Source organism: Paramisgurnus dabryanus, chromosome 19 (genome assembly GCF_030506205.2).
Source record: "Paramisgurnus dabryanus chromosome 19, PD_genome_1.1, whole genome shotgun sequence".
NCBI lineage: Eukaryota > Metazoa > Chordata > Actinopteri > Cypriniformes > Cobitidae > Paramisgurnus > Paramisgurnus dabryanus.
The window spans coordinates 24,368,592-24,440,680 of NC_133355.1; the positions used below are offsets into that span (position 1 = coordinate 24,368,592).

The window sequence follows — 72,089 nt, forward strand, 5'->3', positions numbered from 1 at the left end:
TCACATACACACGCTTTCTCTCTCTCTCTCTCTCTCTCCCCTCTCACCTGTCTGTCGTTACAATCTGCGCTCGCGCTGATTGCTGTGACACCTGTTCCCACTCTGCCCTTAGCATTTATCTAGTGGCTGTTTTGGCAGTATCTTTGTCGGATTATTGAAATTACACATGTTCTCTGTATGCTCTGCAGCTTTACTCTGTCATGTCGTGTCGTGTATTGGATTAAGCTCACCTTGTCTTGTCTGTCCTGTCCAGTATCTCCACAATCTCGTTTGATGTTCAGCCGTGTGTGAGGGCTGAGGAGTTTTTCCCCGTACCTGATTTGTCCACTGCTGCGCCTCGGGCCAGCTCCAGGGAATATCTCCTTCGTTTTCCCGGATTGGGAGTCAAGCATCCTTTTGTTACATTCCAGTGCTGTGTGATATCTCCAGACTGCCTTTGTTACCTTTTTTTTCATTAAAGACTCATTCCCTGTGATCCCTGCCTTGGATTTATCATTTCACTGTAACAGAATAATCCGACCACAATTATGGATGCGGCAGAGGAGAAGTCTGTGTTTTCAGCAGTCGAGGTGCAGGGGGCCATGCTTGGCAGGCATGAGGAACAGCTAGCCGCCGCACATCAGGCTGTGGGGAGCTTATCTGCTCAGGTGGCCGATCTGTCTGCTCGCCTACGCCATCTTCATCAGGAGGCGGCCGTGCCTTCCAATCAGCACCAGCCCGCAGAGCCCAGGGTTAACAACCCATCCAGTTATGCCGGTGAGCCCGCTGAGTGCAGAGCCTTTCTTATCCAGTGCGAGGTTGTCTTTTCTCTTCAGCCACAGACGTATGCGGAGGATCGAGCTCGTGTTGCCTTTGTGCTCTCCCTCTTGAAGGGTCGGGCACGCGAGTGGGGAACTTCTGTGTGGGAGGCTAACGCCAGATGTTGTAGCAAGTACAGTCTCTTCAAGGAGAAGATGACCAAGGTTTTTGATCGGTCTGTATTTGGCAGTGAGGCTTCTCGTCTGCTCGCAACTCTACGTCAGGGGAGGAGATCTGTGGCCGACTTTGCTATTGAGTTTCGTACTCTTGCCTCTACCAGTGGGTGGAACGATCCTGCCCTGGTCGCTCGTTTCTTGGAGGGTCTGTGTTTGGAGCTCAGAGAGGAGATTTATGCTCGAGGCGCTCCTGCGGAGCTCGACCCATTGATTGACTTGGCTATCCGTCTGGATCGGTGTTTCGAGCAGAGAAGACGAGCTCGCACTCCCAGCGCTGTCGTTGACTCTTTTTCTTCAGCTATCCCTTCCCGTCACTCGGCTGAAGCCGAGCCCATGCAGTTGGGCAGCGTTCCCATCTCTTCGGAGGAGCGTCAACGTCGAATCATTAACCGCCTTTGTCTCTATTGTGGCACCGCTGGTCATTTCGCCTCCAACTGCCCTTTAAAAGCCAGGGCTCGCCAGTAGACGGAGGAGTACTGGTGAGCGCGTCTGTCATCTCCTCCTCTCCCCGGTCCCGGACTATGATTCCTGCTAATCTCCGCTGGTTGGGGCACTCTGCCGCTGGTCTTGCTCTCATTGACTCGGGAGCCGAGGGCAATTTCGTCGATGAGGGGTGGGCCCGTCGGAACAAGATTCCATTGGTCGATTTGCCTCAACCCACCTCCGTCTTTGCTCTGGATGGCAGAGAGCTCACCACTGTTCACCGTTCTACATGTCCGGTTAGTCTGACTGTTTCCGGTAATCATCTAGAGACTATTTCTTTTTTTATTTTTCAATCTCCCTTTACCCCCATTGTGTTAGGACACCCTTGGCTTGTTCTTCATAATCCTCAGATTGACTGGGTTAAGGGAGGGGTTCATTCATGGAAATTGTCTTGTCATGCTAATTGTTTAGTGTCTGCTGTGTCTCCCGTGACCTCTGTTTCGGTTTTCCAGGAGGAACCAGGTGATTTGTCTGGGGTTCCGAAGGAGTACCATGATCTGCGATCTGTCTTCAGCCGTTCCCGGGCAGTTTCTCTACCGCCTCACCGTCCTTACGATTGTGCCATTGATCTCCATCCTAACACCACGCCCCCCCGCGGTAGACTTTATTCTCTTTCTGCGCCCGAACGAGAGGCTCTGGAGAGATACATCACAGAGTCTCTTGACGCAGGGATTATTGTTCCGTCTTCGTCTCCCGCTGGCGCTGGTTTCTTTTTTGTCAAGAAGAAGGATGGGTCTTTGCGTCCGTGTATCGATTATCGAGGGCTGAACGAGATAACGGTGAAGAATCGCTATCCTTTACCTCTTATGTCATCAGCCTTCGAGATCTTACAGGGCGCAAAGATTTTCACTAAGTTGGATTTGCGTAACGCCTACTATCTAGTGCGCATTAGAGAGGGGGACGAGTGGAAGACCGCTTTTAATACCCCTATCGGTCACTTCGAATACCGGGTCCTACCGTTCGGTCTCGTAAACGCTCCGTCCGTCTTTCAGGCTTTAGTTAACGACGTCCTGAGAGACATGCTGAACGTCTTTGTTTTCGTGTATATTGATGACATTCTTATTTTCTCACCGTCTCCCCAGGTACACGTACAACACGTTCGCCGGGTTTTACAACGCTTGTTAGAGAATCGCCTTTTTGTTAAGGCTGAGAAATGTGTCTTTCACGCTCAATCAGTCACGTTTCTCGGTTCGGTGGTCTCTGCAGAGGGGATTCGTATGGATCCTGATAAGGTCCAGGCGGTTCTAAATTGGCCGGTTCCCGAGTCTCGAGTCGCGCTTCAGAGATTTCTGGGTTTTGCTAATTTTTACCGGCGCTTTATTCAGGGTTTTAGTCAGGTTGCCGCCCCCCTCACTGCCCTCACCTCATCCAAGACCCGATTTTCTTGGACCGAGGCTGCTCAATTTGCGTTCGACCATCTAAAGAGACTTTTTTCCTCCGCACCTATTCTGATCACGCCTGATCCTACGCGTCAATTTATTGTGGAGGTCGATGCCTCTAGTATTGGAGTCGGAGCGATCTTATCCCAGCGCTCCTCCCAGGATGATCGCATTCATCCTTGCGCTTTTTATTCACACCGTCTTTCTCCTGCGCAATGCAACTATGACGTTGGTAACCGAGAGCTTTTGGCGATCCGTCTCGCGCTCGGTGAATGGCGACATTGGCTCGAGGGGGCCAGTGTTCCATTCATTGTCTGGACGGATCATCGCAACTTGGAGTATATTCGTTCGGCTAAGCGTTTGAGCGCTCGTCAGGCTCGCTGGGCTTTGTTTTTTGACCGGTTTGATTTTTCAATTTCTTTTAGACCCGGTTCGAAGAATCAGAAGCCCGACGCGCTTTCCCGGCAGTTCGACCCCCCAGAGGGAGTCCCGACCCATGAGGGGATCTTACCTCAACACTGTGTGGTCGGGGCAGCTGTCTGGGGGGTGGAGCGGACGGTTAAGCGAGCGCTTTCTCAGATTAGGAGACCCCTTCCCTCTCCTGAGGGAACTTTATATGTACCCGAGTCCGTCCGTCCGTCTGTCCTTCGTTGGGGTCATACGTCTAAATTGGTCGCTCACCCAGGGGTCAGGGGTACATTAGCCGCGATCCGTCAGAGATTTTGGTGGCCCACTCGTGAGCGTGACGTTCGGCGGTTTGTCGCTGCTTGCTCTATTTGTGCTCAGACTAAGTCCAGTAATAACCCTCCGGCGGGCCTTCTCAGACCTCTTCCCATTCCCACACGTCCTTGGTCTCATATTGCCATGGACTTTGTTACCGGTCTCCCTATCTCAGCTGGGAACACGGTCATTCTTACCGTCGTGGACCGTTTTTCTAAGGCTGCCCATTTTATTCCGCTTCCTAAATTACCATCTGCTAAGGAGACAGCTCAGATTATGGTGGATCACGTTTTTAAGATCCACGGTCTCCCCTTGGACATTGTGTCTGATAGAGGTCCGCAGTTTGCCTCTCAGTTTTGGAGGGAGTTCTGTCGCCAGATTGGGGCTTCCCCCAGTCTGTCGTCAGGATTCCATCCTCAGACCAATGGTCAGGCCGAACGGACAAATCAGATTTTGGGTCGCATGTTGCGTAGTCTTACCGCCTCTAGTCCTGCGTCATGGTGTGATCAGCTGTCATGGGCTGAATATGCACATAATTCTCTCCCTTCGTCCGCTACCGGTTTCTCTCCGTTTGAGGGTTGTCTCGGTTACCAACCGCCTATTTTTTCTGCTCAGGAGTCTCTAGTCTCGGTCCCGTCTGTCGAAGCGTTTATTAAGCGATGTAAGCATACCTGGAGGAGGGTGAGATCCAAGTTGTGTCAGACTAGAGAACGCACACGTCGAGCTGCCAACCGCCGCAGAATTCGGTCCCCTAGATATGTCTGCGGTCAGAGGGTTTGGTTGTCCACCCGTAATCTCCCTATTCAGGAGACGTCTCGCAAACTATTGCCCCGTTTTGTTGGTCCATTCTCCATTGTCAAAGTCATTAGTCCTGTCGCTGTTAAACTCAAACTATTCGGTCGGCTACGCCGCGTTCATCCAGTCTTTCACGTTTCGTGTATTAAACCGGTCATTCATGTGCCCACTCGTCCCCCCCTTCCCCCTCCTCCCCTTGATGAGGGGGACTCTATTTACAGAGTTCGGAGACTTCTCGAGGTTCGTCCTCGGGGCCGTGGCCACCAGTTTTTGGTTGACTGGGAGGGCTACGGTCCAGAGGAGAGGCGGTGGATTCCTGCCCGGGACGTCCTGGATCGATGGCTTATTGATGACTTCTATCGGTCCCGTCAGCCCCCTTCCGCGAGCGCCTAGAGGCGCTCGTTGGAGGTGGGGTACTGTCATGAATCTGGTTTTCTCTGTCTGCCTTTTTGTCACACACACACATACACATGCACATACACTCATTTAGTCACATACACACGCTTTCTCTCTCTCTCTCTCTCTCTCCCCTCTCACCTGTCTGTCGTTACAATCTGCGCTCGCGCTGATTGCTGTGACACCTGTTCCCACTCTGCCCTTAGCATTTATCTAGTGGCTGTTTTGGCAGTATCTTTGTCGGATTATTGAAATTACACATGTTCTCTGTATGCTCTGCAGCTTTACTCTGTCATGTCGTGTCGTGTATTGGATTAAGCTCACCTTGTCTTGTCTGTCCTGTCCAGTATCTCCACAATCTCGTTTGATGTTCAGCCGTGTGTGAGGGCTGAGGAGTTTTTCCCCGTACCTGATTTGTCCACTGCTGCGCCTCGGGCCAGCTCCAGGGAATATCTCCTTCGTTTTCCCGGATTGGGAGTCAAGCATCCTTTTGTTACATTCCAGTGCTGTGTGATATCTCCAGACTGCCTTTGTTACCTTTTTTTTCATTAAAGACTCATTCCCTGTGATCCCTGCCTTGGATTTATCATTTCACTGTAACACAAGCAGGTGAGCAATTGAGAGAATGATTGTTTGCTGGAACTAGCTTGGTCTGTTAAAGGGCACCTTTTATGGCCTTTTAACAAGATGTATTATAAGTCTCAGGTGTGCCCAGAATGTGTGTGTGAAGTTTCAGCTCAAAATATCATTTATTTATTATACCAATATCTGCTATTATAGCATGTCCAAAATGTCCCTATTTGGGTGGGAGCAAAAATACGCTGCTTTAATGGATGTTCCTTTAAATGCAACAGACAGTGAGCCCTTTAGTTAAAAAAGATCTGATTAATGCAGTCTGAGACAATAGTATCTAGTGGACAGAGTACAACTCGCAGAGGGTGAACACTTTGACAATGCAGGACAGTACAGTAAGTGGGCGGGGGTTTATCAATGTGACCTCACATTGATACATTTTACCGTTTTTTTACGGATTCTTTTTTTACTCCTCTGAATGTCTCCATTTTCACAAATTCACATTTTGTATGGACAAAATAGTGGTATTGTTTCCAAAACTTGCACTTTGATACTTTTTTTGAAAGTGTGAGTTTTCAGGACCCCAAACTGTCATTAACATTGTAAGTGTGTCACAAGGTGACGATCTTTTGGGCGGAACCAAAAGTCGGGAAACTTTGGTTCCGCCCGGATGTTTCCGCCCAGACCGAAGAACGGAAACACCGGACATCCGGCAGCCTCGCGAAGGCTGTAATCAGCCGATTGAGCACAGCTGTGCCTAGTTAAAGAGATCGCCGGGCAATTGGACAACGGGAGGACATGAAGGAGTATTTAAAGCACAGTTAAATGACAGTTCGGGGGTTCGGGCACGAGAGGGGGATTGACACGGGGAAAGCTCCTCTGCTTAATGCAGGAGAAGGACTACGTACCTTTTGAAGAGCCCGCAGGCTCTGTTGATCCGGGCTGCGCTTGGAGCGCGCGGAAAGAAGACAGGAGCTGCCTGGGGTGAAAGAAAGGCGATACGTGGGTGGAGAAAAGGAGCACCCCGAAGAGAGCATTGTGCTGACAGTGCGTAGTGTGTGTTGAGAAACGGAGCTGTGCTCATTGTTGGACGTGGTGGCGGCCTGTGTTTCTCTCTCTCTCTCTCTCTCGTTGTAGTCTCTATTGTGGACCTGCTGGAGTAAACAGGAAAATCCTATGGGTAAAAAGGAACTTTGTTCTAACTAATACTGAAGGAGTAAAGCAGGAAGAAAATTGACCTTCTGGTACAACGTAAACAAAGGCTATTCGCCGTGAGTATACCCTTTTGGTGTGGAGTAATTTGCAAAAATTAACTTGTGTAACCATTGGAAACCTCCAGGAGAAGGAGGGCGGCCCTACCCCTACAATAGCGTGGTGGGCGAGCCGTTAGAAGTACAAATTCAAACAGCCACCGCTACGAGACTTGATTGTGGTCGTATTTCCCATCGCCCTATCTTAGCCCAAGCGCAGTGGAGGACACCGGGCGCTTCCCTTGTTGTGGTGCACTTATAGTGTGGTGAGTGAGACTGTGTAATAAATCTTTTCACGTTGGAGTGGTGCTGTGTATTTGCTGTGGGTTGCTGTGTGTCTTGTAGACGAAGCCCCGCATCATCCATTTTCTTCCACTGGGCAGAGGACGGAGAGGCCAACGACCTCAGAAATTACTGTTACCATATGTAGTGGGCTGTTCGGAGTACGAAGGGACGCAGACCAAGAGCTGTCCGTGACCGTGAGTAAACCATTGGAAACATTCGTGGTGTAAACTTACCTGTGTCTGTTTCGTCGCAGAGTCAGAGGCGAAAGGGTCCGCCGCCCCGTGGTCTCTACGAAAAGGGCGCCCCCGTCTTGGATTCGATCGGCCTATGGGCATTGGAGATAGGGCAGCGCTCGACCCGGTGAGGTGGTGTGTGACCTTCGCCCCTCTGCTGACTTACGGAGGAGAACCATACCTACCCAGAAAGCTGTAAACAGCAGAGCCGCGGCCACCTGTGGAGAGAGAGCAGAACGAGAGTGAAAAATTGAAGAACAAGCTGTGAACGTGATACCTACCCGGAAAGCTGTAAACAGCAGAGCCGGTGAGAAATACTCGAAGTCTCAGTAACAGTGTCTTTGTGTCCTAGCGGCCACCTGTGGAGAGAGAGCAGAACGAGAGTGAATAATTGAAGAACAGACTGTGAACGTGATACCTACCCAGAAAGCTGTAAACAGCAGAGCCGCGGCCACCTGTGGAGAGAGAGGAGAACGAGAATGAACATGTGGACTGTGTGAAGATACAGTTGGTGGTGGAGGAGAGCCTAGAGTGGCCATTATTTTAAGTTCCCTTTTCCCCTTCCCTATTTAATATTTTTAAGTAATTTAATAAAGGATATTTTAATTTTATGCTTACCTTGTGTGTCTGGTCATTGGGGTGGCTTTGGGAATCTCCTCGAGGTGGAGAAAGGGGCGTGACCTTATTTACATCTGGGTCCACCCCTACCTGTGACAAGTGTATCATGCAAAACATGCATTTCCGTTTTACGTTGAAAACTATGAAAATGGTGTAAATGGCTTTAAATGCAGCATTTCGTTGTCTCTGTACTCTGCACAATGACAATAAAGTTGAATCTAATCTAAATTTAAATAGCTCAGATTTTCCATTTATTTTCTCTTTGTCTGTCTGTCCATCCTCTCACACTTTGGCAATCACTCTGTTATTTATAATAGTGAGCTAAATATAGATTATCAGGGCTGTTTCTCTCTCCAACTGTCTGTGAGGTTGTCAAGATAGGGCAGTGTGTGTTGTGTGCTCTCTTACGCTGAACAGCTTTAGTCTCTCTCATGTAAAACCGCTGATTAACAGGTTAATTATGAGACTACCCGCTGCTTCACCGGCTGGAATCAACCAGGCTTTAAACTACTCCAGTCAGCTTTCAATTCTGCTTTACTGTAAAAAAGACATCCTGCCAATAGACTGACATTTAATGTTGTTATAATAACAGAATCTTATTTGGTGGGTTTGACAGTAAAAAGACATCTAATTTCCTTCATCCTTAATGGCTCTACAGCAGCAATTTCGCAATGTCCCCAAAGGGGTTTTGCGTGTGTTTTTTTGGTCAGGGTCCTAACAGAGCAATGCTATTGTATAAGTCTAATAAGCTATTCCATATAGATGATTTCAACTGCAACGACAAATAGAAATAGATTTTCTGGAGTCATTTTACAGTAGTTTATGTCTGATAACAAGGGAAATAAATGTAAATTCACATATCATATCATATCTAAAGCATAGTTAATGTTACTGTGTAAAATAATGTAAACAATCTTAGCTACAGATCCTTGGATTTTTGCCTGGCTGCCGAACCCTTTCCGCACAGTTGTGATACATGCTCATCGTCTCTATTCGTGTTAAGCAAACCAAAACATTTTATTTTCATAAAGGTATTTGTTTTAGAGATCAGTTTAGCCATTACCCAGACAGATAAATAAATAATAGGCTATCAAACCGGAAATTCACTTTGGTTCAGGCGCGTAACGAAAACGTGCGTGTGCTCGATAAAAACACACTGCAAAAAATGGATTTTCAAGACAAAATTTTCTTAGTATTTTGTCTTGTTTTCAGTAAAAAAATCTAAAAATTCTTAAATTAAGACGCTTTTTCTTGATGAGCAAAACGACCCAAGAAAATAAGTCTAGTTTTTAGAGCAAAAATATCAAATTCAAGTGATTTTGTGCCTAAAACAAGCAAAGAAACTGCCAATGGGGTAAGCAAAAAATCTTGAAAATTTTTCTAAACACTTAATTCAAGAAAAAGGGGTTAACTCATTGGCAGATTTTTTGCTTGTTTTATGCACAAAATCACTTAAATTTGATATTTTTGGTCTAAAAACTAGACTTATTTTCTTGGGTCATTTTGCTCATCAAGATAATCTAAATTTAAGAATTTTTAGATATTTTTGTCTTGTTTTTAGTACAAATATCTTAAGATTCACAAATCTTTATTTTCTTGATTAGAACACTTACTTTCAGTTGCCTGAGGAAGATTGTAAGATCGAAACGTTGCAACGCAACAGTTTATTAAAATATTTTCATGTATATGTGTATGTGTATTTTCATGTATTCATGTGTATGTTACGAGAATTTTTGTCTTCTTATCCCACGCACCTATCAACTTCAGGTGTGCGACGCTAATTTGTTTGATTAGAACATTTAAAAAAGTCTAGTTTATAGACAAAAATTCTACAAATTAAAAAAAATTTGTGCTTAAAACAAGCAAAAAATAAATAAAAATCTGCCAATATGGTAAGCTAATTTTTCTTGAAATGTACAAGTAAAAAGTTTATTTTTTGTAACCCATTGGCAATTTTTTTCTGTGCTTTGTTAAGGCATAATTTCACTCAAATTTGATGGGGGTTTTTTGTCTTAAAACTAGACTTACACTCTAAAAACAAACGGTGCTATATAGCACCAAAAGTGGTTCTTTGCTCGTAATCATAGAAGAACCATTTTTAGTGCCATATAGCACTGGTGAAGCACCTGTAAAGCACCTGTGTAGAACCATATAGGGGCCATATAGCACCACATATGGTTCTACATAGCATGGTTCTACACGGGTGCTTCACTGGTGCTTCACCGGTGCTATATGGCACTAAAAATGGTTCTTCTATGATTACGAGCAAAGAACAACTTTTGGTGCTACTGTATATAGCACCGTTTGTTTTTAGAGTGTATTTTATAAGGTCATTATGCTCAAAATGCTTCTTAATTTAAGACTTTTTAGATGTACTGAAAACAAGACAAAAATACTAAGTTAGACAGTAATTTTTTGCAGTGTACTGTACAAGTATTTTGTTAATCATTCCTGCATATTAGTCAGAATAAGTAAATGTAGCAACAAAAAAAAGAGCAAACACTTATCACCAAATATTCATAGTTTGGAAATTTAAGCACAAAAATAACAACATGATGATAATGTCCTTTCTGGTTCGATGTGCATGTGAAATGTGAGCCAGGATAGTGTAAGGGGGTGAATTTTATATCCCCCCATCCATCCGTTTGGCCCAAATGGCGAAGTCCAAACCGCATGGGAAGGATTGATAGCGCGTTCGGTCTTTTCCGGAGCTTTGCAGATGACGTTTTGGCGTTACGTAATTTAGGTATATTTATCTCTAATCTGACTCCAAAGACAAAGATTTAGTTTATATTATATTACAAATTTGATTGATTATTACTTTTAAAGCTTACAGAATTTAGATGGATGTTTGTTTATTTATTCTGATAAAGCTCTGGTATTACACTCGTTCATTCGGTTCTCACAGTCGCACATGATCCTAGTACGGGCCTCATAATTAATATACTGGTCAACGGTCGTAAGCGAATCAGTGTTGGTCGCTGCCAGAGGTTGGACTATACGCTTAAGCGGCCGCTTTCTGCGTGCTCAACTTTAAACATACTTTATTTAGTCCCCTTAGAGGTGACACTTAATTATTAAAATTATTATTTCTAATCAAGATTAATGAATAGAATAACATTGAAATAAACAGAGGTTGAGGCTGACCCTATTTAGAGTAATCAGAAATGTTACTCTAAACGGAAACACAGCCTCCACGCTTCTAAGTACACTTAAACTAACGCCAATTGCTAGTCGTATCTCACAAATCCTCAGCTGATGTATTATTCACTATCTAACTGGGTTTGGGCCGATCCTAGCCTGATTTCAGTCCTTACGGTAACTACGGATACAACGATATTACTTGCAGTGTCAACATTTACCGAGCAACACAGAATAAAATCAAATATAACAATTTATTAACCAGGTAGGTAAAACATAATTCAGAAGCCAATTTACATTCCAATTCGAATACGAAAATCAAACGAAAACCCATTGCATACCTGGTAATGAGATGAAGATCTGGTTACAGATTCCTCAAAGTAAAATAACAATACATGATGCTGTGCAAGGACAGCATCATGGGGTGCATTTCTCGATATTGAAAGTCCCGCCTAAATCTTCTACCCATCTCCTTAAATAACCAGAGAACAAAGCATATAGGAATTTGGTACTGATTGGTTGTTGTAGAACTAAGGGCTGTCCTTAATCTCTATACAGTGGGTGATTGATTTATGCTTAGAATGGGAGGTGTCTATCAACATTGAATGAAGTTTCACATATACTTTAACATTGAATTCTGTTGTTATATGAGACCATTGTAACCACTTGCGATGAGACATTTCAATAGAAAACAAATAAGATACAGATTTTAGATTCTTTGTGCATGTAGCATTTCATATACAGTTTGCTTTTAGAGAAAAGAATACAAATGTATGACACCCTAAAGGTGTGTCTTTGAAACCCAAATGTGTCTCAGTGGGAAGTCCACTGTGAATCGTGGAGAGAGGCTTTTCTCGCGCACTCACTTTGCCCCCATGCAGTGTCCTTTGGGGAGGTGCTATCTTATTTAAGAAATTGTCTTACAATAGTTACAATTATGCATCATGCAGCTTGTCACCTAATCCTCATTGTACAGGGATATGTTGTGCTGTCGTGTTGTGCTTGTCTGATTATTCAGGTCAATGTGCTTTATAATGTTCATTTCCACCCTTTTAAAGAATGACTAATAAGCTGTGAAGACCTCCAAAAATGCTCCTTCTGTTTCTGTGCCATTACCCCTTTAAAGAGACAGAGGGAGAGACAGAGATAGAGAGAGAGAGAGAGAGAGAGAGAGAGAGAGAATAAATGCATTCGTGAGCAACCTGAGAAGAGGATCAGAGAGATTTACAGAGACAGATGATGCGTCCAACACCTCACCTTGAGATGATACATCAGCATGTTAATGTACCGTGGTAAAACTGAATGTTACCGTGTCATGCTGGAGTGTGAAGTACAATCAGCTCTGTCTGATAACACCCAGTGCACAGTACTCAGACAGATAACATTTATCTCTCATTTACACAGACTAACTGAGTAATCACTTGAAGTTGTAAACAAACTGAAAGGTTAATTGGGGCATTCTGGGATGTTCTCTTAGCATGGTTCTACATACAATCTGTGTGATAATTAAAGTCAGGGTCATTGTTTAGGGATTTGTATGAAGGTTCATCATCAAACAAAGCCCATGACTCACATCCAAAGTCTTCGGTTTATGCCATGTGCGTTTTTTCTTTGCATGCATCAAAGCAAGCCATTCGATGCCTCAGCAGTATTAAAGCAGGTGAGGATAAACAGAATGGAAATTGTGCTTGTGTTAGACTCTATTACATTCTGCACTCTCTGTGTAATACAAGCACAGAAAATGGATAAAACATAGCACCAGAGCAGCTGTTTGGTATAGCAGAGCGTTGTGATTTAGACATCATAATTAAACCATCTTACACTAGCAAAGAAATAAAACAACAATGCACTACCCAGATTGGTCTGGTTAGTCTAAATAGTCCTGTCGGGAAACACCAAACCAGCACAGCAGCCAAAAAATCTGCCTGATCGCCGCCCATCGGCTTGGTGTGTACTGAGCTTTAAACAGCTATTTGGGCTTCTGCTTTGTGACATTATAACATCTAAACAATGAAATGAGTCTCTTAGCTCACTATATTCTCTGTGTGGTTATGTTGTCATTTAGGTAAATTTAGTGATTCACAATCTTATTTCACATCTGAATTATATAATTCTAGTAACCACCATTGCAGTCGAAAATCCTCTTCAGGGGAACGAAGCCTGTTTTGGTCTGCCAAAAATATTAAGCTTTATGAATGTAATCCTTTATTTGTGTGTGAGCTTGTGTTAGGCTTTGTCCTTTCACCAGCGAGACATTCAGATCCTGATGTGAGAAAAGAGCACATGCTGTACTATTACTAAAACTGCTATATGTACTTCAGAAGTGCCAAGAAACAAACAAAAAATAATAGAGCATAAAGGATGACTATAATGAAATAAAGTGCCATTTTTTTTTCTGACTGATGCTTCTCCATGCAAAACGGATGCCACAATTGTGTTTGCACAATGCTTTTAAATTCCTGTTATTTTGGTTGCTGCCGAGGCATTGCTGTGTAAATGGTGAGATGTTTAGATTGTTTTTACGTTGCTATGTGGTTGTTACAATAGGTGGTTGCTAAGGTGTTGCTGTAGTCAAAAGAGCCCATTCTCAAGTCACCTCTTCATTAGATGACTCATATCTCTCATTTACTCTACACTGTAAAATGTTTGTAATTTTAATGGATTAAAAATGTAAAAATGCTATGTTTTAAAACTAGTTAATTGAAAAAACCTTAAAATATACCAGCCTGATCTCACGGGAATTCATACATATTTTACGTAGGGCCAATTGGTTTGAATTCAGACGAAGTCAATTGTGCAAAAACGTACGATTCTCATGAAAAAAACAACAACGAAACCCCGCACCAAACCCCAACGTCACAGGGGTCAAGGCAAATCATACAAAAATGTAAAAATGTTGTCATTTGAATTAATACGAATTATCCAAGTCGTAAAATATAAACGAATTCTCGTGAGATATATATACAGGTAAAAACTGTAATAGATTTAACAAAACATTACCTTTAATTTGACCGTAAAATTAAGTCAAATGTATGGTTTTTGAAAGTAAAAGGTGTGAATGATATATTTTATAGTGATCTTTATAAGATAAAAATACTAAATAAAAGATGTTCTCACAATTTTCCTCTTTAATTTGTGCAGTTACGTACAGTGTTTTATCTTAGGTTTTTTGTTGTTTAAAGGGGACATTTTCATGAAAATCTGTCTTTTTCCATCCATGTTTAAGTGCTATAAATGGGTCTCCAGTGCTTCTATCAATCTAGAAAATGTGAAAAAGATCAACCCAGTAACTTGTAAACCATTCTGTGCAAGCATGTAAAAAAATAGGTAATTGAAATTTGGCTCCCCTTGTGATGTCATAAGGGGAACTTTCAACTTATTATAATAATACCACCCCTTAATCTAACCACAACACTGCCATTTAATGCAGAGAGAGAGAGAGAGAGAGAGAGAGAGAGAGAGAGAGAGAGAGAGAGAGAGAGAGAGAGAGAGAGAGAGAGAGAATAATATACAATATAGAGAGTCAGTTTCAACAAACCACCATTATGGTGATCAGTGTTTGCATTTTATCAGCTCATTTGCATTTTAAAGGACACACCCAAAAATGCATTTTTGCTAACATCTACAAAGTGTCAATTTTAACATGCTATAATAAATTATCTATATGGTATTTTGAAACTTCACATATGTACTTTGGGAAAATCCAAATATTTATTTTAAAACCTTTAAAAAGTCTTGTGAAATGTTCCCTTTAAGAAATGTATAGTATTTTTTATGTCACATGTGTTACCTTCATAGTGTTTTATATTTGTGTGAATGACACTGTGCACCGTCTCTACGCGTATTGGAAATGATCTATGGAAATGACACTTGTGATAAACTTTGATCTTTTACCAGATGTGTTATGATGGTTAACTGTATGTCATTAAGTACAAAGCAGATTCATAATAAAAGACACATACAGTTTATCAGTCAATGAAATACAAAAGAATGGCAAACTATACAAAACTTTGCCATGAGAAATACTGTGAAAATTCTTAAAACTTGCTGTAAAAAATAAAATAAAATGCCACTGTATTTTTTTTCAGTGCATGTTTAACTGCAAAGTTGTGTACGTGTTTCCTGTTTATTTAACAGAAATTTTCTTGCAACCACAGCTACCGTTTTTTACTGTAAACGTCTTATCTGCCACATAAAACCGCACATATAAATCCAGCTGTCCATATTTAACCCAACAATAGGTTTAAACAACCAAGCATTTATTTTATAGTTTGCATTTACAAATACTATACCACCTGAACAAATGATAGATTTCTCTTGTCTTCCAATATTAGTTTTTTCCCTCATTCAGTCACTCCAGACAGCCATACGTCCTCTGCCAGCAGGGTATTTCCCTCTGACAGCTGCCACTTTGCCATGTACCGTCTGGTCCCACTTCCTATATCCCATAGTTCCACTTTTAGCACGGTGTCGGTCAAATACTTCAGAGTTTGATCTCGTCCATTGGTCACATAATTACAGACTAGAGGAGACGTAAGAAAATCCATTTCCGGTCCCACTTCCTCTTTGCTTGCTTCATTAAAGGAGCTATATAAGCATCTAGTATCTTTGACTGTGTGTATGTCACCAGTTGATTCCAAGTATACAAGGCTGCCAACAGTAGAGCAAGAGCTGCTGGGTAAGTGAGAGTCCCGTGTGTATTCTTGTAGACTCTCTTTCCATTTACCGCTCAAATATAGACACAAACAGCAGCGCAGAGGCAAACACGATCCCAGGTTTGTCCATAAATTTAGGTTCTGACAAGCAGATATTGCAGTCTGAGATTCTGGGTCCTTCCTGAATGTGTGCATAAAAAGTTTATCAGGCCGTATGGTGTCTGGGCATCCTTTCTCCAATATACCTTCATCTGACTCTTTTGAGGCGCTTCCATCAATGCTGTTCAGCTTGGGTTGTTGTGTTTTCGCAGTCAGGTCCATGATCTGCCCGAATTCAAGGACTGATGTTGGCTCTTAAATAGGATGATGTTGGTTGCTGCAGGAATGACTGCATTCTTTATGACAAAACAATGACACATCTTTTCTGGAAGTTAGGTGTCAGGTACCTCATATCTTCAGTTTGGTGTATTAGCATTGTCTTACACAGAATGAGATCATTTTGGTTGATGAGGAGAGTCCGATATTTACTGACAGGTTTAGAAGAGGAAAGTAAATGAGGCCAGGTGTAGATTGGTTAATTGGTGCACATTTTTCTGAAATAAATAAATAAACAGTATAGGCTACAGTATATATAAAGTCTATAGATGTCATCATGTCATCAAGGGTTTAATAAAAGTCTTCTTGTGGTTAATACATGGCATCTTGTTGTTATTCTGTTCTCTGTTTAATGCATCATTTAGTATTTTGTTGAATGAGAAAGAGCATTCTGTCATGATATAGAATACGGTTTGTCATTGAAATTCCATTCAAACAGAAAAATTATTTTTCATCAGCTCAAGAGAGGAGCCAGAGGAAAAATTAGTAAAGTTCCTTTGAGCTTCAGGTTGATGTAGATGGTAGAAATTGTGTTCTAATAAGGACAAATCTTATGACTCTTTCATACAAGTGCATTTCTTCCAGATAAATATGATGCTGTGTCAGCGAGCCTCTTCTGTGTCAAAATAATGCTGAGTGATTAGATTCAGATTACACCTCTGTCTGTGTACATGGGGGCTGTAATATCTCACAAGGCCCCTGAGGCTTTTACAACAGTGTGTTAAAATCACTTACTGTCACACCGCACCACAAAGCATATACATCACAAACTAATGCTGTGTGTGTGTGTTTCTGTTCACCAACACTGCTTTATTTTCCACTTTTGTTCACTTTTCTCAAATGCATCAGCTTTAATTTATTTCAGATTCTGTGACTTTTGAGATATTTTGTTGTTCCTCAGTACGAAGAAGATACATTCAGGGTTGTAATCACATGGATTTATGAATAAAGCTTCTTTAATGCCCCGTTTAAAGGAGATTTTTAATACTGAGTGATTTAGTATGGTTGCATGACTTAAAATGCCATTTATTCACTATTGCTTGGTCTCTTTGAGAGAGGAAATGCAAGTTCAGCTGTGGGCTGTGTGTGGCCCGGTATGACATCCAGAACATTAGATGTGTATGTATACGGATGTAATGGCTTAAAATAGCAAACTTTGTTTTCCTGAGCAACTTAAATATTTATTATCAAAGGCTTTGGGGTCTTACTCTCAGAGTCAACATGCTCCTCCATGGTGAAAAGCAGGCAGACATGCATAATATATGTTAAATATAATCATAAGTCAAAAGCATTCCGGCTGCAATCCTCTGGAATTGAGATAAATCCCAGGTAATGGCCAAATTCTCTCTCAAGAAATATGGAGGGAGGACGGGGCCCGGGAAAAGATCGCAGCGATTAGCAAATAGCAACATGACTCAACTTCCAACAATCCAATCAATTCTCAATGGAAAAATTTAAGTCTAGCCCTACCTTTGTATCATTTCAGAAACCATTTCACTCTGATATACATCGTGATTGGGAAAATTTGAAAATCGCTTCTTCCGTTACATTGTGACTTTATTTTTTTTACCATTGTTATTATTAACAACATCCCTTGGATTCTGTGCAGCAAGAAATGGTTTCTGGATAGCAAAGCATTGCACATCATTAGCATCTGAATTTTAAAGGCACAATGAAAAAATAAAATCAATTACACTGAGATCCTTTATAAAAATTAAAGGGATAGTTCACCCAAAAATCAAAATTCTGTCATAATTTACTCACTATCATGTATACAAACCTTTATAAATTTCTTTTGTTCTGATGAACACAAAATAGATATTTTGAGGAATGTTTGTAACCAAACCATTCGTGAGCCCCATTCACTTCCATAGTAGGAAAAAATATTTACTAGGTAAGTGAATGGGGCTCACGAATGGTTTGATTACCAAAATATCTTCCATCAGAACAATGAAATTCATACAGGCATGTAACAACATGAGAGTGAGTAAATGAATACAGAATGTTCATTTTTGCGTGAACTATCCCTTTTGTTTTATTATATTAAATGGCAAGGTGATCACAGATAGATTACATTACAATTTAACTTGTTGAAACTTATTTCATGACAAACAGCATAGCTAACTATATTGTAAAACTGTGGTTAAACTTCGTAAGGGATTGTGTGACGTAATCTATCAATTACTCATTATTTTGCATCGCGTTTATCAAAACGCATCGCTAGAGGACGCTGCGGTTGCTGTAGGAGCGTGTGTGTTCTGATGCGCTTCGATGATTGGCTGTTGTATAAAGTGGGCGGTTCTTAAACTGTCGTTGTTTAATATAGCACCGACCAGCGCGGAGCTTCAGCTCAGAGATAAAGAGAAGGTTTTGAGAAAGTGATCGAGGGCTGATGTAGGGTTACTCGAAGAGACAACAGTGCGAGCTGTTTTAGTGTTTTTCGTAAAGGACGGGTAGACCAAAGAGAAAACCCCTCTCCAAAATGCTCTGCAATGTAACGCGACCGGACTCGGTGGTAATGGAGATAGAAGTGGACGCAAAGGCAAACGGAGAGGACTGTCTGAATAAGGTAATAATATCATCATTTAAAATCTCAATGTGATGCTGATGTGTTTATTACGAGTGTTTCTAAACGCATATTGTGTCGAAATAGAAATAAATGTAAAATACAAATGTGCAGACTGGACGCTGAATGAATGAGTTTATACGAGGCACAATAGGAAAATCATATTGTCACCAGATTGTCTATCTGTTTAATGTATGAGTGTTTCATGATAGTAAAGTGAAATTGTATTTTGCATGATTTTTGAGAGTTGTTTCCATTCACTGTTACTTTTGCATGACGCTCTTTGATAAGACTCAGATATTAGGCTGTGTATAATATTAGTTTTGAAAGCAAAGATGATAACATTTCGTAGTGAGTAAGGAACAAAAATATGTTGTAGTGTAAACCTGTGCATCATTTCAGCAAAGAAGATGATGTTTTGGTTACTCAAAACAATAGCGTGCGCTTTGCATGTGCGTTCTGACGGCATGCTCGAGGTTACTAAAGTTCAAACTCTCCTCAGCGGTTGACTCATGCATGCATGGAGGTGTACTGCCTCTTCAAACCTATGTTTTTAACGTTAGTGCAAATGTTAAACAGACTCTTACATTTACAAAATAATGCAAATAATTCTAAGATTTAATAAAGAAATAATGTTTGCATGATGTGGAGTAATTTGCACACAATGTTACGAGCCATAATCGCACTACTAATGAATTTATCGTTATTTTTAGCAGACATCGTAGGCTTAATTTCAACTTTGCTGTGTATTTTCTTCTGTTCACACAATAACCACTAAAAGCTTTCTTTAGCGTGCCCTTTTGATGGGGATTTGTCGCGTCACTGTAGCTTTATAAAGGTTATGTAATGACTGTGCGGAGAAAAGCGTGTATCACACCAAGCCGTTTCACACATCCATATGCCTACAGATGTTAAAATGGGCCACGGAATTTTCTCTTATTAAACTGCATAATAAGGGAATTCACAAGAAACTCTGTGCTTGTGTATGAGTGATGATGCCTTATACATTTTTATTATCATGAAAAGGAGAAATGTTTGTTTGGAAGAAAAGCAATTATTGTTTTTAGTCTCTGCTGAAAAAATTTCCCAGTGGAAAAATGAAATTCAAAATAAAAGTTATTTATATTTTACTCACTCCCATGCCAACCCACATGTAGGGTTTTTATTATTATTATTATTATTAAAAAAATCCATCACTTTATGTGTAGGTTTAAAAAAATGTTGAAGCTCTAAAACGTACGTTCATGCTTTATTAAAGTAAACCAACCCCTACTGAAAACTCCAGCTAAGACCAGCATAAGCTGGTTTTAAGGTGGCACTAGCTGGTTTAAGCTGGTCCTCCTAGTCTGGCAAAGCTGGTCATGCTGGTGGGTCAGCTGGTCTTCCAGCCTCACCAGCTAGACCAGCTTAAAAAGTGACCTAAACACAGCTAGACCAGCTTGCTACACCAGCTAAAACCAGCTCACCAGCTTATGCTGGTCTTAGCTGGATTTTTCAGCATGATTGTGGGTTAATAATATATTTTGATGCAAAAGATCAATTCCAGCTGTGACATTTTCAGTCAAAAATGTATATATTATTTAAAGCCCCTGTTGGTAAATTGTAATTTATGTTTTAGATGAGTGAAATATACGTGTTATGGATGTGACAAAAGTGGATTTTTTTTTAGAGACAACATGGATATGAAATGAAAAATGGATGGCTCTTCAAAGAACAAAGTTTTTATTTTAATTTTTTGTGTGTGTCTTTCATAAGGAAGGAACAATATTATGGATGTGATGATTCGGAAAGCTACCTAACTATAAAAAAATTCCCGATTTATTTTTCAAACTTAAACAGAGACCTCACATTGGTATTTAAGCCACTAAATCTGGCATCTGAGATATCAGCATGGTTAAAAAAAATCATGGTATTTGCATGGAATTGCTCAAAAACAATGAATATTTTAATTGCCCTTTCAGCTAAATTGAAACGGAGAAAATAAATTAAAATATGTAACAAAAGGCAATAAAATATTTGGCAACATTCGTTCTTGTGTGTTTCTTTGTAAAATGTAACAAATGTAATTGTGTAAACTGTCCCTTTAACACACTGAATGTCTTTATCTTGTGCAATTCACTTCTTGGGTAAATTTATTTAGTTTTCACAGTGGCAAATATGGCAACATCCTTAAACTAGACAAAGGTTAAAGGGATAGTTCACCCAAAAATGAAAATTGTCATTTATACACTGATGTTGTTACAAACATCTCAAAATATCTTTCTTCGTGTTCATCAGAACAAAGACATTTAAACCAGTTTGTAACAACATGAGAGTTAGTAAATTATGAGAATTTTCATTTTTGGCTGAACTCTCCCTTTAATGAAGCCTATAATGTATGTTTTTTGACACTAAACTTATCAACCTTGCAATGTTAAAGTAAACCCCTCTCTGTCTTTGGCAGGTATGTCGGAAGTTGGGAATAATAGAGGTGGATTACTTCGGGCTGCAGTTTTCTGGCAGCAAAGGAGAGAACCTGTGGCTGAACCTGAGGAACAGAATCTCGCAACAGATGGACAACCTCACGCCCTGCAGACTACGGCTCCGGGTGAAGTTTTTCGTGGAGCCTCACCTTATCCTGCAGGAGCAGACGAGGTACAAACAAACACGCACGTGTAATGTTCACATTGTACGCAGAAGAAAATAGTTTGAGGAAGCAGTGAGCAAAGATGCAAATCGTTTGTGGGCACTGGGCAGACATCGCCACATTTCTCTAAACATCCGTTCAAGTACAGTGGAAAAAAAGAGATGTAATGAGACCGGAAGAGAGAGAGTGTGTGAATGTTTTGTGTTGGATTAATGAAAGATTAAGCGTTTTTTGCACCTAATGTGAATTTCATGCTTTGTTTAAACCATGCCCTGTTTTTTGGACCATAACGGCGTTAAAATATAACAGCAAAAATCTAGGGCATGTTACATATTAAATAATCATTTTGCAATACTGGTTTTATAAGTTGATACGATGCACATTAACTGTAGTCATGTGTCTTGGGTAAAAGACTGAGATAGAAAGTACTGCACAGTAGCGGCTAAGTTTTTTTTTTTTACCCCAGTACAGTAGTTTGTCCTATAGTAACCTCGCTCCCTCTGGGTTACTATAGGTCGTTGTGCTGCAAGCAGCAGCAGGAAATGCGATCCCCAGCTCAAAGAGTCAAACCCATAGAGACTGAGCTCACCACCCCTGATGCTCTTTTATTCAGTATTACAGTACGTGTTTGTATTGTGTTCAGTATTATAGTACATCACATTGCCCTAAAACAAATAAAAAAGGATATAAGACAATTAACAATTGTTAAAGCATAGCCACGAGACTAAAACACCACATGTGTTAACACAAAACCAGCATGATGGACTTACTTGCTAATCTTGTTTGTCCTAAATGATTTTTAAGAAGATTAATTAAAAAAAGAAGCAAAACATTCAAACAACTTTAAAGCTTGAATAGCAGACATTCTTATTTCATTTTCATAAACAACATACCACAGATGCAGACGATATTGTTTAACATGTAGTGAACCAGGAAGTTCCTTTTTAATGACATCAGAAATGAAACTTTGTATGGGTGTGTTGGTTATCCAAAAATTGTATTCACTTAGAGCATTTCAAACGCTTGCGAAGCTCGCACCTAAAACCTTCCAAGTGAGGAATTTGAATGTCTAGTATCAGTGCTTGTTATGGAAATTAAGATCCAAAAAATTTGGTTTTTGGTGTTAAAGGGATAGTTCGGCCAAAAACGATATTAAACCCATGATTTACTCACCCCCAAGCTGTCCGAGTTGCATATGTCCATCGTTTTTCAGACAAACACATTTTCGGATATTTTAGAAAATATTTTATATCTTTCAGTTGATTAAATGTAATGTTACGGGGTCCAGCAATAGTCCACGACCTTCAAGTCCAAAAAAGTGCGTCCATCCTTCACAAATTAAATCCAAACGGCTCCAGGATGATAAACAAAGGTCTTCTGTGGGTAATCCGCGCGGTGTTGTTGTAGAAATATCCATATTTAAAATGTTATTAACGTTATAAACTACCTTCCGGTAGCGCCGCCATCTTAAGCCGAAAGTATACTCGGGACGTCCGCGTATGCGCGCCGTCCGCATGACGTCATTTTCGTCATTTTCGTCATCAGGAGGGTGCGCGGACGGCCGCGCGGACCGTCCGTGTGCAGCCCAAAATTTGAGACCGCGCGGACAGTGCGCGTACAGTCCGCGTACGACAGCGCATGCGCGTGAAAATATTTAGACAGGACACTCCACTATAAACAATTATACAAAGGAAATAGACAGCATTTGCACACACACTTTCGTTTTTCTTCTTTAACTTTTACTTCTTCCAAGAACAGAAAGCTGTGGAGCATGTTTGTTTGATTCCTGTTCTTTGTTGTCTTGTTGTTTGTTCTAAACTGTGTTTGCAATGGTGGATCAGTTACTTTTCTTCACCTATCCTAATGTTTTAATGTACTCTAAATGTCACCAAATCAGTGCTGCCCTGACAGCCTGTTAGACTAATAATTTGAATAAGAAATCATTCGTATTGCGTATAGTGTCGAACGCGGCCATCCGCGTGTAGCCGCGGGGACTATACCCGGAAAGCTGCGCGGACGCGTGCGCGCGCGAGCCGGGCGCGGACGCGGAAAAAAAGTATACCCGGCCCTTTAGAGTGATGCGCATTCAGGATGAGAGCTTACGCAGCGTACAGAGTTTCTCTGCTGCTGCTCTGTGCCCCCGCCCTCCGAATTTGTCATACGTCACTAAGAAAAGTGCGTACACTACGCTAATACTCTCTCCTGAGTCTAAGATGGCGGCGCTACCGGAAGGTAGTTTATAACGTTAATAACATTTTAAATATGGATATTTCTACAACAACACCGCACGGATTACCCACAGAAGACCTTTGTTTATCATCCTGGAGCCGTTTGGATTTAATTTGTGAAGGATGGACGCACTTTTTTTGGACTTGAAGGTCGTGGACTATTGCTGGACCCCGTAACATTACATTTAATCAACTGAAAGATATAAAATATTTTCTAAAATATCCGAAAATGTGTTTGTCTGAAAAACGATGGACATATGCAACTCGGACAGCTTGGGGGTGAGTAAATCATGGGTTTAATATCGTTTTTGGCCGAACTATCCCTTTAAAGGTCAAGCGTGGGTCCCACATTGCACCTTTTTAAAGATTGGTTGATATGGGTGTTAACAGTGCTTTTTCCATTGTTGTTTTTCCACTGTTTGTCTCATTTATCGATGCTATAAATAGGGTGTTCCATGACCTGACCATTTCTCATTCGTTAGCATCAGATGATATCCAGCGACGTGATATTCGATCGTCAGCCTGTTTTGTTATCCGGCGCTCGTTGGGCTCCAAGCTTGGCCCGGATCTTTTCAATAAACCGAAATCTGTTGGGTTGCTAGCTCGAGCCCTGTCAGGACCACATGTTCGTATGTTTGCTTTCATTTCCCGGTTCATAGACATTGTGCTTTTTATTAGTTGGGGTCACTGACAGATGGTGGAGGGATTAAAGGATGTTGGGGGAAACCCGAGCTGCTAATTGAAAGTCGCACGTGTTGCGCTTTTCTTCCACAAGAGATCTTGATGCGGGACATCACACCCCACCGCATGTAATATCATTCAAGCCATAAGGCACCCTGGATAAGGTTTATAAATGGGCATGAGAACAGCTTACACCGTGAAGCCTTGCATGCACCGTGAAGACTGGTTGCACCGTCATAGTTTATCATTTGCACGTGTTGTAGGCCTTGCCAATTTAAATAATCAAGCAAACAAGAAACGAAACCAATCGCATTGCGCTACTTGCATGTTTAATACATTCTGTGTGTGCGCACATCTTAAAAACACAAACAAGGTTTCAGACAGCTCACAAATACTGGGTTTACGTTTCCTCGCACGAGAACGGACATATTTTCCCAAAATTATTTCAAAATGCAGCGATTGTGCTTGTAAACGTAGTCTGTTATGCAAATAGGAACAATTGAAGAAAAACATGTTCGACAGTATATTGGATGCATGTAGGTCTTAAATTGAAAGCACACCACATAAAATCCTTAGTTAACTATTGATAACTAATTGATATTGTATTATTTATATTTATATGAAATATATTTATTTAAAAAAAATATATATTTATATTTATTATATGAAAAATATAATATTTATATTTATATAAAAAATATATTATATTTATATTTTGCAATAGTGTTTCGGTCTTTAACAGGGGGACCGGGGACCCTTGGGGGTCCATGGTGGAATAACTGGGGGTCCTCCAAATATTGTTTAAATAAGTTATTATTTTGAATGAAATTACGCATTCAACAAAAGTGCATTTAAAAGTCTAATAATTGAAATTATATAAAACTTGATTAAAATGATGGTTCTCATATAAAATGATATAAAACTTAATAAAAATTGGGGAATTTTACCATATTAAGTAAATTTAGGGTGGTTTCCGGACAGGGATTAGTTTAAGCCAGGACTATGCCTTGTTCAATTAGGAAATAATATAACTAGTTTAAACAAACATGCCTCACTACATTCATTACTTGTGTGCATTTTGAGGCAAAACAAAGGGCATTGATGTATTTTAAGATATCACAGTGCAAGTTGTTTTGAGTTTGGACAGCTCTTAAATTTATTTTTAGTCTAGGATTTGTTTAATCCCTGTCTGGGACCCCCCCCCCCCCTTAAAGTGTTATGTTAAGTAAGTATTTGTGTATACAAAGTTATCATTTTAATATCTTTGTAACATTACTGTCATAAAAAGTATGTAAATCCATAATTAGATTTAATACATGTACTGGAGGTCCCTGCTCCTCCTCATAAAAGCAAAACTGCTTTTATCCTTCCAAACCTTAACATAGTTACTCGTTCTTGTTGTTAACAGTATAAGAGTGATGATGGACTAAATGTAGAAAATGACACTGGTGACAGAATGCAGATGGCTGCCGGGTATTTCTGAGTATAACGCAGTCTGCCGTCGCATGAAAACGGTCCTTTGTTTCCCCTTTGGCACTGCTGCCAATTGTGGTGTGCGCGCACATGCATGTGTGATGAGTCCCAGCTTCCAGTCACTAGGGTCATGTTCTCTAACCTTCTTTGTGTGATGACCTTTCCCCTACTTCAACACTCTTTGCCACTGCTCGCCGCACCGACTGCGGGTGAGTTCTGGCATGTTCACCACATGCTAGTATAAATGCAGCCTGAAGCAGTATGGAGTTTACTTCATAGAAAATGTTGTGCATGAGAAGCAAGTCTGTTGATTTCATCTGGAACTTGTACTCTGTTATATCTGGAAAACATGAACGTCTGAAGCCTTAGGGTAACATGTGTACCCATATAACTGCTCCAGAGTACCAAAGTGTTAATACAAGTTGAATGAATGTGCGCACATGCCCTGCAGGAACAGACTGTTCTTAAGCAGGATCTAACTGACCTGTGATATCTCTTGTTTAAAAGCACTGTGGAACTATTGTGGTTGAAGGCTGGTATCAATGTTTTTTTTTAAGGGTTAGTTCAGCCAAAAATGAAATTATCCCATGAAGTACTCACCCTCAAGGCATCCAAGAAGTATGATGCATATCTTTTTATTTTATGGACAAACACAATCAGAGTTTGAGTTTTTATTAGAAAATGCTCTTGCTGTTCCAAGCTTTATAATGGTAGTAAATGGTGCTTTTGATTTGAAAACTCCATCCTTTACAGAAGTAATCCACACAGCTCCAGTTGGTTAATAAAGGCCTTCCGAGGGCAGAAGAAATCACCTTTGTGAGAAGAATACTAATATTAACCATGGAGAACCCAAGAACCTTTTTATTAGCAGTAATTAACATTGGCCAAATTTGACCCGTGGGTTCTCCAGGGTTAAAAGCTTTACAAATTAAAGTAACTAGCTTCCGGTAACGACCAACGCACGTTCACGAGAGCATAGCGTATGAGACGTGGTAGGGATGAGACACTGCGTCATAAGCTGGAAACGCACTCTTTCGTGAACGCACGTTAGTTGTTACGGAAAGATGGATGGACTTTTCAAAAGCACCATTTACTACCATTATAAAGCATGTAACAGCCAGGACATTTTCTAATGTAACTTCGATTGTGTTTGTCTGAAAAAAGCTAATCATTTACATCAAGGATGGCGTGAGGGTGAGTAAATTATGGGGTTTTTCTCATTTTTGGCTGTACTATCCCTTTAAAAAGTAGGGCTGCACGTTGATCTTGATATTGTAATTGCGATTATTATTGCAGATTAAAAGGTTTTACATAAAAAAATTTAACTTACTGTGAAGCAGCTGCATGGTAAATTCTAAACATTCAAAACTAAATGATATAATATAAATAACACATAATTATGGGAGAAACAAATGGCTTTAAGAAATCTGAAACAAATTGCTAAAGGACACGTCAACTTGTCAATTTTAAAATGATTCACAACTGTATTAGTTACCTAAACATACTGGCAAAACACACAGGAATGAGTAAAATTGGACAGCTGTAATTGTTTCACCTGTAATTGTAATCCTGATTATTTTTTTCAATTAATTAGTATAATTTGTGCAGCCCTAAAAGTGTCCTTAATGTGTTTTTGCTCTTAAGCTACATTTTTATTTGTACAAGAAATGTACAGTGTTAACAAAAACTAGTACTTCATGCTGTTTTACCCCATTATTGTTGTAATTCCATAGTATTTTTGGTAGGACATTTTGGGTCAAATAGCACTTTCACCCTTGGCCAACAACAAAAAGGAAAAAGTCTTGTGAAATGAGAGCGGGCTTCGCACTGACCCCTGTTGCATTCAGCTCATGTTCAGGGCTGTGACACTGTTCACGCTTTCACACTCTTCACATCCTTTCTATCTCTTTCTACTGTCATTATATAAGATGCTCTAAACTACATACAGACCTCGAAATGCAAGAGAGACGCTTATATAAGACCTAGAGTGTACTGAATGAAAACTAGCTTCTGTAGTCTGTTCTTATGACAGTCCTTTGTGTTCATTAGAATAAGTGCATCTTCCAAAAATAGATCTTCTCTTTTTTTTCTGAGCAGCAGAGTGCTGGTGGATGATTGCCAGTCAGAAGAAATATTTACCAGAATGGCAAACAGAGTCAGCAGAAAGTTTCTGTTTTAATTACAGTTTGGATAAAATCCTTAACCGAGGGACAGTTTATGATACCACCAGCATTTAGGGCCTGATCCTGCTTAACGCATTACAGGCTCTTTTGAGGATCAACCCCACCCCCTGTTCTTGACCACAGAAAATTCATATGCCTACTCCCACCATGCTGTTTTTTGTGGGGACTTTTTTAATCGGCACTGCTGTATTTATAGCATGCAAAATAAGACATGTTCACACTTGCATCAAGCCAAGTCGTATCTGAAACGTAACACTTTTAGGCAGCGCCACATGCTATCAGTCTGATTCCAAGATGAATGTGAAAGGAAAGAAGCTGTCCTACTATGTGCTTTTGCACACTAGAAAAACCGATAGGAATGTACAAGATCCATTGTAACGTGTCATGTTGGAAAATGTTACATTTTTATACGTCGTTGTCCAAATGATCTTATGTCATCTTTCCTTTACACCCTTGCTACCTGTCTTCATCTCCCAAATGCTTTCTGTTGTTTCTCATTTGGGCTGAAATGAATGGGTGTGTGCGCTGTAAACATTGTGGTTTTAAGTGAATTCGCTTGTGTCGTTTTATGAGGAAGTTAAAATGGTCTGTGCTCTTAAAGATTGTGTGTTCATGGTTATGCACTAGTTAGTCTTTGACACAAGTCTGGCTTGAACAGCATGCCTGCTGTATTGTTTTCAGGGCTCAAGTGTTTAACATTCTCATCAGCACTCAATGATCCCGTTGATCCACCAAGGCCAGCGCCATTAACGAAGCACAGCACATTTTAAACTAAAGAGAAGGCTCTTTAAAACCTTGATCCGTGCACAAATTCGACAGATTGGGCTTTTGGAAGAGTCACAACTCGCAAATAATGTTTCGAAGATTAAAAAGTGCATGTATGCTTTGACCCCGGCTTCTTCGATCGGTGGATGTTTCGACAATATTTGAATAAGAATCATTACACAAACATCCACTGGTTTTCTTTACGCCTCCAACTATGCAAAACAGGTCACCATGATCTCAGCTCTTGTTATCTTCACAGTCAGGGCCCTGGGTGTTGTCAGCTAAAACTGGAGCTCGGGTGTTATTCGGGGTCAACTTGAATACGATCTGAAAGCTTCGCCATTCTCACCCCACGTCTAATCCCAACAATGAGGTCACTAGCATCACCGTAAGCTTTTGATCACCTTACCATAGAAGGGTATTTACAAGTAAGATCGTACCCAAGCTGTAAAAAACGGGCAGTTGGTGCACATGCAATAAAACATTGAGCTGTGGGTTTCATTTTGGCTCATTACTGTGCCAGTATATGGTCTCTGCTCTTTCGGCCGACCACATAAAAAAACAGTCGCTTTAAGGCCAAACAAAAAACTTTTGCCAAACTGTTGCACCATTATCTGAACAAACACAGTAGTAATCCTAGTATTGCTAATGTCCACCTGCATTTCAGTCAATTGACTCCTGGGTAAATAAAACTATACTAAAATTAACTACAGTATTTTTTTCCAAAGTTAAAGATAGTAATTACTACACTTTGTTAGTGTAGATTATAGTATTCTGTATAATAAGATGCACTATTAAAAAAAATGCAGCATGAAGTTAAAACAACTTGGTTTAGCAAGTCTATTCAACCTACTATTTTAAAGAGATCGTTCACCCCAAAATAAAAACAATTGTAATTTACTCGCACTCATGTTTTTACAAGCCTGTATCAATTTCTTGGCTTGGATGAAAGTGAAGATATTTTAAGTAATGTATGTAACCAAATCGTTCTTGAGCCCCATTCACTTGCATGGTAAGTGAATGGGGCTCAAGAACGATTTGGTTACATACATTACTTAAAATATTATCATTTGTGTTCATTTTTGGGTGAATTATCCCAATAAGTTTTGACTTAAAGTTGACACAACTTATTTTACATTTGACATTAAACTTAATTTTAGGGCTGTCAAGAGCTATTAATCACATATAAAATAAAAGTTTGTGTTTGCATAATATATTTGCATGTGTATTGTGTGTAATTATTATGTGTGTATATATATAAACACACACATACTTTTAAGAAATTTAAGAAACATGTTATTTATGTATATATTTTTAATTTATATATACATTAAAATATATCAAAATCTAAATATGAGAGCTGGGCATAGATTAATCTTATACAAAATTAAAGTCATTTTTTGCATAACATATGAGTTTGTGCTGTGTGTAAGTATTATGTGTGTATATATAAATACACACACATTCATGTATGTATTTAAGAAACATTTACGTGTGTGTGTGTGTGTGTGTGTGTGTGTGTGTGTATTTATATTTTTATATATTCTAAATTATAAATTTAGAATAATAGAATAGAATAATAGAATATATTTATATATATTTACACACATCACAAACTCATGTATACAAAATAAAAGTTTTTTTATATGAGATTAATCTATGCCCAGCCCTACTAAATATATTTTTTTATATTTTTTTGTATATATTTATATATTTTTTACAGTGTATAGTGGTGTAATGTTGTGATACTCTGTGTTTGTCTTTGGTGCTGATATGGCGTTAAAAGTAAGAAATAGATAAATTCATGAATGAGTGAATGAATAAATTAAAAAAAATTAATGAATAAATATATAAATTAATGAATAAATATATAATTTCATGAATAAATATATAAATTAATGAATAAATAGATAAATTAATGAATAAATATATAATTTCATGAATAAATATATAAATTAATGAATAAATAGATAAATTAATAAACAAACTATAGTTAATTGATTAATTGTAGTAAAACTTTTTAGTATACTTTAAACCTTACCAAATATTATGTAATGTTAAAAATGCTAAAGTATGTAAGAATTTTACTGCAGTTTAATGTAGTGCATAAGTTATTTTTAATGTGGATGTCAAATTATATTCATGAGCCATTTTACTGTAGGTTCCTTTAGTGTTACTTTATTCCTACATCCCTGCTTGTAATATTTCTACGTTTGCATAGAAGTGCATAGAAATGTACATGCAAATATCTCCAAAGATTCAAATCTTCCCATGCAAGGGCTCTGAGGCTTTGTATAAACTCCTAACTTGCTAGATGACTGTAAAAGTTGCAGATTTATATCTGATGCTCTGTTTTACCATGTTTACTGGATGACACATTGAACAAGTTTAACCACCTAAACGAATGAACTATAGTAACCTACGCTGAAATGAATGTATCTCATTCAGTTAGGTCGTCTAGGTGCACAATTTTTTTAGGAGTTCATGGGGAATATTTTACCCATGACGTATCCATTTGCGCAGCATTATTATTTGCAAACTATTGCTAATTAAGTTTTTACCAGAATTTAGTCTAGTTCAGGCGAATGATGATTAATTCATCTTTCCGGTTTAGCAAGAAGTGCTTACCTGTGGTTCACAGAGCTGCTGGTAGGGTTTACTAGAGTTCGTTGACTGCGAGTAACCCCCGCCACACGCCTCAGAGCAATGTTATTTGACTAACTCTGAAAGCGCATTGTTTAAAGGGCGCCTGAAAAGAATGAAACTCCTGTGTGGATTTGCCTTTTTGTCGCTGTCTCCAGGCAGAAGCCTCTCGTTTCGTTTCAGAGAAACGTTTTGTCCTTTGTTCCAGATGTTTGGGGGTCTGACACAATGACAATGACATGGTCTGTAACTGAGAATATTAAACAATTCGTAAGAAAATAAATTTACACCTGGTATTAAGATGCGTTTTGGTCCATTGGTAAGAAAAAACGCATGTTCATTCACATCTACTGTTTTATTCCATCTCTTTTGCTTTTCGACCTCTTCTGTCCTGATTCCTTCGAGTGGATGAGTTGTTAAAACACAAGTGGGGAAAAATTATGGTTTAATTTAACACAGACTAATTTTATGTGAGTGCTGCTTGTGTTGTTAGTAAACATGTTAGTTTTAGGACTGAGAAGATTATGGCGATTAATTGTCTGTTTTATTACTTTGGCGTTTAATTTTAAATTTAAATTTTGTTTGTATATGAAATAATTTTCACACAAATATATCTTTCAAAAACAATAAAGTGTCTGAAAATAAATATGCAATCAAAACTCACACATGGCAAACAATCTGATAGGAGACATCTATTATGGTCTCGTTTATACAGGCGCTGCAGCTCCACCTTGTGTTTTTTAAAGAGATGCGCAATCATTGCGGTGATCTGAAATCCTCGCAATGAGGTCAAACAATAGCAATGAGATGATTATTTAATCATTGTGACAACCCTACTGGATTTGCGCTAGAAGTCAGGACCGATGGAAAAACATTGTGCTCTGTACATCACACATTAGATCAATAGGCGGAGAGTTGGCGGATTGTTGTGGCTCCTCAAATACATTCGACCAAATAAGCATCTACACCACAAAGGCAATCCGGTTGTGTTTTCGAATACCTCTAAATGCGGTCGTAAGTGGATGAGCTCAAAAATTTCCCACCCCTTATTTAGCGTTGTCCACTTGTTATTAGATCGACCAAAACACGTCTTAATACCAGGTGTAAACGGGGCCTTATTTAGGGTAAGGTGGAGAAAGCACTTTAAAAGTTTAATTAATCTTTCTTCATTTACTTTGACCGGTTTCAATTAAACTGATTTTAATCTTTACGACTTTGGTTTGTCAGACAAAAACAACCGACAGCTGTTTCTGAAGTGAAACTATGATAAGCCAAGTTTGGTTTAAGAGATGCCATAAACTTTGTGAACTTTGAGTCACTGAAATGATTGTCCCACTGCCTGTCATGACATTCATTTTGCTGCCAAACGTCTGAGGAAATTCGGCAGAAAGTGCACTGCGTATGAAGCCCAAACCTAAACCACACTAAACAGAATTTTTCCAAGATATCCCACAACGGCATATTTCATTGTCATTCGAAGGTACGGCTATTGCAAACTGAATAATACTAGTTACATAATCACATCCTAAATATTTTAAACTTGCACACAAAGAGAATAAATTACTTAAAGTTCCTGGTTTTATTCTGAGATTATATTCTGACTCTATCCATTCAAGTGGACTCCTATCGCAAGTTTTTTTTTTCCGGGTTGTTAAAGCCCAAGATTGAATATTTACACATTATTTTATTTTGTTTATTAGCCCAGCCATGAATTATCTTAGTTTCACTTTTGAGTGCATGTATACTGAATGTTTTGAACACACAAATCATGCCACACCTCAGCTCAACCCAACCCAACACAACCATTTCATCCAGTAAACTACAAATTAAGTTTCACATGCTCTGTACACACGTGCAAACATGGCACTAACTGTTAGGATAAACATGACTACTTTAGTAATAAGATTGAGCCTTGTTTACATTTCACCTTATTAATATTCATAAGCCAGGCTAATAAGGTTTCATATATTTATTAGATGTTCTCTCCAAGTTTCAGATCGTTTCTTGTTGTAATATTTTTACAGGTTTGCGTAACACAGAAACTCATACAAATATCACACAAATAAATATCAAAGAATGTAATTTTAATATTTCATAAATTAATACTGCGTTTGTTCACACATCACCTCATTAATATTCATAAGCAAAGCTTATAAGGTTTATTTGATGTTTCCTCTAAATTTCAGATCTTTCCTACATTCCTTGTTGTAATATTTACATGTTTGCGTAACACAGACGCGCATACAAATATACGCGCACACGTAGGTGCAAATGTCAAATATTTAAATGTTCCCATGCAAGGATTGTGAAGCTTCCTACAAACTCAAAGCTCTGCATATGTTATTCAAGTAACTTATTTAGTAGATTAAATCAAAATCTCTGCAGTGTTTACTGGATGGCATGCCTTAATAACAACAGAACCGGTTTAACCATTTGAGTGAATGAACTATAGTAACCTCCACTTAACCCAGTGTGTATCATTCAGTAAGATGCTATGAGGATGCACAGCACTAAACTACAAGACGCTGTGTGTTTGCTTGTTATTTTTAGTTTATGCAGTGTTTTCAAGGCATTCATGTGAATTTTTACGATCTCTTTTTGTTTTGTTTTCATACAATCGTCACTTGGATGAGAGCAAATTGTGTTGAGGGGTGGATCTTCATGTTTGCTTTCATCAAATAATTGTGCGTTTATACAATTCACATCGTAAAATAGTTACATCTGGTTACAGTTTTCTCCTTAACGTTGACAAAATCACTTTACTTGGCTTTTGGTTTTCAACGAAGTTAACAACAGCTTTGAAAGGGTGCATTGTGTGTCGGGGCTTGTTGATGGCAACTGGTTACATCAGCACACTTGCATGTTTCTAAGATTAGTCGTCTAACAAGCTTGACTGAACCGGTGCTGCACATTCAGTCCCGGTTAAGTGCATTTGACCGGCAGTAACCCTTCCCTCCTCCCCTCTCTGTCCCCATCAGTTGCTTTTGTTTTGCCTGCCAGGTAATTCATTACATGAACGTGATGTCATTGCAGGATGTGCGAGACTCCCTTTGTCAGACTGCAGGTCTTGTTTATTTGTCTAGCCTATAAATCCACCTCCATCTCTTTCTTTTTCTGGATTAAAAGAGCATGTGAGGAAAGAAAAACAGTCAATGTTTATCGGAGCGCTGCGCCAACTGATACGCCGCTGTTTGTTTTCGGAGCGTCATCGCCTGCGTGCAGGCGCGGAGCGGGGGAATATCTCGGTGTTCCCATGATCCTCTGTTGACCGGGGTGAACAGAAGCACCCTGGGGTAAACATCAGTTTTGTTTGGTCTAAAAACATTATCTCGGGGACATGCAGAAGTTGACATTTGGTGTTTAATGGACATACGGTTTATAGGCACTTGAGGGCTTAAAGTGTAACCAGCTCAGGTTGGTTTATATATATCTGACCCCATCTAAACTCCACACTGCAGGAAGAAGAAAGTTGGTTTAGGGAATATTTCACCCCGTGGAGCGGTTAGACAGGTTTGTACTGAGAAACTTTCGCTTTTCTCCCCCAGAACTCAATTGTGATGCAGACACGCCATATTTATGTTCGACACACACTTGTTTATTTATTCAAGATGTTTTTGTACAAGGATTTATGTCAGTGTTTGTTAGCACCAGTTTCATGTTGTGGAGGGCGAAGACTTATCGTTTGGTAACACGCAGACTCTATTGTGTGTTAAAGGACTGTTTTATAACCAGATATGGAACTGAGACTGGAACAAATGTCAACCTACTTTCACATGTGTTGACATACTCCTGTAGTGATATTTGAAGTGAAAGTGACGTAATCATCATTTCTGCTTTTCCTTTGGCCATTTTACTTTCAATTGATTGTTGGGTAGTTCTTGTTTTTTTTTGTATTTGTTTTGTTTTGGTATGGTATCCTTTCATGACCTAGTTAGTCAATTGCCGCATGTGTAAACGCACAAGAAGCATTTTGTGTGCGTGCATGTAATTCAACTTCCCCTTCACCTGCTTCAGTCTGCGTTGCAGCTTTTTTTGTGTTGCACCACCTGTTGAGCCTTCACTTCCACCTGCTTCCATACATAACTAACTGTCGTGCTTTCTCTGCCTCTCCCTATTGCTTTCCAGACACCTGTTTTTCATGCACGTGAAAGAGGATCTGCATCGCGGACATCTGCGAATGTGCTCCGAACAAGCCGAGGAGCTCAGCGCCCTCCTCGCCCAGGCAGAGTTTGGTGACTATAACCAGAACACGGCAAAGTATTGGTACACCGAACTTTGTGGCATCGAGCCCAACCAAGCCACCATCAACAGGTACATCAGTCTCCATTATCTCTCTGAGTTCATGTGATTTTGTAATGCATGTGATAAGGATATATGTGATACAAAAATCTATATTTGATAAGGAGTTGCATAAATAACTAGGGCATGTAATTCATTTACGGTGGTGCAAAATATAACATCCATATTGTTTGCAACTGTCTAGCATGCTCAAGTTTAGAGACTGCATTGCTGCCTGGGATGATTTATTATTATTATTATTATTATTATTATTATTATTATTATTATTATTATTATTATTATTATTATTATTATTATTTATTATTATTATTTAAAATAAAAAAAATTATTATTATTTAAAATAAAAAAAATTATTATTATTTAAAATTAAAAATTATTACAATGAAAAGCTGTAACCCAATAGAAAACTAACTAGCAGAAAGATATAACATCCTTTGCTGAGGCAATATGAATGTAATACTGCTTGTGTTACTCTATGGGACACATTCATATGTTCATAACTGCCTAATCTCTCTTTAATCCAGGGGTGTGTGCTGTAAACAAAGCACTCGAAACAGGGTTTGGCTAATTACAGTGCTGTTTTTGTAGATCGTTAGCTTGTTTAGGTTAGATCATGTGCTCCTGTATAGCTCAGTGGTAGAGCATTGCGTTGGAGCAAAATGCCATGGGTTCGAACCCAGGGAACACACATGCCAATAAAAATGTATACTTTTACGCATTTGGCAGATGCTTTAATATAAATAATGCAATAATTTTATTTGTTTTCTCAAGGCTTATGTTTTTTTAGGTAGTGCCCACTATGCCTTCAGCTATATCAGTAATATATTTGCAGTATCATTTTCATTAGGCATGGGTTGGTTACCGGGTTTAAGGTTACAGAGGTTTTAAAGAGTGAAGGTCTCAAAACCACAACCATTTTCTGTGGTAGAGTTTTCAAGGTATGACCATGACATTTTGTATGTTTAGACGAAATGTATTAAATCTTTACATATAATTGATTACTATTTATGTATTTATTTTATATAATTATAATATAAAATTATAGAACAAAAATATTTTTTTTGAAAGAATATTATAAAGGCTTTATTTTTACCTGGCATACATGTTGTGTGGTGCTTAAAGTATTGTCAAGTTGAAAAGTAGTTGTTCATCTACACAGACATTTCAAAATAACACATTTTAGTGTTGTAATACCGCAACACTGTGAAACCATGGTATTTTTGCTTACAGTTATTGTACCACCAAAATCCCATACCAGCCCATGCCTAATTTTAATATACTTTATATATATATATATATATACTTTATATATATGTATATATATATATATATGTATGTGTATATGTATATATATGTATATATGTATATGTTGATATTTATTTTAAATTAATTTAAAAAAATTTACTTATTAATAACATATTCATATTCATACATATACACTACCGGTCAAGTTTTAAGACACTGAAATGTAAACCATTTAAAAAATCGTTGAAGGTGTATGGTTAAATTCTTAAAATGACTTTTGTAGCCAAACATATAGCTGTGCCGAACAGATTAATTTCTTTTATTATAATTTTAGTTATTTTAAAATATTATTTTTGATTAGACTGAATATTTAAGGATATGCAGCCAGTAAGAGCCCATATAAAATCAGACCTGCCAACCTGTACGCATTTTGCGTAGCAGGTACTCATTTTGACCTCAAAGTACGGTGATACGATTTGTCACTCTAAACTACGCAAAAACCTGATGACGCCCTTTGCCGCGCGAAGTACTCAAAAGAAGCAACAGAAAAAAGAAAAATATGTCCAATCATAGCACTGGGCTCATCCACCACATAGAAAGTGGGGATGATTGACAAGTCTTATGGCCAATCAGTAACAAGAGTCTGCTATCGATGGAATCACAAAATCCAGCGTGATGATCTCCTTCCTCCACCCGCAGTTTCTGACCATCTTTTTCAACGGAGAGTCAAGACGTCTGACCCGCTAAGGTAAACTGGTCAGGGTGGATGTGCAAATAATGAAATAATGCATTAGCTTAATCCTTTGAAGTCGACTGTCGCGCGGGCTCCGTTTCATAACGTGCACTTGACCGCAAGATGCGCTAACATTACTTCTGATTTGTAAATGAGCATAATTTATAATTGAGCGCTTACGAAAAAGTACCATGATTTTACCATGGGGAGAGCATCCAGTTATAGTCAAATAAAAACGTAAAGTTCACTCTCAGTGAAGGGAATCCACCTGACATCCGAATGAAGCGGATTAAATGCGTTCTGAAATAACGCGCTCTTGATAATTGTCAATAAAATAAAACGTCATATACAAACCACATCAAATAAAGTTTTATAAATGGAGAATATCTCGTGTCTCGAGCGCCCACGTGATAGGTGCTTATGCCGTACTGTACTGCACTGTAAACAAAGCTACAATAAATTACAGACAGACACAGTTAACAGCACTACTGTCACAGTTATGGTTGAATGTAAAGCAGTGTTAACTCTAAAATACTGACTTAAAGGTATAGTTAACTTAAAACATGTAATTCAGTCATAGTTTACATAACAGAACAGACCATCCAAACATTTATGAGTTTCTTTATTGTGTGATACACAAATTATTTTAAAGAGTGTTGATAACCACAGTGTCTGGTGCCCACTCCATTGTATTTTTTGCTAGTCAGGGAAAAACAACAATGTTTTTCTCAATTTGTGTTGTGTGTGTTTCACTCAAGAAAGAAATCATGAAGGTTGGACACAATATGAGGTTGAGTAAATGATAACAGAATGTAATTTGTGGGTTAACCATCTCCCACTATTTAACAGTAATATCACTTTTAACAGTGTTTGTGCAGACATGCTAAACTTTGGAGAATACAGTATTTAACATTAATAATGTTATTAATCACCATGTAAGGCAAATTTAGTTAAACATGATTTTATTTACATTTATAATTATTTTTAAAGCAGATTATGGCAGGATGGGGAAAAAAGTGAGTGCAATGTGCAGCATGTTACCTTGAAAGTTACCAAAAGGTGTGTGTGCGTGCATGTGCATGTGTTAAATTATATGTTAAAAACCCGTGTTCTGTCCTTTCGGCCGATGCTACTGTACTCAAAAAAAAATTCCAAGGTTGGCAGGTCTGTAAAATGTGAACTCTCCATATTCTTTTAAAGTAATCCTAAGGTGAAACTTCAAGAAGCGCCTTGATAAAATGACACAAGTACAGTTTTGCAACTTCTGGGCAAAGGGTGACTGCAATTTAGTTGATAAAATATCAGTTTTGATTTCTTTTCAACGCTTTTAGTCATCAACATAACTCCCAAAGTTACATTTGTGATATGCCATAGTTTGGACATGATGATTATGAAAAAAATATATAATAATTTATTAATTTTTTTATTATTATTATTATTATTATTATTATGTAACGTGGAAAAATATATAAAGTAAGAACGAGTGACTGTTTCAAAACTTTTGACCGGTAATGCATATTTAGTTATTATTGATTAACTTCCATTACAGCTTTTAGTAATTGGTTTTTGGTCATTATTGTATCCGTTTATATCAGGGTTCATTTCCAATCCAAGCATTAAATTCAGACGTATAAGAGAGCATTTAAGCATTATAATAAAAATTATCAGCATTTTCAAAATGTTTCATTTCTGTGGTCCTCTCCTAGAGTCTATAGACTGTTGCTCTAACTGCAATTTGTTAGGTTTAACTCCATATTGTTACTGTTACAATAAGCCCACATGCAGGCCGTGAAATTTAAGAAATCTGTCTTTGTCTGCCTGTTATTGTCCTCTCAGACTCATTTTGTCCCTCTGATATTTTGTTTCGGCAGTATCATATCCAAGCACAAGGCTCTTGAGGGTTTGAGTCAGGGCTCAGTGGAGTACCAGGCCCTGCAGCTGGTGTCATCACTGGAGCATTATGGGGTGGAGTGGCATTGGGCGCGGGACGCTGAAGGCCAGAGGATGGCCATCGGAGTGGGGCCAGAGGGCATAGCGGTATGTCGAGAGGACTTCACACTGGTTAACAGGTTAGAAAATGATGCCAGAGCGAAAACACTTTAGTAGGGAAAGAAAACAGATAAATATTTTATTGTTTTTCCTCTTCCTTAATCCCAAAGTATAATCTGTTTTATGTGTATGTGAATGGTTGAATGCACGGCCTTAAAAGTATAGTTTATTTAACTCGTATGTGTACACGCATGTTCAACGTATATGCATTGCAAAAAAATGCAATGCATCTCCTGGGCTACATACATTTTTCCGTAGGCGCATGCGTGACCTACACATAAAATGTATGCAGTATGTTTCTTCTGATACATTTGCATAGAAAATGCCACTAGCTGTACCAAACTGCATCGCAAAAATAAAGCATTTCAGGTTCTCTCTCACATTCCTCTTGACTTCCATTGTTTAGACAAACAGATCAGGCTGTGTTGCGGAAAACACATATATGCATTTACATTTGGTGCCACAGAAATCACACTGCACCTTTAAGTCAATCGTTGCCTAACGTTTGCTATTTTCCTTCATTTCAGGATAGCGTATCCCATAATACAAATTGCCACGCAATCGGGCAAGAGTGTGTACTTAACGGTTACCAAGGATACCAGTGACAGTGTGGTCCTGCTGTTCAAGCTAATGAGTAATCGAGCGGCCAGCGGGCTATACCGGGCCATCACGGAGACTCACGCCTTTTACAGGTGAGACAAGTGAATGTACCATTATAACATTTTAAGAAAGCCATGCAACTTAGGTGCTATTTGTTCAGATGCTATTTATGCATCTGGTTTTATGACCATTAGGCACAATCTCAGTCCATCCTGAGAGACGCTGACTGGAAAAGCAAATAGATAAGATGTAGTCGGTGTGCTGTAGTGACGTATGTTCCCATTACCTGACCTATAAGAGCAACAGTGTTGCATAAGTCTGGTAATAAAAAGTCTGGTAATAAATTTATTCTGCAGGAAAGTCTGCATGCTTGGCTCTTTTTCCCCCCACACCTGTTTTCAAATAAATATTAGTGCGTTCTGGTTGCATAACCAAGGTGCAAACTTAAATCTGGAAAAAAACGGCACCCATTCTTTTGTATTTCCAGCACCTTTCCAGTGGCCCATTAAAGGGCACATATTATGCGAATTCCACTTTTACAAGGGGTTTGGACATAAATGTGTGTACAATGAATCCCCATCAAACCAAAGCAGTCTTATTAGACAAGCTGTTTTGATTCTCTTATTAATGTGACATCACACTAACAAAGCCCCACCCACAGCCACTGACTTTTACGAAATAAGGGCTGTTTTAATAAAGGCCGTTTTACTTTCCACAGGTGCGACACCGTGACGAACGCTGTCATGATGCAGTACAGCCGAGATTTCAAGGGTCACCTAGCCTCGCTTTTCCTCAACGACAACGCCAACATGGGCAAGAAGTACGTGTTCGACATCCGCCGCACATCCAAGGAAGTGTACGACTACGCCAGGCGCGCGCTGTACAACGCCGGTATCGTGGACATGATGTCGAGGTCGGGGGAGCGCACGCCATCGTCCCGCTCGCCTTCTCGCGACCAGGAGGAGGCGCTGGACTGCGGGGGCTGCCAGCAGAGTCGTGTCCTGCAGGAGAAACTCCAGAAACTGCGGGAGGCGCTGCTGTGCATGCTGTGCTGCGAGGAGGAGATCGATGCCGCATTCTGCCCATGCGGTCACATGGTCTGCTGCCAGAACTGCGCAGAACAGCTGCAGGTAAGAAAACGTGCATGAACTTTTTTAATAAAAGTTCACAAAGTTTACCAAACATATTTCGTCTAATCCACGAATTTGATTTCGTTTGCAGTCTTGTCCGGTGTGTCGCTCGGAAGTGGAACACGTCCAGCATGTGTATCTGCCCACGTGCACCAGTCTGCTCAGTTTGACCATCGCCGGTGGCAACAGCCCCGAACCCATCCACAGAGGAATGGCGCCCCATACCTGCACTACCGATGACTACTCCACCAGTGAGAAGAGCTACCAAAACTAAACTGGTCTTCCACTGGACTTTTATTTTGTTTGACACAATGGCGAATTTAAGTCTACCGCGATGGTTGGGTCACTCCAGATAAATGTTTGTTGTTTTAAAAACCATGTTTGTTTATGATGTGAATGTTTGTCTCTGTATCAGTTGATCTGATAATCGTTCGTTTTTGCTTTTCGAAAACTTTTTTTTATTGTTTTTGCTTGTCTTCTACTTCATAGCATGCCGCGAGTTCAGACAATTCATAACCTGCACAAATCTGACTTGTGAATGAGGAATTATATTGTTTAGGTAGTATTTTCCTAATTTAAATGAATTTTATGTTGTGGTTTTAAAATGCATATCTATTTTCAGTATGTACCTTTTTGCAGTGAAATTTAATTTTTTTTTTAAGGTCTTCATGGTTTCCATGCCAATGAAAAGGTATTTATATGCACTTCGAGTAGGGCGGACTACTGATCCGTCATTCACATGTAGATTCACAGCTTTTCTAACCCAACACTCCTAATCCAGAGCCGACGTTTCATAATACATTACCAGTCTCGGTGGAAGTGAAGCTTTTTTATTTTGCATTTATGCTCAGCCATCGATTTGCTTTTGAAGGGTACTGAATTATCTCTCAGTGCATTGTTAACCGTTTTAGGTGATTTTGAGGTCTTATTTAATTTTATTTTTTGTGGAAGATGTGGGAATGTTATCTATAGGAAAGCTGAAGTTAAATATTTAATTGCCACTGTCACTTTACCAAGGAGTTTCCTAAGTGTATTGTTCCTAGATGTCTTGCCTTAATGTAGCAGCGACACCGCGTGTGTGATATGCATCCTTTCTTTGCACAGATTATTATTGAAAGGTGAAGAGGATTATTTTCTTTACTGCTGACACAACATGGAACAGTCACAGCAAGGGGATATTTTTTTCAATTTGTACAAGTAGGATTTGTTTCTGTTTGTTTGAAGCAAAAACTATGCTCTGTAAATATAGAAATAACTTTTTATATTTCTTGGAACGAGAGGTATTAATAAAGCGTTTTTTAACATACCTTGAGCACTGTGTTTGTTTATAGCTTTGCACGTGACCGTGTTATTGCTGTAAAACAAGTTTGTCCCACTTGCTGCTTGTTAAGGATCAGATGTATCGCATTACTGGTCAAAGATTTACTGTGGTTTATTATAAACCTTATGAACATCCAAAAACACAGGCTGGTACGTGACCTCTGGCACACCGAAACCGTAACAGCCTTGTTTACACCTGAAATGGAGATCTGCATAGTGTCTCTTAGTATATATTAATCATTTAAGAATGTTTCTCCATTACCACGCAGCCTTATCACATTGCATAATAATTTCTTACATTGGTGGTGGTGGTGATGTTTTTTCCAGATGTTTTATCATACATACACTCTTATCATTTGGCAGGCTGATTAAATATTTAATTTCGAAAGAGATTGCGGATTATATTACTTCTGGATCGCACACTTCAGCGCACTGGAAAGTTCAGGTCAAGTCAGGTGCACTGTATTAATTTAAAAGTGCATATTTAATTTAATTGAATGTTGGAAAGCAACTACACACAATGACTAATTAGAAAATTCAAAGTCAAGTTTGTTCATTTTTATACTTTTGTTTTTGCACAAGAACATATCTAAGCTTAATAAACATCCCTTAGAAAAAGATGGTACTGTATCTTAAGACAAATCAATGGCACTTGCTTATTTTAAGATGTGTAATCCAGTGTAGTTATTTTTAATTGAGACTGCTCAAACATGTCTTAATCTAGGACTAGGCTTAAGCCTAGTTTTCCGGACAGGGCTTTTCCTAGTCCCAGACTAAAATGCATGTTTTTTTACTGTAGCTGCCTTAAGTCAGTGCAAAGATGTTTTAAATTATCTTAACATTGTTTTGTCTCAAAACGTACATCAGTAATGTTTTTTTTTGTAAGGTATGTTTTTAAAAACGACTTAAATGTCCTAATATTACCAAGGTCTAGTCCTGGATTAATCTGAAATCTGCCCCTTTATGTTTTATTGTTGACTGCTAAATCGTTTACAGGTGTTTTATATGGATTTCCCATTATTCTCTACTATACTGCGCCCCCTAGCGTTTACACCTGCATTACTTCAAATCTAGACTGCTGCATCTTCTGTAGGATTTTCAATATAATATTTGTAAAAAGTGTTATGTGCAATATTTAAAACTGGCTTTGTTCGTGTAGAGTCACGACCAGGCTTACAAATCCACTTAAATATGTCTACGATTTACTTCATTAAAATGATTATTTCCTCCCTTACTAAAAAAAACCATGGAAGTAAAACCCACCATGGTTATTTTGTGGTAACAATGGTGGTTTTACTACAGTAAGCATGTTTTTTATTTAGTAAGGGAGGAAATAACGTTTTGCTATTAGTAATCAAAACACAAAAAACAGGGTACTACACTTTTTACCACAGTTAAGTGAATGAGCACAAGACGACGAGGCGTTTGACAAAAATTATAACTTATAATATATATATATTAACAAAAAAGGTTATCTACTTTTTTACGAATGAGACCAAAACATAAAAAATAAAATAAAAGATTATTTTCATCAGTGGTTCTCAAACATTTTTTTTTTTGCGTGCGGCCCCTTTGTGTAGTGCTGTTGGTTAGGCTTATTTTTCTGACACATAATTTATGATAAATTAATAAATAATTTAAAATAATACAATTATTATAAAATGTAATAAAAACTGGGGTCACGTGTAACAATCTTGCAGCCCCCAGTTTGAGAACCAATAATTTACATGGCCTCAAAAAACAATTCAAGAAAAATAACGAACAATAATAAACATATAATATAAACACACATAAAAATTCAAAAAAAGCGATTGATCAAACGACAACTCTGTTAAGTATGTATGCACGTAACTTACTGACATCATGTGACAAAAACCCACCGCATGTTTGACACGATCACGTTTATCGACGGATCTTTTAAATATTTTTACACACTGTTTTAGGTATGAGCAGTAGTCGGTGTATAATAAGCATATGCAATAAGAGATCAGTGTTCCATTGTTTTCCCTTTAAATACATGTTAAACGCTTTGGACAGCAGGGGACGCCAATGGCCGTCGAAAGATAGTACTGCTGCAGCCTCCGGAGGTCGCATTTGGAGGCTGCATATAAAGTCTTATTTTAGAATATTAACACTATACAGTAAACTATTATTCTTGGTTTATCGTAAACTGTTGTAATATTTTCATGACTTGCGAATGTAATGCTCAGTTAACTTAAATAAACCAGGCTTGATGATGACGTAGGCAGCCTGGCTGCACATTCCACCTGGAGGCTGCGCAGCCTTCCGATTGAAAAACGGCTACAAAGGTAAGATCACAACACCGTTTGAAACACCCGTCGGTTTACAGGCATATAATTTAAAAAGAACAAAAATTCATTGCAGTGTTTTTGGAAATGATACAGTGTAATGCTTTACTGTAAGCCAAGGCATAATAAAACTGCCATAGTATAATTGGATACGGCTGTATTCTTACAGAGGAAAATGTTTATTGCTTTGAGTTTGCTCTTTCATAGATCGGGAGATTAGATAAGAGTTTATCAGTTGTGTTTCAAATATCTTCTCAGATGTTCCTCCTCAAAAAAGACGAAATAAACATAGAAACGAATAAAACAATTGTTAAATGTATTAAGAGCATGGAGCTGTCAAATTAGTGTAGATTAAAATATATATGTCAAAACAATCTGGATTTAAGGAAATTTAATGAGAAATGTTTATTGTGAGTTATGCAAGTGACGTCACCTTCGTTGAAAATGACTGAGGTTACGCCCACTGAGTGCAAAAGACAGAGCGGCAGCATTTGTGTAAAATGTGAAATCAGCGAAAACAGAGGGAAGACGCGTCGAAATGGGAAAAAGCTGTTGTCCGAGAGACTGTACTAACAGATTTAACAAGAATTTGGAGCTATCGTTTTACAGACTGCAAAAAAACACCGAAAGGAGAAGTAAATATCGTTCATGCCAACGTCCACTGGTGAGTTGACATGTTGCTAGGGTCACTATCAAGCAGAAGTGGACACTATTTAAGTATTTACTTTCTACTTAAAAGTATTTTTTCAAGTATTTGTATTTTTACAATGCATTCCAAAGCATATTATCATTATACTCTATTACATTTCATAAATACAAGTTCATTAATGTACTTTTACTCAAGCCATTTTGTTGAACGTTTGCCACTCAGCAGGGCGTGCTCCGGCGTGGTCATGTGGAAAAGTGACGTCAATGCATACCCTCTATTAAAAACTTTAATAATATTGTGTTTTGAATGCATACTTGTCACATCTGAGTTCAGTTTGTGACGTTAAGATCTCTTGTGAAACCATGAAGACATATGTGAGATTTCTGGGTCTTTATGTAAAAATATCTGATTTATACTTTTGCGTAGGCCCTACACCATAGCTTCTCTACTCTGCAGTTTTCATTTATACATCTGCGTCATTGTTCGCCTTGATGTGCTTTTCACATTCAGATTGCTACTGTAGTAGGCCGTTTCCACAGGCATGTTAAAGCATAGAGGCAAAAAAACGAAGAAGTGGATGGTGTAAGTTTTTGGAGATTAACAGACTTTTGTTGCAACCAGAGTTGTTAAATATTACTCCTCAACTTGATCCATCATTGTTTTTACCGTAAATGTGTGCGAGGAAATGTGCCACAGTCAACTTTATGGCTACATTTATTTTTTACACATTTATTGTTTGTTGGTCACTGTCATCTTTTGGTAGCGTGATGGTCATGTGATAGGGGCCTAATGAATCAGGAAAGGAATGATCCAGAGCCAGTCAGGGAGTGAATGTGGGCACGCCACAAACAACTTAATTTGCATAAGGGGGCGTGTACACCAAGGCATGTACACCGGCGGCCGACGTATGTTCTTAATTGTTTCCAATGGAAGCGCTGCTCTTTTAAAAAATGGCAGAGCTGGATTTTTTGTGATCACCACTTAGGGGGGGTGCACACCAAATTTTAACTGAGTGTCAGATTAACCACATTCAGAGGTGGTGAAAACACATTCACCTAGATTACTTTTGTGGTGTATACCCTTGTGTTCGAACAGCCACAAAATACCGCCTACTCTCCGCCTACTCTGTTCAGCATGAACAAGCAGCGGTACTCTCACATAATATTAGTGCGCGTCAACTTAAACCCGTCATTTCTCCCGCTCATGTTTTAAAACAACTCACCCATAGAAGTCATTAAGACAGATGCGGTCAAAAGTCGACAAAAGACACCGATTAAAACACCAGGTGTGAACGGGAATGCATCTTTCTCATCCACTTGCGATCCGATCGACCAAAACGCATCTTAATACCAGCTATAAATGTGCTCTTTGAGGGATCGGTGAACTCAGCTGAGCTCTCTCTGCTTAGGCTCAGTGTAATATAGATGGGTTGACACTAAAAAACATTTGATTCGATAAAGAGGATCTGCAGAGTCTCCATAAACGTAAAACGTGCCTGCTCGGACCTGAATTGCCTCTAACCAGACATTTATGTTGGGCTTATCCACAGTGTTACAAGGCCAGATCAGCCCAATTACCCTCCTGTGGCTGAGCAGATGGGCTCGTCTTTAGGCAAAGTTCATTATTTTTGTTGAAGTGTATTTGCTTGTTATTTGAGAGGAGAGTTTGACTTCAGACTAGACCTTTGAAAAAGCAAGCAGGGGGGGAAGATTTGGTATTATAGGCTATAATAAGAAACTATTGAAGGCCAGACTCCAAGACCCAGACAGTCAATTTAACATAACAATAAAAGAAATAAAATAGACTTATAAATGCATTCTTTTCAAACACTTAAATAAGCTTCCGCATTTGCCTCCCCTTGTGATGTCATAAAGAGATCTTATTATAATAATATCACCACTTAATCTGCACTATCCAACCACAGCACTGCCATTTAGTGGAAAGAAAATGGAAAAATAATTGACAGCACAATTGAAATGTTTCAATTTCAACAAACCACCAGTGTTTGCATTCCATCAGCTCATTTGCATTTTAAAGGACACACCCAAAAGTGGCACATTTTTGCTCACACCTACAAAGTGGCAATTTTAACATGTTGTAATAAATTATCAATTTGATATTTTGAGCTAAAACTTCACATATGTGCTCTGGGTACACCAAATATTTATTTTACATCTTAAAAAAGTCTTGTGAAATGTCCCCTTTAAATCTATTAGTTTTAGTGTAAACACATTTTCTAATGGAGTCTTTGTTCAATTCCACTCAGACCGTGAAGCTAAATCTCATTCTCTTGCCCTGTTTTTCTGTCACATTGAACTGCAGTTAATTCTAGTAAGACACAACATGAGCAGCCCGTGGCTTTGATAGCAGTAGCGGTTTTGCATTTATTTGTAATACAGCTGACATAAATGCCTACCACCTGTGGAGAAAATAACTTTCACAGGCAATCAGCATGCAAGAGGACTGGGCGCATACAGCGCTCCGACCAGGAGGTTTATACAAACTGACTATAAATGCAGCTCTCTTCAAAGCTGACCAACTGTGCAAAAGAAGTCAAACTGAGTTTACCTTCACTATTTTATAAATCATCATATGAATCTTTTAACAACTTGTGGTTGTTAATTATTTATTTGTGTGCTATTGATGATGCCGATTTACTGATGTTTTTTTTCTTTGGAGATTTTGAAGTATTTGAACTCCTAATTGCTCAAAATTCAATTTGTGATCTTGTGGTTTGTGAGACCCGTTAAGGGGCGGTTTACATTTCGCGTCTGAAACTGTGTGGAAAAGGCAACCTTCTTCTTTACAAAGCAGCAAAGTTGAAGGGTTTTCCTTGCTGCGGCACCCACACTCGTGGAAAAACAGCGTCACGTCCGCACAAACTCACTATTTGAGCACCCTTACCACGCGTCTACATTCTACAGAATAATGCATTTGCGTGCACAAAAGACGCAAAATGTGAACAGCTCCTTAATTCTTAATGCTTAATTCTTTGTAACTGGAATCTGTTGTACACAAACGTTGACAATTAAACTGCTTCATGTTTAAAGAAAAAAATTTGGTTATTATATTTATTGTTTCTTTCTAACAACAAATAGCTGGAAGAAATCTAAAATGCAAGCCAAACCAAACCTCGGGTCTTAGGAGGTTAAGGGCCGTTCACACTAGGTACGATAACTATAACTAAAATTGAGGGGCTCAGACGTAAAAGCCGCTATACGCCACCTCCGGCAGAAATAATGTTCATCCTGTGGTGTACATAGTTATTGTTAAAGTTAGTCTGGGGTCTCATCAGTGGCGGCTGGTGACTGCTCTTCCGAGGGGTGCAAATTCAAAATATGTGTTCGGAGTGTCATGTGTGTTGTTCGTGTTTATAAAATATGTGTTTGTTTCGTCATGTGCATCACCTGTTTTGTCAAAATAAGTGCCTGCTGCACACGCATCAAAACCATTTATGATAAAAGAGACGCTCACGTTCACAAAAAACACGCAAGACACTCCCTTAACAGTAAACTGTGATTACGGATGAGATTATGAGAGTATCTGGCAAATGCGAGGGTCTCTTTTATCATAAACCCTTTTGACGCGTCTGAATCAGGCACTTATTTTGACAAGACGCGCTGAACACATATTTTGAAATTACGAACCACAGACGACGGGCTACATTCATGTGTGACGAACTTCACATCGTGCGCCATCGAAAAAGAAGTCACCGGACGCCAGTGGGTCTCATTTTTAAAATGCTGCGTAGAAACCATCACAAAATTGGTCTTAGTTACAATCATTTCTTAAATCTGCATACATTTAAGATGTGAGATCTATGAATCGCAAATTGTGCGCAGCTGAACAGTTTCAGATCTCCGCCTTCAAACAGTGCTTAATTAATTTCATTGACAGAAGAGGAATCAGAAAAGCAAAAGTGTGTACGTCTGCTCAGACCCTGACGTGACGTTAAGCACTTTTCCACGTTAAAGGGATAGTTCACCCAATAATGAAAATTTCCTTTGTGGCTATATACAAAATATGCAAAAGTGCTAAATATTTTCTTTATTATTCTACTGAAGAAAAATTGTCACCAATATTTCAAATGGTCTGAGGGTGGGTAAATAAACAGCAGATTTTTTATTTTTGGGTAAAGTATCCAATTAAAGACAAAAAAATAATAATTTGTACGCAAACTCTATGATCAAATCTGTGTTTATAAATAAGGCCCCTGGTCCGGATCTAAAGACAAAATCTAAATCTAAACAAAGAACATGAAGACAGATGGATTTTAACCAGAGCAACATACTGAGCAAACAAGTCATTACATTACCTGTGTGTGCTTCTTATTGTTTGTGTTATTTGTGTGTTTGTGTATATGGAGTTGGCTCAGGCCGGGTAATAAACATTAACCTCAATCAGTTAAAAGCTAATAAAAAAGCTCAGAAAGATATATGAAAGGGAAAGAGTGAATATCAAACACTGGCAACTGCATATGATCACAGGCTTACTGTTTGTATGAATGTTTTTTTAATGATTTATTTAAGCCATTATGCTAAAAACTAAGTTTACAATGTGGGTTTAGTAATATAAAAAGTTTTTCTTTAACATTGTGACAACACACTAAAGCAGCTCAATCAGGCCTTTTTTGGTATGCCTTGGACAGGAATTATTTAGATGAGCAAAACTGTGAAGTCACAAAATATGGAAGAAGCATGTTGTTGCAATGATATTGAATATAACAAGAGTAAGCACTGCTATTACTATGAATAGAGGATAATGCAACGTTCAATATTGCCGGTCTGGTGACGGAAGTCCCGCCTTCATATTAAAAGAACCATTCAAAAAGAACATGTGCAAGATGTAAGCTATTATTAGAGTACTAGGTTCTTTAAAACTTTTGCGCATGCTCATGCGTTTTATATGTTTATGGTCATGTATAGCAGTGATGTAGTACTCGAGGTCTCGAGACCGATTTCTGCTTTCTCAGACTTGTCTTGGACTTGTTCCTTCAAAGATTCGGTCTTGACTCGAGACCAACGCATTTTTTGATGTTTATATAAAAACACACACAACACATAACAATAATAATAAAATGCAATGTTGACGGGCATTTTTTGAAAATGACATCCCATGGTGCAATGCAAAGATACTGCCATCAGAGCCATTTATTTATCTCTAGAAAAATAGGCAGAAGATGATGCATGTGGTAGGAATTTTTTTAATGATAGTAAAATCATAGATTGCTCCTCTAAACAATTCCCAATCTAGCTTAGTCTGTAGGCATAACTGTTGATTATTAACTGGGGTGATAATAAATCATGAAAATGAAAATTTACATGTTTTCATGGTCTTGGTCTCGACTCGGTCTCGACTCCTAAAGGACTCGGTCTCGACTCAAGACTTGCTTCCTCAAAGACTCGGTCTTGACTCAGATTTGACTGTATTTGTAAACCAACGGACTCGGTCTCGACCCTTTAAAGACTCGGTCTTGACTTGGCATAGGCGGTATCGTCCTCATCACTACTGTATAGTGTGGACAAAGATTGTTTCTGAAATGCCAGTATAGACAAGGATCGTTTTCATTTTAACCCTTTAACTGCCACACCAAGAAAAAGGCATTTGAAAAAAAATGTTGTTTGAATTTCTTATCTCCTTATGTCGCTAGTTAATACATTCAATGTATTTTTTTTTCAACACATGCCATCATTTTGGAAATAGCAGCCTCAACCAAATGGTTGAGATGTCACTTAAATGAATTCATACACATACTATTTAAATCAGAAAATATGAACTATAATACAAATTATTATTAAATTTTCTTTATTTATTGAAGTTAAAATATTAAAATATTTCAGGTTTTCATTTTAACACAGGAAATGAAATGTTTTCTTGTTTTTTTTAACAATAAAAAATAACTAAAAGTAACAAAAATAAAGATATTACATTCTTTCTGCATTCAAAACCTATAATAAAGAAGGCAAAAGATAGTAATACAATGGTATTTTAGTTGTGGTAGTGCAACAGGATTTGTTTTTTGATAAATGAACATCTCTTTGTAAACCAGCAATGCTATGTAGAGTAAGCAAACATTAGAAACAATCCTTCAAACAATATAAAACATCAATTAAGAAGTAATTATGATTTCCATACATTAATTATATGAATTCATTATATTTATTTCAGGCAGTTAAAGGGTTAAATGCATTTTTAAAACGTTTTAAACCCAAATGCTCTAATCTAAACACCACCTGAGTTTGGTGCCTTGTTAGGACATAAAAAAACTTTTATAGTGTGTTGCGGTGTAGCATAGTGTCTGTTCAGGGCATGGTGTTACGATGCCAGGCAGTTTTATTCAGGAACAAACTGGATTTTTGTTAAATGCTGTGCATTTACTGCAAGTGATTATTTGACTGATTATTAACTGTATAAGTTTACATTATAAAACACCATGTTACACTATAAGGCAGGGTTTGCAAAAGCAAGAACAGGCATAGAGAAACACACACAAACTGACCTATGAGTCAAAATACTTTGCAAGATGTAAATTGTTTTAACAGCTTTGGTGACTGTTTAGCATGATATTTTTGATGCCGTTTCTACCCTCGTACTGGAAGATTTTTGCGAAGCCTCTGTATTCTGACACCCGTGACCATCTCTGTGGCATGCAGAAGATATCCTGTATCCAGCTGTGCCAAGTGTTGAGATCAGGGATGCACTTCGACATCTGCATTTCTGAACGGTGCTTTGTCAGAGCAAAAGGAATTGGCTTCATTTAAGACAGAAATTCAGACACGTTTCCAAAGAAATCTACAGGGTGACTTTCAAAGGTTTTCTGCTTCTTGGCCGACCCTGTTTTTTTATGAAATATGGTGATTGAGGCCATCTGATGGACTGAAATGTCAACCAGCTCAGGCTCAGACCTCAAAGTGAATTTGAAATCCTCCCAAAATGTTCTCATCACACCGATGAGGACTTCTCCACAGGAGATACATCACTTCTGTCCATCTACTCGTAATATGAAAAACAGACGTGTTTGTAATGGACGTCTCTTTATGCTGTTCATCATTCTGACAGCTTCGTCCAAAACAGATATTTTCTTTTCCCAAAATTCTTGGCGACGTGTAACTAGCGGAAACGTCCTCAACCCTTCGCTCAAACGCAGAGCTAGTCCCACTCGCTTTGTCCACAGATGAGTTCAGAATATTAAAAATAACTTTAGCTGTTGCATGAGTAAAGGTTGGCCAGAAGGAAAATTTGTCATATTTGTACAGATATGCGTAATGGGTGCAAGCGTGGGAATAAGAGCAATTGTGCCGGTCCTTATTTTCTTAAAAAAGGTTTATTAATATAATGCATATTAATGCACTGTGATTTAAACTGGGTAGGATTATTTATTAAAAACAGGCTGTTGGGGATCCCCTATCAATGGGATGTCACATTGATTATACCCCACCCATGAGACTATTTTTATATTGCTGAAAACACCTAGGATAGGGGCCCTTTAATGTTTTTTTGCACAAAACATGCATATGCAGTACTATATGAACAGTAGATGTCATAGCATGAATTTCATTCACGTATAATGTGGGGATCTATTAAAATAATAAGATAATCTGAATCCAACTTGTTTTGGCACAAATGAAGGTCGTCTTGGAAATCTGCTTGAGCACATTCCTGCCGTGACATTGATTTAGCGTGTAACTGTGTTATTAGGTGAGCGAAATGAAATTCAGTTGTTAAACTGCTTTCTCTCCCAGCGCAACACTGACCTTAGCTCGGTCAGCAGGTAAAATTACAGTCACATGTCTCTCACCAGCTTTTGCTATTAGCCTTGAGACTTTTATTAGAGGCTGTCACTGCTTTAACACAACTCCACAACTTTTGGAAATTAACACTATAAATATAGTAAAGCTTTGGTCCTGCTTTAGTGTATTAAAAAACGAAAAAAATGTCGGAGGCAGACTTGGCTACCTGGTTATTGCTGCAGTTTGATTTATATCAAAGCCATTATTTAGCAGCTCTGAGCTTAACACAAATATATGCTTTTCTCAGGTCCAATACTTGAAAATCTTAAGGGTGTTTGCAATTACAGAAGCAGAGGATGGGTCTGAAAGCAGAGCGACACGGTGCTGCCATGCATTTTAACACACACGCCTTGTCGGCAGGGGCGAAAATTTAATCTAAATGTTGGGGGGGTAATAAACATAACATTTTTCAAGAACAATTTTTGAAGGGGACACCAATAATACAGGCAAAATTGTACTTGCAAGGAAATGTGTACAGAGAGAAAACGTTTCTCTTTTTCTATGAACGGACACAAATGTAATTTTAATACACATGATTGCATAAAAATGTTTTATTGTTCGTTTAACTGCTTCAGTTCTCATAAAACGAAATATGTTCATGTTTATATGTCCAAAAAGTCAAAACTGATAAGTGATGGGAAACGTTGTTTTGTAGGTATATAGCTGATTAACGCGTCGGCTCTGTACACTTCTCTACCACCGGACTGTGTGTCGGTGGTGAGGTAAAAGCAGTCCAGGCTGGCAGTGGACCAAACCACTGTGAGGCAAGGGAGGGGGGAATCAAAATGTTTAAAACTTTTTTTTTTGTTGCTCCATTTGCATTTGTATTTTTTTTACTTCTTACAAAACTATTTTAAGTATTATAAATCATTAACTTATTTTCAATACACATTTTTAAATGATATTTTAGGGGGGACAACCCTCAGATAAGGGGGGTCCTGACCTCCCCGACCCCCCCCCCCCCGCGATTTCCGCCTATGCTTGTCGGTGTGACAGGTACATTAGTTCATTGTCAGAGACTTATAGATAGTGGTAGTTTTGTTAATATGTACATGATATGTCTTATTATCGTCAAATGATTATTGCATTTTTTAAAGGTTTTTGAAAAACTAATATTAACTATCAAAAGTTTACTTGTTATTAGTGTTGCCTCCTAAATTGATACTGTCCTCTAAAAATAACAACCTAATAGTTTGTTTGTGTAAGCACCATATCACAACGTCAAGGTTTCATTTTTTTGGATTTGTAAATGTTGATCCATAAATGAACTTATGGAGCATCTAACCCCACCCTTACCCTAAACCCAACCATTATCTCAATCATAAAATACAACAACATGCAAGTAAAAGTACAGTCACGGGTATACATTCACTAAAAAACAATATAAATGTATTACAAGCAATTTGCACTGTTGTTAATTAATATTACTCAATACTTAACTCATTCCGCACCAGCCTTTTTTTTTGTTGCCCGCCATCATGTTTTGTGATTTTCACACAAATTTTTCTTTTATAAAAATATAAACATACAGATATATAAAAAGAAAGCACTGACACTCTGCTTTCAAACAAACAATCAAAATGGAAAAAAAAGTTTTGTCCTATCTTCATTTTTTTTATAACCTCTTAAATATGGGTAGGTTTCTTCAAAAATACAAAATTTTAAGCAAAAAGCTGAAATAATTGCATTTTTGTAAAGGACTTTTGTTAGAGATCACATTCAGAACGATTATCAAAACACAGGCTGCCTCTCAATTCCAAGAACGCAAAGAACGGACTTGCGTTCTCGTGGAGATCGGTCTTGCCAGTCAAACTTAGAAGAACGAACTCAGAAGGTTGCGAGAACACAATCTTCCTGTTGGTTACCTGACCTCCACCATTGTTTTGCCGGAATGACTTCTGGGGCGTAAAGCGATTTCAACGTGCAAGTCTGCACTCGATGCATTCTCGATATCAAGAACACAACCGGGTATTTTCATGCGTCCTCTGTATTGCGTGAATTGAAATTGAACTTTAATGGTTAATGATGACATAGAGCGAAAACACAAGGATGCAAGATCCCTAAAGAACGCAAATTGAGAAACAGCTACAGAGTTTAAAATTGATTAAATTAGTTTTTGCTTCAGTTGCTTAAGAGCCATATCTAGTGGATACTAGTGGATTTACTGTACAGATTACCGTAAAACTTGTCAGGAAAGCGTAATTGGCAGGGAAATGTTTTCTCTTAATTGACGAGATAACTTGTCAATGGTGGGGAAAGAATTAATTATATTATTACACTGTAAGAACGACACCTTTAAATAAGTTATATAATGTTAGTGTGACCCTAAAATTAAAGTCTAAGTATGAAGGTGTTTGGAGAAGTAGCAATACTGTTGCGTTACTTTGATGGCATACGTGATTGATTTGCACAGTGCCGCTTGTGGAAGTAGTAGTTGTAGCGTCTAGTGTGCCACTCTGCAACAAGCTGGCCATATCGCGGATGTATCGTCTGCGATATGTATGTGAAATTGCCCCGATTGTCTGTAAACTACGGCTTTGTGTAGTAAATGCCGCTCCATCTGAAAGCAAGTGATAGCATTTTACTACTAATTAAAGCAACACCAAAGAGTTTTTTTACCTTAAAATAACGTTTACAAAAAAGTTTCAGTCGTTCATTGACTCGAAACAGGGTGTACGGCACTTTCACATTCGCTTTGAAGCCCTCTATCGGCCAAAACCGCACTAAAGAAGTTTCCAACCATCGGGTCGCGGTCCTGTAGTTTGAGTGAAAACTACAAAAATTTGCTTTACAGCAGACCTACAATCCAACCAGAGCCAGCTTTGATGCAGTAGGCTAACTTTTTTACGACAGTGGAAATGGACAATTCCACTTCCAACCTGTAGGGGGAGCAAAGAGCAAAAACTCTTTAGTGTTGCTTTAAGGAACCGGCTTTACTGATGAGATTCGCATGACAATCCATGCGATTTATCCTGCAGCCCTAGTTACATACCAAAAAGTGATTTTACAGTAGGTAGACAATTTGTCACCAGATGAGTTAAATAGATGGGTGATGGAAGCCTATGTCTTCAGGCCTATGAGGAAATATGGTATTCAGTTATTACAATTACTGATAAGGGAAAGATATCTCACTGGCCTTCCGGTACTTTCACTAATGGAAAATAAAATGGGTCATATAGGTTATATGAATTGGTCTCACTGTATCACTTTTAAACGTCATTGAATCTGTGACCGTGTCTTAAAAAACTTTATATTCATTAATAAGTAAATTCATACATGCTTCACTTGAATCCTTCATTCTCCTGCAAATAGTTTTGACCGAGATCCGCTGTCAAATGATCGAACTGTTATATGGACACAACCTCAAAGCATTTATTCATTTTCTATGAACATAGATTAAATGAACCACAATTTTCTAACTTTTCATTTCAAACAAATTATGGAGATATTGATCTAAATAGAAAATTGCCCCATTGGCCCTGTTTCAACATTATGTAGTTATCAAATGTATGCCTTTCGTCGTCCTTATCTATGCTTTACAGGGTCATGTAGAAAATGTCTAACCCATATAAGACAGCAAAATACCCCCCTTCATCACCCCCTCCCCCCGTCCCCACAAACCGAAATTGTAATGAATAGGTTATACTGTCTTGCTGAAGTGGGCGGAGCAACTTTTAGTTAATCGGCTATAAAACATTTAAACATGGTTGAAAACACTAGAGAACTTGCCAGCTTTTTTAACACAGAGCCTGAGCGCAGAAAAAATGTGAGGGCTGGTGCTCAGCATGGACAAAACCCTCCAGCTGCTGGCGCTTTTGAAAAGCACGGCACTTCCATTGGAAACAATTGAAAACGTACAGCGGCCGTGGTCATAAACACACCTAACTGAGGACAGGAATGAGTTATCGACACCAAACTTGTTACAAGTATGTATGTGCCCAGTCTGGAGTCATGTGCAAAAAACCAAAAGGTTACTGGTTTGAGCCATGTTATTTAAAAATTCTTTTGAATGATTTAATTCTACGACAGTACAGAATCTGTGAAGTTTATGAATAAATGCAATGACATCTGGTTTGTTACAAGGCAACTGCCTTATACTGGTTGCCATTGGAAACTTGAGCATGAGTAAGTTTTTGCTCCGAGAGCAGCCACAGGTTTTTACTATGATTCAGAGCGAGAACTGCTGACATCTCTACCCAAAGTACACTTGCACAATTTCTGTCTAATGATCTCCTAGCACTGCAGAAAAATAATGATGTGTGAAAATCACCGTCAACCCACAGGCCGACACCAAATCTAGTGTAAAACAGGCCGAGGTTGGGTAAAATCACTGTGGCATAATATTATTTCAATATTAGGAACGGAACATAGTGCAGGTGAAATACATTAAGAAAAGGAGTCGAAGAAAAGTGAAAGGGAGTCGAGAGCTTCCACCCACATACTCTAGCAAGAAGTCATTGGTGAGCAGATGCAAAGCGTCATGCGAGAGGCTGACTTATCTGAACTGAGGTAATGCATCGTGCTCGATCCAGACGAAAGATGAAATGCGAATTAAATGTTTACGCAGCTATTAAAATCAAGACACTCGACACGCAAAGACACGTCCTCCTTTTCCGCATGGTGATTCTGGACCTCTTCGCAGTGCACTGTGATGTTTAGGGGCCAGTGACCAGGCACAGGCCTGACCACACAAGAGAAGAGATCAAGCCGAACATCAAACAGCCAGGAAACACAGTGGGAGGGAGCTGTTTTATTAGGCCGCAGAAGTATTTCAGAGCAAACAAAACAAGCGAGAACCGTACATGCGTAAGGAATATGTGTAGGCTGTTCCATTTTTACCATACTGTGATTACGGTGCATACATCATCGTTGAAGCCCACTAATCTTTGTGTGCGTAACAGAGAGAAGTTGAAATGTATGTGTTGTTGGAGTTTGAACTCCGCTATGTTCGAGTGAGTAATACAAGAATGTGGGAGAGGAGTAGGTTAATACGAGAGGAGGTACCAGTAATAACAACCAGGGAGATGCTAAAAAGAGAGACGCTGGATTTGTTTCGAGTAGCATGTTACCATTGCTACTGTCTACTATATAGTATACTATATGCAAATAGGGGAAAGGTGATACTAATCCTAGTGGCCTACAGCTGACAGCAGGGTGCAGAGAGCTCTCCTACTATTCTCCAAGGGAGACTGAGTATCCTTTCTGGTCTAAATTAAATTGTCAGTCCAGTTTTCTATATGCATTGATTCCCTGTATGATCTACTGTATTATTGTAACTGCTAATGCCATACTGCATCCCACAATGCAATGCCCTAAACTTGACCTATCACTTTCAGTTAATAGATTAACCAGTGTTATAAGAACAACTTTTTACAATTTATATTATTTTGTATAAATTCCTACTTTGTTAAGACTTAATTTTTTTTACATAAAATTGATAGCAAATGCAACTTTTAGAAAATTAACATTTTTGTATTTGAAAAAAAATAACTGGATGCCACTTGTTGAATTAAAGATGCAATATGACAGCAATGTAGCATGCATCAGGACTGTGCGATATTGACGAAAATTGTGACATGCAGTAGCATGTTGACTAATGTGATATGCTGTACGGTATATCTTTTTCTAAAATTATATATACAGGTATATATATATATATATATATATATATATATATATATATATATATATAAATAAATAATATATATAAGACAAATCTGACATTTTAAATAATAAAATAAATAAATAAAAATATCACTGCTATTATGCGCATATCCCAATTAACATCCGCATTCCAGATACTATATTATTCGCATCAACCTAAAACTTTGACCATACGTTACTTTTCAAAGTATTCAGTAAGCACACATGTGCTATTTCCGATATATTGCACAGCCCTAATGCAGAGTTATATCTGATTTATACTTCTGCATTTACGCCATAGGCTACGTGTCAGTTTTCAAAGCAAAAGCTAAAGGAGTAGCAGATGGTGGAGGATTTTGGAAAAGTATCAATAGTGATGGTGGCAAATAGACAGCAGATTTTGTTACAGCATGAGTTGTTAAATATCACCACAAGCAGAAAAGCGTATAAGGAAATTCAACGCTGTATCTTAGATTTTTTTACCTGAGGGAGGGGTTCTAGCAGATGAATCACAACGCTTGGGGTCCACGTAGAGCTGGCATGTTGTTGCATTTTTGGGACTGTGTGCATCAAGGTATGGCGTAGGGTACTCTACTATCTGCAGAAGTATAAATTGGGCTTTACAGGTTTAACAGGAAATAGCATGCAGCGAGATAAAATGGGTTTTGCCCATTATAATAAAAATGTATAAAAAATAATAGTTATATAACTTTAGGTCACACGATATATTAGGTGTCTTTAAAGATACAGTATGGGGTTTTAGCGGCATAGCGGGTGAGAATGCAAATGTCACCCAACCTCAATTTCAAAACGTGATGATAAGCTAATTGATAAAAACTGCTCATTCTAAGGTAATAAAAACAATACAGTTTATTGTGTAAGGTCTTTATACACCACTTATAATATAGTTATGTACATTTAGGGTGACCACCCGTCCCGCGTAGCGCGTGAACGCACAGCGTTTGAAGCCCAACTCATGCGTCCCGCAAATTGAGACCGTGTCACGCATAATCAATGCTTGCTTAAAAAAAAGTTGGTCGCTCTATATCCTTGAGTTGTTGTCAACTTTTCGTTGTTGTCATGACAGCGCAGTCCGCACGCAGCCACGCACGTGTATCCCTTTTAGATGCGCGCTTTCCAATTCGAAAAATGGAGAAAGAGACTGAGTCTGACTCTGCACCGCCATCATCAATTAAAAAGAGAAGGTGTGGGTACAAGAAAGACTGGGAAAATAAATATTTGTGGCTGAAAGTCCTAAAGATGTTTCCAGAACACTGAACAGTTTTTTTCCTGCGCCTGCCTTTACTAACATGCAAGTTCACCATCCTTCCTCCCTCTTCTCGTTCCGTGAACCCCTGGAGTTGTGAGTTAAGACTTTTTTTTAACTGTTTCTGTGTTGTTGAGCAACTTCAATTCCTGTTAATTCTATAATTTTATATTATAATGTATTTAAAGTGAATAAATTATAATGAAAAATAAATTAAATAGCTAAAGTAAATCGTAAGTGAAAGTGCATCTGTCAATCATTGAATGTTCAAAATATTATGAATCTTTATTTAAAAAAAAAAAAAATACACATTGGTTGCCCTATTCATGAGCATACATAATGTTTAGGGGAATAGGGCATTATTAACATGCCATGTACACGGCAAAAAATGATTTTCAAGAAAAAAATGTCTTGGTATTTTTGCCTTGTTTTCAGTAAAAATATCTAAAAATTCTTAAATTAAGATGCTTTTTCCTAAGGAGCAAAACGACCCAAGAAAATAAGTCTAGTTTTTAGACCAAAAATATCAAATTTAAGTGATTTTGTGCATAAAACAAGGAAAAAATCTTGAATTTAGTGTTTTAGAAAAAAAAATTTGCTTACCCCATTGGCAGATTTTTTTGTTTTGTGCAAAACTAGACTTATTTTCTTGGGTCGTTTTGCTCATCAAGAAAAAGCATCTTAATTTAAGAATTTTTAGATATTTTTACTGAAAACAAGACAAAAATACAAGATTTTTTTTCTAGAAAATAAGTTTTTTTGCAGTGTAAGGTGGTATGTGCTAGAAATGGGTAAACCACTATCAATAAGTCGGCCCGTGGGTCGGGTGCACCGCCGGGCCAGGGAGTGTCCCACATTGTCCCTCAGAAACACACCCCTTGTCCCCCCTTGGGCTTATTAGCAGGTGGTCACCCTATGTACATTATATTGCATTTCATTACCACATTGCACCTTTACTGTTATGTGTTTATAACCTTGGAATGAGATGTTTTATCTACATACACAGAGGGTCCCCTTACATGGAAGTCGCCATTTTATGCTGCCATCTTTCTACAGAAGCCCTTAACGGACCAACTTTTATTACTAAGTTGTTGCTGACAATATCATGTTTGTCTGGTGGCGGCTACCGTAGGTTCTTTATGTGTTTCAAAAGCGAGGGGTGAGCAGTGGACTGCAGCTGTTGGTTGCAATTCGCAAACTTACCACTAGATGCCGCTAAAATGTACACACTGCACCTTTAACTAATATGTACTTGAAACAGAAAAAATGTATACAATGTAACTATTATGTTATTACATTTAAATTACATGCATTTGCACTCTTGACCCTAACCCTAAACCCATTTACACAATAAACAATGTTTAAATGCTTTATTCTCATGAAGGTACACAGTGGTTAAAGACACTTAATAAAAAGTAGGACCATTATTAGTCTTTCTGGAGTTTAAAATGTCACTCTTTTAGTTTGTAAAATATGAAGAGCTTAGATGCAAATGCATCTGGCATGTTTTCTTGTAAATTAGCATTTTTTAATTAGACTTTTAATGGATTCTGCCACCAAAGCTGTATTTCTGCATGGCCTGATGCCAGGATTAAGCGGATTTAAAGCAAAAGTATTTGATGAACTTATAATGCGTGCCAAGAGCATTCGTTTGAAGGGATAGTTGACCAAAAAATGAAAATTCTGTCATGCTATTACAAACCTGTAGACATTTTTTTGTTCTGATGACCACAAAGGAAGACATTTTGAAACCAATCATGAGCCCCATTCACTTCCATAGCAGGAAAGAGGAATACTATGGAAGTTAATGAGGCTCATGATCATTTTGTTTCAAACATTACTCGAAATATCTTCCTTTGTGGTCATCAGAGAAATTTAGCATGATGGTGAGTAAATGATGACAGAATTTTCATTTTTGGGTCAACTATCCCTGTAATATCATTATCTTACTTTTGGCAGGTGGCGTTTAGCGGCAATTGCATATAAACTCATTGTACTTACACTTTCGGCCATCCAAAAATATAATCATAGTCAAGGTGTTAAAAGCGGATGCTGATACCCCCTCACCCCATGATTATATAGGCAAATATAAGTATTTTACAGATATTCCATCCATATAAAATATGTACATACTACAGAAAGGATTAGATAATGTACTTAAAAAATGATAGAGAGAAAGAGAGTGACAAATAGAGACATAGTGCAACATATCCTGTTTTGGAAACTGTAGCTATTGTCCGTTAGGGGGGAGAGGGTGTTGACCGGATGAGGTCAGGGGTGCAAGAGGCTCCGGATAAGCAGCATGGGCAACCAGCGGATGAATGGAAGGGCATTTCGTTAGGCAGGTCACATGGGAATTGGCAGAGGTTTGAAACTAACAAGATGTTGGCCTCCCTTGAGGTGTGGAAAGGGAAAGTGGAGTACAAAATGTCAGCCGTCCAGCTCCTCCACACGCACAGCTTATTTATGACTATAAACAGGAGGTGCTGGCCTGTAGCGTATTAAGTCTTTCTCAATGCACTCTGTGTACGGGAAGCCGGCAGCCGAGGTCTCCTGTGCTTTATTGATCTGGAAGTTGTTTGTCAGGGAGAAGATGGCACACAATGAGATGTCCTGGTGCTGGAGAGGAGGTACTGTAGCAGAAGCCCATAAAGGTGTAATGGATGCAACAAAAATAGAAGTTTTAATTGGGAGGAAGTGGGTGAAAAGCTGGAACAATGAAGAGGAAGAAAGGCATGTGATTAAAACGCCGGAGGTCGAGAGGACCCCACCTCACCGCAAAACACTCACAACAAGGCATGTCCCCCTATTCTCATCTCCTATCCAAGCTGTTTTTCCTGCATATTCCCAAGCAAGTCAATGATAAAGTGGTCATTCTTGTGAAAGGTCACAATGATCTTGTACAGTACCTAACAAACATATGTATAGCTCAAGTCCATTAAATAAATTATACACTCATATAACAACATATCTACACTCTCAGAAATAAAGGTACAAAAGCTGTCACTGGGACAGTACCCTTTCAAAAAGGTTCACCTTTGTACCCAAAAAGTGCATATTACTACTTCAAAGGTTCATATTGGTAGTTTAAGGGTACGTTGGTACTTTTAAAGGGTACTGCCCCAGAGAAAGCTTTTGTACCTTTATTTTTTACTATCTATCTATCTATCTATCTATCTATCTATCTATCTATCTATCTATCTATCTATCTATCTATCTATCTATCTATCTATCTATCTATCTATCTATCTATCTATCTATCTATCTAACAATTAATAATACCACATGGCTGCGCAACAGTGCTGTTCTCTCTCTCTCTCTCTCTCTCTCTCCTCCTCCTCCTCCTCCTCCTCCTCTCCCTCCTGCACTTTAGGCACTCCGACTGTCATTCCCTCTCACCACTTCTCTCCTCCTCCCACCCTGAGCTCATCATCGCAGTGGACCAGCCCTCAGTGGATGAGAATAAACGGAGAAACCCCTTAAAACATAGTGCGTACTTAAAAGTCACCTAGAAGGCGATTTTACCTCATGAATGTTACGCTTTTGCGAATGGAAATGTGAACGCGCGTATTCGACACTTTTCCACACGAAACCGCGCGCGCTGATTTAAGATCACACCGGCTGGGATTTGCTCATCTTCTACACATCAATGGGAGGACAGTGCTGAACAATGTTTAACTACAGACGACTCTGCACTCATTAACAAAGTTTCCAAGAAATCCACAGGCGCACTGGAAGATTTCCTCCTGCTTTTACCGTTTCCTCAGCACAGTGACAGAGAGAGAAAGAGAGAGAGAGATCATGGTGCTTTATGAGAGAGCAGAAACAAACTTTCAGTCCTGTAAATTTGGTGAATCGCACTGACCTGTGATAATCCACGCGCCGTGTCTTGTGAGTTTTGCCGCCACATTCACCAATAACGGATTTTAATCGTTACAACGGCACGATTAACGGTGGATTATGAGGCCAGTCGACGACATCACCTGTGGTAAATTTTAACTTCATTTCTTTCACCATTGCTAAATTGTTGTTTTATTAAAAAAGTGGGCTGTAAAAATTACCTTATAAATTAACCATTGTTTTATTAGCATAGTTGAATTGTAGTAACTGTTTCTGGTAGATTAATTAGCCGACCATTTGTGTGGCTTACTACAAATATCATTGGTTCCTGAGACGATACATTTATGGTTACTGTGGTTACTACCAATGGCAAAGTTATTATTGCTGTGGTAAATCCAATGGTTAATTTTCGTAAATGTATGTTTATTCGTTTCAGGCGTTCTTTACACATAATGCGACTTTAGTCACAGTTCGCTTTGCGTTTTAAAGCGTTTATTAAACTTTTAAAACGCGTCTAAAGACCGATTCGTTCCTTATTGTCGCTCGCTGTCCATCTGTGTTTGAACGCAAGAACGCGCGATCTGAACTTGATCAGGTGAAAAAAACAAGCTAAGACCAACATAAGCTGGTTTAAGATGGTTCTCCCAGCCTGACCAGCTAACAGCTAGACCAGCTTCCTACACCAGCAAAACCAGCTAAAACCAAGCTGGGAGACCAGCTAAAACCAGCTCCCCAGTTTATCCTGGTTTAAGCTGGATTTTTCAGTAGTGACATTTTAATTATTGCAATACAATATATTTTTTCACTCAGATGCAACGTAATTTCTTTTTAATTTCAAGTGTCATACATACTTTTATTATTGATCTATAAATTTGTTAATAGTAATTTATCAGAAGCAGTGTTTACTAACTTGTAAGTTTCTGAATATGGGTTTTTGTCAATCCAAAGAGATTGATTTCCCTATTTATTTCCCTATAAATGGAAATAGGATTATTTTTCACATTACTATATTATTCTGGTAACACTTAACAGTTTAATTTGTTAACATTAGCAAACTGCATTAACGAACATAAACTACAATAAACACTGCATTTATTAATCTTAATACGTGTTAAGTTTTGTTAACACATAAATAAAATGAAATAAGTAAGGGATAATGTGTACACCCAGCGAAGCAGGAGTTTTAATAACAAACAGCTGGATGTAACAGGACATTATTCTGCTTATCACATGGGTATTTGCAGAATGAATAAATAGGCTAATTGTAAATGAAAAATGGATTTAAAATATTTTATTAGCTTGCAGATGCATCTTTTCAAACAGGGAGGAAAAAACTGTTTTTGAATTTCGTAATAATCCGGATAACAGACCTCTGAATGTGGTGGTTGACCAGTGGTGGCCGGTGCCTCCTCTTCCAAGGAAATTTGATGTGCATCGAACATCATATCAAAATATGTGCCTGCTGCATACGGGTCGAAAGGGTTCGTGAATGATATGCTCACATCTCGCAAGACACTTACTTAACAATAAACTCTGATTATTACACATGAGATTAAGCGACTATCTACCAAACGCGAGTGTCTCTTTTATTATAAACCCTTACCAAGCTTCTGTAGCAGGCACATATTTTGACATGACACACGATGCACATGGATTCACATGACGCACAGAACACATATTTTGAAATGACGATCCACACACATGACGATGTTTTGACAAGGTTCACATTCGTGCATCTTTGGAAAAGAAGTCACGAGTAGGGTTGGGTATCAAAATCAAATTCCCTTTTAGAACAGGTTCCAAAAACAACAACAACTGGTGAATCGATACCACACGCGGATTTCGATTCAAATTCTTGCCTCTTTCAGTAATTCTCGCATGGCGAACTGCAGTGAGCGTTTTACAGTTGTTTCTATCTGTCAAGATTTGCCACGAACCTTCTCTCATTACGCACATACGCAGTACATTACACTCAACACTATGACTGACCGCAGCAAACGTTCAAAAGTTTGATGAAACTTTGTGAAAAAAGACTGTAGGATAGCCAAAGGCGATACATGTGGCAAGGATGTTTAATGTACATGAGGCAATACCTTTAAAACAGTAATTCGTAAAGTGTGGTCCAAACCCCCCCAGTGGTCCGCCAAAAGATGACCTAAAATAGGCAAGTTTTTATACAAAATTGTCACTTATTTAAGTAGATTTTTAATGCACTTGCGAAACTGTGATATCAGTTCTTGCCATTTTGTTTTAATAACATAAAAATGGATCGGTGGCTAAACAAAGAGGAGTCAAAAGAAAAGATCAAGCGTCAACTGAAAGCAGCTAAAATCCACAGATCTATCAGTTTTGTAATGTACTAGTTTTTGTTTCATGTGTAAAATCCCTGTAATTTCAGTGATTTTGGACATTAAAGGGAAAAAAAATTTCAGCATTTTATTGTTACCATAGTTACAACCATATACTTCATATACCCACCACCTCAGTTTTAAACTAATGGCTCTTTGGAATGACATTAAGTGGGACCTAGGCTGTTACAGTTTGTTTAATTGCAGTTTTTTTTCACATGTGCAGTTTGTTGTTCATATTAAGCTGCAACTCATTTCACATTTACTTTTTCAAATGAAATAACATTCATATAATAAACAGCTAATATTAGCCAAAAACAGCTAATATTAGCAATAGCAGCATCTCACAATCAGGTACAAAACACAGATTCGCCTTAATACCTTCGAGTTAAAGCCGCGTACTTCTGGATAAACTGACCTTTCTTTTGTAAGACAAAGACAATACAGCTACAGGAAAACATAGTTTATTTAAAATAATATCAATCAATCAAGTATCATGCATTTACCGTGAGACACACGCATTTTAGTCAGTTCACACACTCACACACCAGACCTTGTATTTCTCACACTAAATAACTTTTCCTCCTACACAAATAATGGATCAGGCGCAGGCATACGCTAGAAGTTTACTACCGGGAATTTATAGCTGTCTCGAGTTTTTAGATGCGCTCAACTTTACGTAGCGCTGCAAGAACCGAGACACACATGACATCAAAGTACCACGAGAACTATTCGAGAAATCATACGCAGTCTGATTTCAAATCGCTTTCGCGCTACTCTGAGGTCACACACACACTTCAAGTTCTGCTTGTATGTGTACATTGACAGGGCTCAACATAAAGGACTGCCCAGTGGCCCGGGGCAAGTGTGAGAGACATTCGGGACAGTAAACAGTATTGTCACTTGCCCAATCGGGCCAGTACTTCGCTCTAAGTCACTAAAATATATTTTCTGTATGTATTATGTAATGGTACCACAGAGACACATTTTAAGCACTGCGAACGTTAACTTAGAAAATTCTTTATCTGCACTGAACTTTATTGCCAATTGTCTTAACAAATATTGAATAAAATGTATATGTATACAATTATATTCGACTTTGAAATTATTATTTTAAATATGTGACACTAAAATCTTTTTTTGATGGGGCCAGTAAAAATTTTGCCAGGGCAGGTGAAAACCTGAACCACTGGCCCCACCAGGCCAGCATAAAAAAAATTATTTATGTTTAGCCCTGATTGAGCAGTGCTGTTCAGTTGTCTTGTTTGGGTACATAATTCATTTTAATTTGGATACATGTATTTTTTAAATAGGCTCTATAAAAATATTTTCTTTGGATGAATTTGTCTTTTATTAGACTTACCAATTGTTAGAATTTCTATTGGTGCTTGTCAGTTATGAACAATAGGTAAAATTGAATTGCTAGCACAAACTTGAACAAATTTGGTGGGGCCGAGGGGCCACTGCTGCAAATACCTTATTGGCCCTGCCCTAATTTCACTCCAAACTTCCAATAAACTTGAGAGCCCTGCAATTTATATTCATTCTGGCACTTTTTAAAATGTAATATTTGGAGAAATTGTCACAGTTAACAGCCAACAGGTTATAGACTAAATGTGGCAAGAATAAAATAAGAAATCCTTTTAAAGTATTTGCTGTTTTTTTCTTTCACTAAAAATTTTGGAATCGGAACCAGGAATCGGTAAGAACCTTTTAAAAAAATCTGAAAAAAACTCCCAAACCCTAGTCACGAGCCGCCACTGCGATTGATCAATCAGAATCATGTATTCAATTAACCTCTGTAATAACATTAGGTAATGCACGGTAAAATAACAGAAATTAGCAAATTAACAATTTTTCTAACATTAACAAAAATGAATAAATACTGTAAAAATCATTATTTTGTTGTTCATGTTAGCTACTGCCGTTCTAATGTTATTGAATGGGACCTTATTGTAAAGTGTTACCAATATTGCACAATAAATAATAAAATGTTTTTTCAAACCTTTGTTTTGATAGACATTTTTGATAGACTTTTTGCAAGAGACATGTGTACAATTTAAAAATGACAGTCATTCCAGAAAGAATGTAGATTCAGTGTGACATAATTATTGAAGAATTGGGATCATATACTTGGTATTTTTTAAAAGCTTGTCTCTTTCTTGATTTTTCAGAGTCTTAAGTCCTTTGCATCAGTTTTAAGGATGAAAGATTTCTGCATGGGGCCGTTAAGGCTCGCTGTTTTAGTTCTGCTGAGCGGCATGTCATTCGGAGTCGTCGAACTGGAGCCCGTCCCACAGAAGCAACATCAAACTCTCAGTCCCCGTTCGCCTTTACAGAATATCACCCTGGCTGTCATTTTGCCGCTACACAACACGGAGTATCCCTGGGCATGGCCACGGGTGGGCCCCGCCTTGCTTTGGGCTCTTGAGAAGGTGAACTCTGACCCCAACCTGCTGCCTGGTTACCACCTACAGATGGTCTTTAACAGCAGTGAAAACAAGGATGGAGTGTGCTCAGACTCTGTGGCTCCTCTCGTGGCCGTGGACCTACAGTTCTCGTACAACCCCTGGGCTTTCATTGGACCTGGTTGCGACTACGCTTCCTCACCCGTAGCCCGTTTCACCACACACTGGGATGTTCCCATGATCACTGCTGGGGCGAGAGCAATGGGCTTTAATATGTACTCTTCTATCACCAACGTCGGCCCCACACACAAGAAACTTGGCGATTTTGTGGTTAGGATGCACCGACACTTCGGATGGCACAAACATGCCATGCTTATGTATTCCGATAATAAGAAAGATGACCGGCCATGCTACTTTGCCGTGGAGGGACCGTACTCAGAGATGCCCAACGAGAACATCACGTCGGATGACATGGTGTTTAATGAGGACGCGGAACCAGTCCAATATGAAACACTTGTCAAGGATATCAGCGAGAAAGCCCGTGGTAAGTGTACACACACTGTAAAAAAATGAATAGCAGCCTGATGTTAAATGTCAGACTTGTCAGACTCACTAAAGGAGCTCTTGCTCACATTTATAATGTAGATTGACATTGTGATTGGTTTGAGGAAGCTCACCCTGTTTTTTTTTTTAGTTTGAACATGTCATTTCCCTTCACAGATAGTCACACAGCTAAACACTGGTGACTATTTTCAATGGAAAGTAGCTAAGCCTGCTTGTGAAGTCGCTAAATGTTGCTTGATTACGTCATAATTAGCATATCAGTGACGTCACCACAGCGTATTTGCATGCTTACTACATTGGCACTTATCTGTTTCTTATCTGACATATCTGTTTCACCTTTCTCTTACTCTCTGAACTGTCACAAACTATATTTAAATACAGCTGAATGCCTTAAACAAGTATGAAATAGTGACTGAACGTGACCCGTTAAAACTAGGGGTGAGTGGGGCACAAACTAACGCGGGGTTAATAGTAACGCAGCTACTTCACATATTTATACAGGTTAGAGCAATCTGTGCTTTTGGTCTTTTTCTCCTACTGTCAGAAGACGAACTCCTGTGAATTTGTGAAAAGTTTTGATGTGTTTTCATTAAGATATTGAACAAAGAGTGTTTTGAAGGCTGAGTTGGGTGTGTAAGTCACCAAATCCAACCTTATATTCTTGTTACCTAAAACAAAACACCATTTTGAAACATGTCAGCAACTCCTACTGTAGTAACTGGGATTTAAATCATTTTAACACAGCTGGGTTAGTTGTAACGAAATATTACAAATCCTCAGGTATACAATGATAATAAAATGAAAACAATACTATTCATCAAAATGATAACTGTTAAAACAATATCAGGGGGAAATAAATCACAATTATGATTTTTTTTGTCTTAATTGTGCAGTCCTTTCAAAAAATTGATGCATAATACAGGGCTCTACACCAACTTTTTGCACTGGTTGCACTGGTGCGCCTTTTTCTTAGGTGCACCAGCACAAAAGTTAGATGCACCCAAATCTTTCGCATTTATATTCACCCAAAAATGAAAATTCTTTCATAATTTACTCTATATCCTGTTGTTACAAACCGGTATAAATGTCTTTGTTCTGCATGGTGAACATAAATGGGGCTCATGCTTGGTTTGGTTATAAACATTCCTCAAAATATCTTGCTTCGTGTTCATCAGAACAAAATGTTTGTAACAAAATGAGGGAGAGTTAATGATGATGGAATTTTCATTTTTGGGTCAACTTAACTATCCCTTTAACACCACAGTTTACATGGTTATATTCTGTACATGGTCGTTTAATGTACAGAATATAAACATATAGGCTATTTTATAATTTTCATGCTGTCATTCCATTTTCCTTATATGAGTCATGCACAGTCCTGTTTGATAACCCGTATCCACGCGATTAAAATAACACTTAATCCGTTATCCGACATCAGCAAAAATGGATTTCATACCCGCCCGTTTGACATAAAGACTGCGACCGACCGCACCGCAAATCGCAAATTAAGTAGAAACCTTTAAAGATCTTCATGCAGAACATTGACAGAAATAAGCACAGGGCCATGATTGGACAAATATATTATAATTTAATGTGAAACTTTGGAGGGTTGGCAGATTGACAGCTGAGCGGTCACCAGTGATTGAACACTCATAAGCGCTGTGCTTATATTCATAATTACCTGATAAATTGATGATATGATTGCAGTGATTCTAAAGGGATGTCCAAAAAACTCAAGTAGAATAATGTTTAAAGTTTAATGTCCCTTCTCGCCGCCCTACGTAAACCAGCGCCGGTGATGGTATACACGTGATGAGCTTGCATCTTGCATTACCTTAAATTTCTCTAAATTATGGTCATACAGATAAAAGTAAAACAACATTCAAAAGTTAATAGGATTATATTTGGATGTATGATTATGAAGAAAACAGCGGTCCTGGCTTTTTTTTCTATAAACTGGGCGCACGCAACTTCATTGCTGTTCGGGTTTACGTTCAAATAATTTTTCTTTATAAGAATTATGCTCTGGCTCGGATTCGATTAGGAGGCTCATTACCCAATGCCGTCTTCGGACCAGGGCTGATGTGACAGGAGGTTGATGTCAGAGCATTGGTTATGGTCTTCGGACGGATCAGGCCTTAACTTAACATTCTTAACGAAAAAGTTGTCAATCGTTCTTTTCCTCTTCTCTTATCATCCGTGGCTACATCCACTCTGTTTATGGTTTATCTGACGGACCAAGGCTACTCACCTCTCTCTGTCTGACTGGAGCGCACACGTATGTTTAAACGTACACACATGTATGTCTACATCTGGACCACGTCTCTTTCCCTTGAACGCCTGGTCGCAAGGGTGCGACCTGAGTTTTTTTTAAAGTCGCACCATTGAGAAATAAGGTTGCATGTGAGTAACACTATAGAGCCCTGTAATAGGATGGTTAGATGAAGGATCATGGATGGATGAATGTGTGGATATCTATCTATTATAGGCAGATAGACAATATCCACCTTTAGTATATATACAGAATTGTATTAAATTATTTCTGTTTAAACTAAATTTTTTAGCAGGTGTTACACCATTCTCCCTGTTTATTTAAATTAAACCCACCTATGGTTTGCACTCCTGTCACTTTCGGTGTCATTTACTGTAAGTGTTTAACTTTATGGGGCAGTTTCCCGGACAGGGATTAGACTAGTCCTAGACTAAAATAAATGTAAGAGCTGTCCAAACTGAAAGAAATTTGCATTGACATATCTTAAAATACATCAGTGCCCTTTTGTTTTGCCTCAAAATGCACACAAGTAATGTTTTTAGTAAGGCATATTTGATAAAACTAGTTAAATTTCCTAATTA

The 72,089-nt window shown here is 38.5% G+C and overlaps 2 protein-coding genes across 2 annotated transcripts in view; both read left to right on the forward strand.

Moving 5' to 3' along the window:
• Positions 1-18,214: 18,214 nt before the first annotated feature.
• mylipa (myosin regulatory light chain interacting protein a) lies at positions 18,215-42,404 on the forward strand. The gene is made up of 7 exons (XM_065294025.2): positions 18,215-18,446; positions 20,887-21,077; positions 35,168-35,353; positions 39,191-39,388; positions 39,896-40,060; positions 40,687-41,098; positions 41,190-42,404. The coding sequence occupies exons 1-7, from the start codon at positions 18,360-18,362 to the stop codon at positions 41,370-41,372; spliced, it is 1,422 nt and encodes a 473-aa protein (XP_065150097.1). The 5' UTR covers positions 18,215-18,359; the 3' UTR covers positions 41,373-42,404.
• A 21,061-nt stretch (positions 42,405-63,465) lies between these two features.
• The window catches only part of npr1a (natriuretic peptide receptor 1a), a 98,494-nt gene continuing 89,870 nt past the window's right edge, over positions 63,466-72,089 (forward strand). The window contains exons 1-2 of the mRNA XM_065293660.2: positions 63,466-64,064; positions 68,439-69,216. Coding sequence (XP_065149732.1) covers positions 68,469-69,216 — 748 coding nt within the window. The 5' untranslated portion in view covers positions 63,466-64,064; positions 68,439-68,468. The remainder of the gene's footprint in view (positions 64,065-68,438; positions 69,217-72,089) is intronic.

Excerpts from the sequence above, each read along its gene's own strand:
- mylipa (XM_065294025.2), top strand. The coding sequence starts at position 18,360 with ATGCTCTGCAATGTAACGCGACCGGACTCGGTGGTAATGGAGATAGAA. Across the intron at positions 35,354-39,190 it reads AACCAAGCCACCATCAACAG|TATCATATCCAAGCACAAGG; the intron begins GTACATCAGTCT and ends TTGTTTCGGCAG. Across the intron at positions 39,389-39,895 it reads GACTTCACACTGGTTAACAG|GATAGCGTATCCCATAATAC; the intron begins GTTAGAAAATGA and ends CCTTCATTTCAG.